Below are 72,089 nucleotides of genomic sequence, written 5' to 3' on the forward strand. Positions count from 1 at the left end.
CACTGTACGAAATGTGTGGCCTTTGCACTTTGGAATATCAAGCAGAATTAAAAAATTAAAGAACTTTCTGCATTAAAAACTAATAAAACATGATAACTAACTGTGGTACCTGATCCTGCATTGTCTTTTGCTCTGAAGGGTGTTATTAAAACATTTGGTAAAATCTGAATAATGTCTGTATATTAGATAATAGAACCATATTGAGGTTAATTTCCTGAAATTGTTACTTGTGCTGTGATAATGTACAAGAGTTTTACATTATTAGCCCAGGTTTTTAGAAAATGCATATTAAAATATTTAGGGGTGAAGGAGTACCATATCCACCATTTATTCTCAAATATAGTAAAATGTTAACATTTGGGAAAAGAAATTAATGGGATGCTTTGTGCTATTCCTGCAAATTTTCTATAAATTCAAAATTATGTCAAAATAACAGTTAGGAAAATAAAGAATAAATCTATAGCAATCACTCTTTTCCTCTTTTAAAAATACACACTTCTTTCTGACCTCAAATTATTGACGTTAAATGCAAAGAGAAATGCAATTACAAATTCCTAGCCTTTATGTTAATTTATAATATACATCAATATTTTAGTTCCAATGAAACTTATGAAACTTGCAGCATTCAAGACAATTGTTAATGTTAATTCTAGTATTTATTACCATATGAAGCTCTTTGTATAGTTTTCTTACTCTTTTCCTTCCTTAACTAATTTGTGTACATGTTTCTGACATCTGTAGAGGTATTTTGACTTCACTGGAAAGTCTCAGGAAGCTGAAGAGATTGCTGTCCTTATCCAAGCAACATACCAACTGATTTTATACAAAACCTTATCTTTTTGTTCAAGTCATTAAGGCCTATTGCTCTGAAAGGAAACTGGGGGAATAACAAAATGTCATGTATTACCACTGGCAAATGCGGGTCAAAATGTAACTTAAAATTATGCAAATCCATAAACTTTCCTTAGATGTTTTTTAAAAATTGCATTCTAAACCTGGAAACACTGATATTAAAATGATTACAAGAGAAAACATTTTTTGCAAATGGCTGAAAAGAGAAAATAAAATTCTATCATGCATGATTTAAGAAAGCATGGTCTACTCTACTAAGGCAAGTAATTCATGTGAAAAATTAAATTTTAAGCTAACATATTTTATCTTTCCAATACATTCAGTATTTCCATGTAGTTATACATATGCCAACTAAGTCATACTCCCATGAAAATAAACTATACTTACAAAAGGCATGACTTTTATATAAATGTAGGAAGAGGAGACCAAGAAGCTTAACTAATCATTGACTTAAGGGGGGTGTTTCAATCACACACATTGTGCTTAGTAACCTTTGATCTCCTAAGAAATTTTATTCATGGCAGTCTAATGCAGAGAAGAGCAAATAAAGTGAAAACATAAAGGACAATGACCCAGGGGAAGTATTAATATACAGCTGCATTTTAGTATAATTTGTCCACATAACATTAATCACGTCTTGGATTTCAATTTTTTTTTTTTTTGCATTCAAGTACCTCAAAAATCTTAGTAAAGTTAAAAAAGTGTATGGATCATGCAAGTTGGTCAAGTATTATTACTTATTTTATAGGGAACTAGGTCAATATATAGTAAAATTTAAAGAGTATTCCAAAGCAAATTATCCTTACCTGTGGCAAATATTTTAGCACATCAGGTTATGTCCAAAGAACAAATGAGGACAGAAATAATGCAATGACAAACTGGCAGAGGGAGAAACAAATATTTTTAGATTAAAAAAAAACCCTGATTTTTTCTTTATTAGATAAAGCAAAAATAAAGATAAAAATATCAGGGACACACCATAGGTAATTGTTTCTAGAATATTTTAATCATTGGAGCAGCCCATTGGCAGGGCTTATGCCATAGTGCTGAGAGTTGGCCATAGAAAAATCTTGATTTTTTTTTTAAAGGAAATTAAGAGATGGCTGGTAAAATGGAGAAAGAAGATATGTTGACACCACTTTGTGTCACATGTCCAAAAAAAGGATGCTTAAAACCCTAAGGAGAAAGTACCCAAGGTTGGCATAAAGGTTAATAAAAAGACTGAATCACCAAACAGATGTCAAGTGTCCAGAAGAAGTGTAATATTACAAGACAGGTCTTTCTTAGAATTGGCAGGTTTAGGACTGAAAGAAAAGGGCAATAATTAATATGGGACTAACAGCTGAACCAAACTGATTAAATTCAAGTAATTCGACATATAATTTTACTCCATATAAAGTTTACCTGCATAGAGATTTCCTCAATCCCCTGAAAAGTTTAGTCTATCATACAAAAAAAAAAGAAATACCATGGTAGAAAATGCAAAAACTAAGAAACATACAAGTTTATAAACAATAATGATAAATGATATATATAAACTTTCATGTGTAAAATATATAAAGAATAATAATGATATTATAAATTAATAGAAATAATGTAGATATTATGCCAGGCCCAGATGAAAAATATGAGCAGCTGAATTCCAAAATCATAAGTGATAACATCAAAAATAGAATTTAGGCTGGGAAAACCTGAGTGAATTCTAAGAAATCACAGCAATGAAACTTTTATTTATAATATTAATTATTTATAACATACTCTCCTTGATCACATTATAAGTAAAATCTTCTGAATGTCTGTACTGATTTAAAGAAAAACTTACATTTGTTTTTCTTGCTTATTTTTATCAGAAACCTGCTCTTTTTGTAAGATTCAGTATCTTTAACATCTGCCTACTTCTATTTTTGTTTATTTTTATGTTTTCCAAACTCATGCTTTTTTTTAAAATAATTAAAATGACAAAACTGAAATATTTTAATTATTCTCATAAGTCTATTTTATTATAAGCAGAAAAGTAATATGTGTTTGATAAATGTACCTTAAGAATTCAACTAGGAAATGTATCAGTAATACAAGATTAATTTAATCTAATTGCACAATTAGTTTTAATCTCAGTTACTTCCCAAGATGCCTTTAAATAATTAGAAACTTCCATTAGAGTTGTCTCAACCCTTTTTACTCTGTTGAAGTGTTCATTTCCAATGCCATCACCTCCAAATTCAGAGTAGGCATTCTATTTTAAGTGCCATTTCTGTGACCACCCTTAAAAAACAACAACAAAAGATCTTGGATGGTTTCCTGTCTTTCATGTAGCTGGAAGTTAGCTAGATTCCACCATAGATGCCTCCCCATTACTGTTTGACACAATGTTTGGATTATAGTAGTTGTTTAATAAATGTTTGCTGTGTGAAGCAACAAGTGAATAGCTGGATACCTTGAACGGTGTCCAAGTGAAATGTTGGGTCTACTAGACCTGTTTATCTTTCATGTAAGTGTTTCCTTTTTGCTGTTTTTTTCATTATAGTTTAGAGTAATGGAAAGAGCATAGGCTTTAGACCAACTATTACCCTTTTTGACTATGATATTACAATACTGTGGGATTTGGAGTTATTTATCATCATACCCCCTTATTTATCTTGTGGATAGCTAAAACATTTTTTATATTTTATCCTTTGGGTTTGGAAAGAGAGATTGTAGGAGGGAAAATGAATTCTCCAGGATCACATAGTGAGTATACAATGAAGCAGGAACTCAAATTCAGATTTTCTGGTTTTCTGACCTGTGTTATATCTGTACCATTATTTTTACTCTGTTATCTTGATTTGTTCCCTTTTCTGCCTCCTATTGTTATAATCATAGTTTACTAAAACAGAAAATTAGAGCAATTTTAAATGTGTTTCTTATTTCCCTCAATTACTTTTTTTCTTAACACATTTCTCTATACTTCCTGCATACCTCCACCTTCCGCAGGCATTTCTTCCAGCATTTCGTTGCAGTGATTTTGCTAGATGGGCAATTTCAAGGAAATAGTGGTACAGGGTTCATTTCAAATCAATTTGTATTTAATTAATCAGTTTTGGGGGGGTTATTATTGTTTATTGTTTTTGTTTTATTTTGCTCATTGAGGTTTTTATTCTTTGCATTTGTTCTCTATTTAATGATTGGCTTTTCTCAATGCTTCACCACTATCCACCATCCAATCAAAGAAAGTGACTAGATTTAAGTTAATCAATCTGTACTGCAAAGTTGCAATTGATAATAACAAAAGAAACTGTGTTTAGTTTTTTTAGCCATACATACATATTTTGCCAACAGCCACCTTTTTCTCACTGTAAATTTCTATATAAAGGAACGGACAAACCCTCCTTCTGTAATATTATAATTACTTAAAAAAATTTTTTTATCCTCACCTGAGCCCATTTTTCAATTGCTTTTGGGGAGAGAGGAAGGGAGAGAGAGAAAAACATCGATGATAGAAAAAATTATCAATCAGTTGTCTCTCATATGCATCCACACCGGAATCAAACTGGAAACCTAGGCATGTGTCCTGACCAGGAATCAAACCCACACCATTTTTGTTACAAGACAACACTCCAACCAACTGAGCCACATTAACTAGGGCTATAATTAATTTTATTATTTTTTTATTATTTCCTCAAGGGGAATAAATACATCAAAGATTGAATCTTTGCTTTTATGATGCTTCTTGGTTCCTCCCTTTACAACACACATATAACTATGAAAAAATACATTATTTAAGCACTGTGAATCCTTTTTAAAATATTGTTCTTAGAACAGAATGAAGGATAACATAGATAAAGGACATTTTAGAGACATAAAGAAAATCTTAAAAATATCTACAATTTTTCTTGCACAATGTGAAAAACAAATAAATTTGGTGGTGGGATTAATAATGAAAACTAAGCAATGGGTTTTAAACATATTTAAAAAAATATATTCTCTAATAACTGGTACATGGAAATAAATTAGGATCACAGAAAATAGTTGAGAAGACTCACATTTGAATTTGCTGTGTAAAGAGAAGTTAACAACACTATATCCAATAGAACAAAAAGAGACTTGATAACTAATTTTTTAGGAACATCACTGATATATCGAGGATATTGTGCTAGAGGAGATTATTGATTTCTTTATAACCTTGATAGCTCTGGATATTAATTGTTAAAGATAATTATTACAATTTGCATATGTAAATATATTGTATTGCTTTGTCTTTCTTTGTTTCCAGGAAATTCAAAGATTTTTTGTGTTATTGTTCACATGTATAGTTCACTTTTGTGAGTTATCATTACCTCTCAAATTTTGTATTTATTTATATTTTTTGAATTGACTAAAAATTTGATTTATATAGTAATTTTTTGTATTACACATGTATTTTTTAAACTTGTTAGCAGTTAGTTTGCACATCTATTTAATTTATGTGTATTATAATGCAAGTGTTATGTATATTACAGTTATAAATTTCCATTTTTTCTTGTATATTTTAACAGGCACTTTATACTAACATTTCTTATCATATTTACAACTACCTCCCAGATATTTTTATGTCTAATGAACATTTGAAGCTTTAGCATTGATATTAGTCATTTCTTAACCGTGTCATTAAGATTAATGGTATCTCTTTTATGATCATGAAACTGCCTTCACACTCCTAATTATCCAAGTTTAAAATCTAAAAATTATTATTTTACTTCAGTTTTCTTACCACTTAAGTCTAATCTACCTTCTAGTCTTGCATATTCCACCTTGACACTTTCTTTGTTTAATGCAGAGTTTCATTTTGAAGCAGACATACATGTTAATCAATAATTCTATCTTGAACAATCATATTTATTTCCAAATTGTCATTTATATTTCCTTTTCTTCTCTCCATTCATCTTAATACCTATAACAGCTAATAGTTATGATGTGTTTAATCATAGTGCCAAGTGCTTATGTGTATTCTCATTTAGGTCTTACAAGTTTATACAAAAGGTCCTATATTTTTATCATCTTTTATCTTCATTTTAGCATTAAACCACTTGCAGACGAGAGTTAAAATTCTTTTCCAAGTTTATAATGCAAGGTAACATTGCTGCTGAGATTGAAACCTAGGAATATGACCTAAGTCAACACTCTCAAACAAAATACAATGATGACAATTTGCAGTATTTCCAGATTAATTTTCTTCATATATTCTTCCAACATGAACAATGTTCTGTTTAAAAACTGTCAGTAATATCCTGTGGCATAGTGATAAAAATGTAACTCCAAAGCTGATTTTTATCCTTTCCTGCATGTTTTTTCCATAAAATCCCTAGATTTTTAAAAATACATGTTTGTATTCCCTTTTCTATGGCTTTCCTTAAGCTATTCTCTCCAAATGCCCTTATTTCATAGACAAATAGTTGAAATTCTCCACTCTTAACCTGAAGCCCTGCTTCCCTCTTCTGAGACCCTTTCTGTTTGCCTTTGTCATTTATAAACTGATATGTGCCATTTTGTTTTCTATCATAATAGGCTGTTAGGCCCTCCAGGCAAATATAGTATCATTTATTTTTGAGCCCTCAGCACCTAATAAAAGGTCTTATGGAGAGAAAGTAATTGTTAATTATTTATCAATTCAAATGATTAAATGCTTTTAAATTATAAATTAAAATATATATTGATATAAAGTGAATATCACAACAAAATCCAAAGCATGATTTTTGTAGAATGTTCCTAATATTGATAGCTGGCACATGGTGAGCCGACATATTCTAAAAAAGAAAAAATGTTATGCACTTTGATATTTTTATAATTTCTATGAAATCAAAATGATTATTTAAATTAATGGTATTTGCTAATTAAAAATAAAATGAATCCAACCTAAAATTTAATTTGCAGTATTCCCCTAAACCCATGGCTTCTTTATTATCACCCCTAACTTACTGTGATTTAACTTTAAAACAACCATGCAAATTTAATTATGCATTGGCTCCTAAGGGATGCACTCATATATTAGTTTTCATCTCTCATGGACAGATCATTTGCAGTTAAGTTACAAACCACTGAAAATCAATTTTTAATGGAAATACTCATACAACCTTAACAGTAAAAGACCAAAAATTCAGGTATAATACCAAGTGGCAGGTTATTAACTCTAACTTCAATTTTATGTTCTTTGACACAAGACAATGTCAGCCATAAATAAGTGTGCTTTGCTGCACAAGTCACACTTATCAGAAGATTATTCATCAAAGAAAGTTTTACTAGGTCCAGCACTGAGCCCATAGGGACCCTGGAGGAAATTCTGAGCTGCTTAGCAAGAAGGCACTGAACCAAAAAAATGTGCTGAAATGATATTAAAGGTCTAAATGAAATCCAGAAAAGCAAGAAAAGGTAGAGTTAAGTTGAAAGTCCATTTTTAACAATACCAGCCAACTTAGAAAGGCATTAAGCTATAATGTATAAGCTATCTCAAAAGTCAGTAACAATATTTGTGCAGCATGGCATGCTCATTTATTCTTTACTGATATTTCTATAGTTTAAAAATTATGTTTTAAAAAATCACTTTGTGTTCTAATAAGTTGAAATTTAAATGAACATGCCTTATTATTAATCGGAAGCTAATAATGACAGTTGCAAATAATATTGTATTCCCTGTCAATAATAGTATGGTCTAAATTCCTTAGCTAAGCAAGTTCCTATCAGAGTACAGTTTACAAACTCAAATATTACAGAGTTACTTAAAATGGAATATTATCTTAAGGTCTTTAAATAAACTTGATTATAAATGTGAGGTTAATGGATTAAATGGTACAATCAAAACACATAAAGTAGCCAAATGGATAAGACAGCATGATCCACATATACGCTATCTACAGGAGATCCACCTCAGAACAAAAGATCTACACAGGCTGAAAGTGAAGGAATGGAAAAAAATATTCTAAGCAAATGAACATAAAAAAAAAAAGCTGGGATAGCAATACATTTATCAGACAAAAGAGACTTCAAAACAAAGGTCATAACAAGAGACAAAGAAGGTCACCATTTTATATTTAAGGAAGTGGTCCAACAAGAAGATATAATCATTGTAAACATATATGCACCCAACAAAGAAGCCCCTAAGTATATAAGGAAAATCTTGGAGGACTTTGAGAAAGATATTGGCAGCAACACACTCATCTTGTCAGCCCCACTGTCAACAATGGGTAGATCTTCCAAACAAAGAATCAACAAGGACATTGTGGTATTGAACAACACTCTAGATCAAATGGAAAAAATTGATATATACAGAAACTTTCACCCCAAAGAAGCAAAATATATATTTTTTTCAAAAGCACATGGAATATTTTCAAAGATAGACCACATGGCAGGACACAAAAAAAACCTCAGCAAATACAAGAAAATTGAAATCATATCAAGCGAGTGCTCAGATGACAATGGCTTGAAACTAAAAAACAACCTCAAGGAAAAAACTCTAAAACACTCATATACATGGAGACTGAAAAACATTCTTAAATAATGAATGAGTTAACAATGAGACCAAGAAAGAATCAAAAAGTACCTGGAAACTAACAAAAATGAACATACAACAAACGAAAACCTACAGGACACAGCAAAGGCAGTCCTGAGAGCGAAGGTCATGTCAATACAGGCCTACCTAAAGAAAATAGAAAAATCTCAAATAAACAACCTAACCCTATGTCTAAAGAACTAGAGGAACAACAACAAACAAAGCCTAGAGTGAGTAGAAGGAAGGAAATAATCAAGAGCAGAGCAGAATTAAATGACATAGAAATTAAATAAACAATCCAAAGGATCAATGAATCCTGGAGCTGGTTCTTTGAAAAGTAAACAAAATTGACAAATCTTTAACCAGACTCATCAAGAAACAAAGAGAGAAGACCCCAATAAATAAAACTGGAAACCAAAGAAGAGAAGTGACAACTGATGTGACAGAAATACAAAGGATTGTAAGAAATTACTATGAACAAACATATGCTAAGAAATCAGACAGCCTGGGCAAAATGGACAAATTTCTAGAAACATATAGCCTTCCAAAAGTGAAACAAGAATAAGCAGAAAGTCTGAAGAGACCAGTAACAACTATTGAAATTGAAGCAGCAATCAAAAAACTCCAGGGACACAAAAGCCCTGGACTGGATGGCTTCGGAGGCAAAATTTACCAAACATTCAAAGACTAACTTCTATCCTTTTCAAACTATTCCAAAAAATTAAAGAAGAAGGAAGACTCCAAAACTCTTTTTACAAAGCCAGTGTTATCCTAATTCCAAAACCAGGTAAAGACACAACAAAGAAAAAAATCACAGGATAATACCTCTGATGAACATAGATGCTAAAATCCTCAAGAAAGCATTGGCAGTCTGGGTCTAGCAATACCTTTAAATGATCGCACACCAATATCAAGTGGGATTCATCCCAGGGATGTAAGGATAGTACAATATTTGCAAATCAATAAACGTATTACACCACATAAGCAAAATGAAGGACCAAAAAAAAATCACATAATCTTATCACTAGACGCAGAAAAAGCATTTGATAAAATTCAACATCCATTTACAATAAAAACACTCATCAAAGTGGGAATAGAGGGAGGATGCCTCAACATAATAAAGGCCATATGCAAGAAACCTACTGCCAAAAGTCATACTTGATGGGAAAAAATAAAAGCTTTCCCCTTAAGCTCAGGAATAAAACAAAGGTATCCAATCGAAATTGCAAAGGAGGAAATAAAACAATTGTTATTCTCAGAAAACATATTAGTGTACATAAGAGAATTGTATAGCCTCCACTAAAAAATTACTCAACTTAATAAGGGAATTTGAAAACGTAACAGTACACAAAGTCAATATTCAGAAATTGAAGGCATTTTTATACACCAACAGTGAAATATCAGAAAAAGAAGCAAGGAAGAAATCCCATTTACTATAGCAACAAGAAAAATAAAGTACCTAGGAATAAATTTAACCAAGGAGGTAAAAGACCTGTACTTAGAACTATAGAATACTGAAAAAAGAAATTAAGGAGGATACTAATAAATGGAAGCATTGTAGGGAAATGCTCCATCTGGTTTCAGGGACTGTAGCCCCACCGACAGGTAAGAGGACCACAAAGCTGGAAATAATTAAAGAGGCCTTGGGAAAAGAGGCCACTGAAGATAAAAACCTGTGCCCCTGCCCCCCTCACATCACCCTGCTTGGCCCTGTGATGGTTGCTTGTTGATGACGAGTAAGTTCTCTCCCAAGGAGGGACAACCTAAGCCAGACATTGGTCAGTATGGACAGCAAACAAGGACTTGGGGGACATGGAGAAAGGGTGAAAAGACCCACAACCCTCGGCTTGGCTTGGACATGGCTGGAGTCCTCATTCTATCCGAAAGAAGTCTCCTTATCTCTTGGTGGCTCTGCCCTGCCCAACTGACTCAGGCTTAAAACAATACTAAAGGCAGGTACAGCCCTAAACTGGATAGAGCGGTTCCAGCGGGACAATCAGGCCTAGAAGTAAGTTCCTCTATGCATGCTTTGTTCTTCCCTCAAAAGCGAGATAACTGGCTCATCCATGGAAGGAGATTTACGTTACTCATAGACCCTGACCTGAGGCAGATCTCTTGTGATCCTTCAATTGTCTCTATTTGTTTTCTGTAAACATAGCCTTTTGACATTGATTGATGAGCTTTGCATCTATACCCCTGTGCATGTGGTTCTCAATAAAAGCCTTTGGACAACAGGGTTTGGGGACTTCTCTCCTCCAGAGGAAAGAGCCATATCCCCTCTCCTGGCAAACAGAGAAGTGTTTGTGATAACTCATGTTTATTCCCCACATCTGTGACAACCCCAGGACAGGCTCTGCAGGATTCAGAACCCCGCTCCTGCCTTAGCTCGTTGCAAATAGTAGCTCTCAGATCCAGAAGCTCCTGCACCCCGCCCTCCCCTCAATGTGTCATCCTCCACGACAAATCATATACCATGTTCATGGATTGGAAGAATTAACATCATTAAAATGTCCATACTACCCAAAGCAATCTATAGATTCAATGCAATTCCTATTAAAATACCCATGGCATATTTCACAGATCTAGAACAAATATTTCAAAAATTTATATGGAACCAAAAAAGACCCCAAATAGCTTCAGAAATCTTGAGAAGGAAGAACAAAGTAGGAGAGATCGTGATACCTGATATAAAACTCTACTACAAGGCCACTGTAATCAAAAGAGTTTGGTACTGCCTTAAGAGCAGACACATAGATCAGTGGAACAAAGTAGAGAGCCCGTAAATAAAAACACAACTTTATGGTCAATTAATATTTTACAAAGGAGGCAAGAGCATTAAAATGGAGTAAGGCAATTTCTTCAATAAATGGTATTGGGAGAACTGGATTAGTACTTGCACAAAAATGGAACTAGACCACCAATTTATTCTATACACTGGAATAAACTCAAAGTGGATAAAAGATTTAAATATGTCATAATACCATAAAATCCTGGAGGAAAACATAGGCAGTAAAATTTCAGGTATCTTGCATAGTAATAGTTTTGCTAATATATCTACTAGGGCAAGGAAAACAAAGAAAACAATAAACAATTGTGACTGCATCAAGTTAAAAATCTGCACAGCTAAAGAAATGATTAGCAAGATGAATAGGGAACCTACTGTATGGGAGAACATATTTGCCAGTGATACATTGGACAAGGGTTTAATCTCCAAAATGTATAAAGATCTGAAGTGACTCAAAATCAGGAAGACAAATAGTCCAGTTAAAAAACAAACAAAGTCCTGCATAGACACTTCTCCAAGTAGGACATACACAGGGCCCAGAGACATATATAAAGATGTTCAACATCACTTGCCATCAGAGAGATGCAATTAAAACCACAGTGAGATATCACCTCATAATGGTCAGAATGACCATCATTAATAAATCAAGAAACAACAAGTGCTGACAAGGATGTGGAGAAAAGTAAACCCTAGTGCACTGTTGGTGGGAATACAGACTGGTGCTGCCACTGTGGAAAACGGTATGGAATTACCTCAAAAAACTAAAAATGGAACTGCCTTTCAATCCAGTGATTCCACTGCTGGGATTATATCCAAAGAAACCTGAAACACCAAATTCAAAAGAATCTATGCACCCCTGTGTTCATAGCAGCATTATTTACAATAGCCAAGTGCTCGAAACAGCCTACAGGCCCATCAGTAAATGAGTGGATCAATAAACTGTGGTACGTTTACACAATGGAATACAATGCAGCAGAAAAATAAAGAACTCCTGCCTTTTACAACAGCATGGATGGAACTGGAGAGCATTACACTAAGTGAAATAAGCCAATTGGTAAAAGACAAATATCATATGATCTCATCTATAACAGGAACCCAATGAACGAAACAAAGGAGCAAAATTGAACCAGAGACATGGAAACAAGGAACAAATCGACAGGGACTACAGGAGAGGTGGGAATGGTATAAGAGAGGTAAGGAGGGGAAAGGTCTAGTTAAAAAACAAGTATAAATGGCCCATGGACATGGACAACTTGCTGGGGATTGACTGCAGGAGTTGGGGGTGGGGAGGGCAGGGGAGAGCAATGGGGGAAAATTAGGACAACTGTAATAGAACAATTAAAAAAATAGAATTAAAATCATATTATATTGCAGAAATAAATGGAAATGAGCTGATTATCTCAAAATATTCACTAGGTAATACAGACATTTTGAACTATAAACTGCTCTTATTTAATTCATTTTTAGTCCTATATTTTATAGTAACTTTTAAAACACTAAGTTGTAATTTAGTCAATTGCACACAAATGCACTCAAATGATAAAACATTTTCTAGGGAATTTTATTTTTTGTTTGAGAGGTAACTAATTATGTTTAGACATGACAGAATTCTTTGGTTTTATAATTTAAGAAATGAATTACATGTTCACCAAGTCCTAAGGAAAAAAAGTGTTTGTGTGTATGTATGAGAGACAGTATATGAATTTGCATGCATTCCAATTTTACCTCTTGACTTAGAAGTGGACTTACTAGAATAGTAAGTTTGCTTCAGAATTCAAAGCTTTTTCTGGTTCAGTTTACTGCCATAAACATAACCTAGAACTTTTCCTGGCACATAATAAAGTCTTATTTGTGTATGTGGAATGAAAGCTACATGCTGATATTAACTACCATTCTTTAACAATAATGTATGTTTGAAAATTTAGTCTTGTCCATGTTACCCAGAGGAAAGCCTGAACTATTTAATCTTACTGACACATTTCTAACTAGAACTTCTATAGTTGCTTGAGGCTTAAGTTGAAATCCCTTGCCTTTCTAGTATAATTTGAGTTTAATCTTTACTGCCAATTTTGTTCTCACTTGAACATGAATTATTTCTTCAGCATTTAACATCAGAGAGCCTATTTGTTTTACTAAAAACAATATACTATATGTGACTATAAAATAAATTTCAATATTTATTAGCTATTTTAGAATGCATTTTCATACTTAATTTAAAAAGTAGAGGCTTGTGTTTTCTTTTAGTAACTTTTTGGATAATTAAGAAGGCATATTTTTCAACAACAAAAAAAACGCTTAAATGGAAACAAAGCCTAAGTTGATTCTTTTTTAATTATTTTTTTTATTTTTCAATTGCAGTTTATATTTCAAATTAATTTCTATTAGTCAGGTGTACAGAATAGCAGTTAGACAAGCATATTCTTTACAAAGTGTTACCAGTGTTATTTCAAGTTACAGCTTACACCATACATAGTTATTACCATATTATTGACTATATTTCATTTGCTGTCCTTTACTTTCCCATCACTATTTTGTAACCACCAATTTGTACTTCTTAACACCTTCATCTTTTTCACCCAGTTCCCCAATCTCCCTGCCCTCAGGCAACCACAAATCTATTCTCTGTATCTATGAGTCTGCTTCCATTTTGTCCATTTATTTTGTTTTTTAGATTTCACATGTAAGTGAAATCATATTGTGTTTGTTTTTCTCTGACTATAATGGGACACAGCCAAGACCCCCCAAAGGGTACTTGTAACAGTGTCCAGAAACTGAGCTGTCCAAGAAAAATATATTCTTCCCACTCCAAGATGGGCTGCTATGGGGGATGGGAGACCTGGAGCAGGGCCCCTGAGAGCTACCTTGTGTGTGAGTAACAGACCAGCTTCTAACCTGAAGTGAAGTGGGGCCATCGAGAGTCATTTTGAATGTCAATAACAGGATAGTTTCAGACCTCGTATACAAAGAGGGTTATTATACCTCTCAACAAGTCAAACTGGGAAGGTTTGAAAGACTTAATACAGAATGTAACTGAGAGAGGAAGGAGGAAAGACAGGGCTTGCGGGAGCATCGAAGGGACACAGACTCTGGGGAACAGTGTGAAGACCATGCACGGAAAGAGAAGGGGAGAAAGGACTCATGCAACTGGGCCATGAGAAGGTGCCACATGGTTATGGATTAAGAACTGGAGATTGTGGAGACACAGCCGATGGTGCTGAGAACCGCAAGAGGCCTTCTTAACCGAGCCTAGGACTTAAGTTATTTTTCTTCTGAAGGACGGTACCACTGACTGGCCTAACTGGGCAAAGGAGAAAGGCAGGACTGTGTGTGTTGGTGGATGTTTTAAATGGTGGGTGTTTTAAAGGGATTTTGAGATTTAAGAGCAACATTTAGCCATAAATCAAACCTGTATAACTTTTTAATATATAATTCCTTTACTTTTCACCAAACTCTGCCATTGAGAGCCATAATTCCAAGGGCCGTGGGCAAAGGACCTACAACCCGGGAGCCCTGGGGAAGGGGGTGAAGGGGGTGTTGTTTTGGGAATAGCATCTGTGCACACCCCACACGGGTCCATTGTTTGGTAACATGACTAGTTTATTTCATTTAGCATAATATCCTCTAGGTCCATTCATGTTGTCACAAATGGTAAGATTTCATTTCTTTTTATGGCTGAGTAATTCCATTGTATATAAGTACCACATCTTCTTTTATCCACTCATCAATTGACGGAAACTTGCGCTGCTTCCATATGTTGGCTCTTGTACATAATGCCGCAGGGAGCAGAGAGGTGCATAGATCTTTTTGAATTAGGATTTTGGATTTCTTCACCTAAATATCCAGAAGTGGAATTGCTGGGTCATATTGTAGTTCTTTTCTTTATTTTTAAAAATATTTTATTGCTGTCCTATTACAGTTGTCCCAATTTTCTCCCTTTGCCCTCTTCCGCCCAGTCCATGCCTCCACTTCCATAGTCAGTCCCCTCACTTTGTCCATGTCCACGGGTCATTCATACATGTTTTTTGACTAGTCCCTTGCATGATTCTTATAAAACAAAAGCAATATTTAAAACATGATTTAGAATTGTAAATTTACTTTTGGCAATATAAAGCACAAGAGCCAATACTAAGCAAACTAGTGATATTTCCCTTGTTGCTGTTAATACTGTTTCATTGTTGTTTCACTTCTAAACTTCCTTAACAACCTTCTTTAAGTACCTTCTTATTCACTAAATAGTGTTATTTTGCTGTCCTTGGGATTCTACTTTGCTCTAAGAAGTAAATTTTCAGGGTGACTTAAGGTACTTTGGCTTCCAGTTTACTTCTTGTACAGAGAAAATTGAGACTTAAAAATAATAAAACACTAAAACTCAAGTGTCAATATCCTTGGCAAAAAAAATTGTTAAAAAATGGCTGTCCAGAATTATTAAATTATAATACTGAACCAACTGCTTATATAACATCTACATATACAACCAGCTTTAAACATAAATTCATAATTCACAGTGATCTCTTCAAATATTCATTGCCCATCACAATATGCAAAACAGAAGTGAAAAAAGACAAAATAGTTCAGCTTTTAAAAACCAAGTGGGAATAAAACAAAACAAAAAAGTACTTTAATCATTTAAAATTAAAAGTCATAAAATTCTTCCAAGCATTATCATTACACTGATAGTGGTATTTGCATACTTAGTTACTACTGTCGTTAGAGGAAATATCTTAGCTCCATAATCCTTAGCCAGAAAGTGTATTGAGAGAAGAGTAGCCACCCCCCTCAACTGTGTTTGGTGGCATTATGTGAGTCTACAGATTCTGAGATGTTGGTTTATTGGGGAATGCACAATTTTAGAGAAACATTAAATAATATAATTTTATATTTATATAAAAATCTAAAATAAACAATACTGAGATATTACCTCACACCAATCAGAATGGCTATTATCAAAAAGCCAACAATTAACAGGTATTGGTGAGGATGTGTAGAATAGAGAACCTATGCACACTGCTGGTGGGGTGGCAAATTGGTGCATCCACTATCAAAACTAGTATGAAGATTCTTCAAAAAATTCATACACACACACACACACATCATACAACCCAGCAATTCCACCTGTTATTTATCCAAAGAAAATGACAGCACTAATTTGAAAAGATACATGTATCCCATGTCTGTTGCACCTTTATTTATATTACCCAGTATATAAGAGTAATCTAAGTGTCCATCAAAGATGAATTGCTATAAGATATGGTACTATATACAATGAATATTACACCAAAATAAAAAAGAATGAAATCCTGCCATTTGTGACAACATAGATGGATCTAGAGTATTTTGCTAAATTAAATAAGTCATGCAGAGAAAGAAAAATACCATATAGTTTTACTTCCATGCGGAATAAAAAAATAAAAAAAAACAAATAAACAAATAATACAAAACAATCCCCTCAAAGGAGTAGAGACAAAAAGAATGGATTCCAGAGAGAAGGGGTAGTAGGATGGGTAAAAAGGAAAAGGGGAACATGGTCTATAACTTTTTGATATGTTTGTGTGGTGACAGATGATTACTAGGATTAGTGGGGTAATAATATTGTAAGGTATAAAAATATGGAATCACTATACTGTACACCTAAAACTATAAACAATAAATATTGTATACCAACTAAAATTGGATTTAAAATTATTAAAATATAATAAACTATAGAAAGCAAATCTGAACATAATCTCCTATTCAGATAAATCAGCCAATTTCAAAACTTAATTTTATAACCTCTTTGTCTACCCTCGTTAGAACATGTGTCTGCCTGTGCTCTCTGAGAAGCATACATAAAATAGAATTTAATGTGTTAAGAGATTTATTGGAGAAATGCCTTTAAAGAATAAGGTGAGACACTAGAAGCAGGGTGAGTAGGAAGGCTCTTGGGCTGCAGCTTCATTTTATTTGTGTTCATGGCTGTGTGGAAATAGTTGGAGTCTCACATCCTACAAGAATGGGCCAGTGTTAGCAGTTCTGATGTCCTAGTTCTTCACTGGGAGTTTCCTGATGAAAGCCTGGTGTTGTCATAAACACATTTGTAGATCTACAAAGTAAGTGGTCAGGGCTGTCAGGTATTCATGATCAGTGTAACATTCTTTTTTTTTTTTAATTGATTTTAGAGAGATAGGAAAGTTTGACCAAAAAGTTTATTTCTTTTTTCCTGTAAAATAAAAGACACATTTTTCGTTTTTCCGAATAACTTTACTGATTTGGGTATATTGAGTATGCTGGCTATCACTCATGTGGTAGAATGTTGATTGTTTTCAATTAATGTCTTGATTTGATCACTATCAACTTCAACTCATTTCCCTGACCATGGAGCATTGTCCAGCCAGTAATCTCCAGCATGAAATTTTGCAAACCACTTTTGACACATTGAATCAGTTACAGCACCTTCTCCATACACTGCACAAATCTTCGTATATGTTTCAGTTGCATTTTTACTTTTCTTGAAATAGTAAAGCATAATATGACAAAAATATCCCATATTTCCTTCCATCTTCAATATTAAAATGGCTACACAGAAATTTACCAATTTTGATAAGTTTTTTTTTTTTAATGCACACTGATATGACAGCTGCCAATACAATCTAACTAAATGTTTCTAATGAAATTAGAGATAACAAAGTGCTACTAGACCCAACCTATGGAGAGGGAAAAAACAAAACAAAACTAACAAACCTTTTGGCCAACCATATTTCTGAGACTTCTAACAGTCAGTTTTCCTAATTGCAAACAAACAGAAAACTGCCTGCTCCAAGGAGAAAACAAATCATAGAGATGATGGAAGAATGGAAATCAGAATGAGAGAAGTTTGGGAAAACAAAACAATTAGCAGCTCAGACAAGAGCATGTCACAAAGGAGCCTGGAGAGGAGTACATGACAGTTGCTCTGAGCATTAGACCCGGTAGCTTGCACAGGCAACACCACTAATGCTAGACACTGTACATGAGTATATTGGCTTTAAAGCCACTTCCACTGAACTCTAGAGACTAGTTATTGCTGTGCCCACCTCAAAAGATGCTGTTCCACTCTTACCTATTGAGTGAAACATAGGCCCCATGCTATTCAATGTGAGTGTATTTGACCCAGTCTAAGAAGTATATATATCCCTACTGTTACTGCAAGAAAAGGTAAGAAAGGAGGTATCTATACTTTTCTGAGTCTGTAGTGGAATATAGACTTTACCTTCCACCAATTCCAGTAATATGGGACATTTCTTAACAGAAAGTAGTTTCACACCTTTAGATCACTAACAAGAGTCACTTCAACACTTTGGACATTTTTCTTCCAAAAATATTTCCAATATAATATGTCATTTTCTGGTAGAAACTAAAATATACTCTCTCCTCAACTCTATAGTGTATCAGTTATTTGTGATCAAAATATTTATTTTCTTTTATGTCACTTTATGGCCATATCTCAATATACTATAATCTGTAGGCTAAAATGTAAATTGAACCATCACCTAAACTGTGTAAAAATTAGGGAAAATAATGAAGAATATTTTAATGTAAATGTAAAATTTGTTAAAATATAGTTATAATCACTAACACACCACAGATTAAAAAAATATGGGTAGCTATTACTGTTGTCCTTGCTACTCCTGTTTTCAAGCAACAGTGAATATTTATGAGCTCAATTCACTCTACTTCATTTCTCAACAACTTTAACTCATGGTTTATATTACTCTCCCCCATTTTATTCCAATATTAATTCCTATCATTTTTAATAAACACATAGATAAATTCAATGCCTTGGTTTCTTAGTTGTTTGAAATACAACTCTTGTCTAATGATCTTGCCCTGCAATCTCTCTAGTATCCATCAGCCTCTCAATCTCATGGTTATACTCTAGACCTTGTCATTACCAATATCCACAAACCTTCCATAATCTCAGTTATGAGCTCTCTACTCTCTGAAGGACACTTATTATCTCCTAGGTTACTTCCTCTTGTGGTATACTGATCTCTACAACTTGTCTATGCATAGAGCACTCAGTAATATTCCAGATAGCAGTCATTCTAGCAACTTGAATCTTAGAGTAAAAACAAGTACTAAAGTTCCCACCAACCCATGACGTATATTCATGTAATCTCCTCATTGTTTTGGTATCTGCTAGGTAAACCTTTACCCTAAGGTCATAGTGCTAAGTACAAAATTTAATAAGATATAATATTTTAATGTTTAATCAATGTTTTGTAAATTATTGGTTACACTGAATAACTTAGGTTATTTTGACTGAAAAATAAGTTGTCTCCTAGAAGTGCAATAGGATGTAACAAATTATTAACATATGTGAAATGTTAATGGTCTAAAGGCCTGGTAACACAGAAGATGCTAGAAGCTTGGATGATGGTTATTCAAGTTGGACAATGGTAAAATATTTGATTTAATGAAATGTAGTTCAAGGAGCAGACATTGGAAAGCAGAATGTTAATAGTGTATGTTGGTTACTATTGGAACTGATGAGAGAGATGACTTCAGAAAATACTTAACTCATCCATCAATAGATATAAAGAGGACAACCACACTAAGTGACAATTATGTGACAATTTTTCCTCCCCACCCTTCCACTACCCACACAACTAGAAAACAATAAAACTGAAAAGGCCTGTTTACAAAGATCAAATCAAGGTATGAACTTTGCATTTATTATTTTTCTCCCAGAAACGTATTTAGGTATAAATTACATACAATAAGTTGTATATTATCAAAGTATATAAAGATCGTTTGACATATGAATACAATCCAAGAAACCGCCGCCACTAACAAGAATATGAACAATGCCAATATCCACACAAAATTTTTCCTCATGTTTTTATAATCCATCCCTCCTGTACTCCCTTGCTTGATAACTGCTGACCCATTTTCTATCACTTTTAAAACCAATGAATGTGTCTAAGAGCAAGGATCAAGTTAAGAATGTAGAGTCTACTTGAATTTATAACTTCAAATGTGCAGAATGCCTCAGGGAAAAGAATAGGTATGTGGTTTTCCCACTAAAGTATAAAAAGTTCAAGATAGCTGCACAGAAACAGAAAAAAAAAAAAAGACACATGAGTTAGCAATCAAAGAAATGTATATAATGTATCTCAAAAATTATTGTATATTGTTTTTATCACACTGAATATATTGGAATTTTAAAAGTACAATACCTTTGGATATTTGAAAGAATTGTGCTTTCCAAAGAACAGCAGTCTGGACAGTTTGAGAATGAAAATGAACCATTGTACTTCTAATCTTGAATATCCAGAAAGCAGGACGAGTAATCTGCTATTAAGGAGAGTTTGGTCTCCTTTAATTTCCAGAAGCAGAATCAAAGATTAACCAAAGATCATTTCCCACCATCAGGGAGGTTTATATACCCTTCCAATGTCTGTCTTGAAAATGTGAGAAATTACTGTGGTTATACTTCAGTGGTTTATTGGTAAATGTTTAACAATCGGCATTCTGGGAGAAAATAATCCTGTGCTCTGTTCCATTTTAGGAAATTGAAGATGGGTAAGTTGGGCCTTCCACAGTGGAGGTGTCCAAATCAGTTTCCGTGAGGTAAAAGTTTCTTCTGATAAACTGCTGAATAGCCTCCATTTTGTCATCATGACCACCTGTTTTTCTTCCCACAAAAACTCAGCAAACAATGAGGTTTTATGGGAAATTGAATGATGACATCTTTAGAATAAGTGATTCTATTCTTATAATATTAAGAATCTCCTTCCTCCACATTACATGCCTTTTTATTTCAAAATGAGCAAAAAATATTTTTCTTTTGTTTTGTCATTCAAACTGCTAAATTACAGCAGGTACTTTTCCAGACATGATATATTGAAAATTCATCATATATACTAGTGATATTGTTGCAAATTTCTTTCTCAATACACCCTTTCCCTTTCATTTGAATGGCTTTGAGGCTGTGAAATGACTAAGATCTGAAACATGGGTAAAATCATTTGTAAAACTTGGCAACTTAAGGCCAACTTTTTAAATTACCAACATCGGATTTTTTTTTTTAGCTTCTTTAATTTATTCAAGATCTTTGAAAAACACTTAACTCTTGAAGGATGGCAAAAAAGTATTACAATTTCGAAATTTCTGTTGTATGTATGATCTCTTAGCTATAACTCTACTGAAATATAATTTCTACATGTAGAGGCTGTTGGAAGCAGCTTGGGAGAAGTGGGTCCTGTAGATTTCTCTATGATAGCTACACAAGGTAGTGAAGACACATCTTATCCCAAGGCCCTTGAGTTATATGAAGCTGAAGAACTTCAGTGGACCCTCACAAGGCTGGCCTACTTGAACAATACACTGGTGGAAGATTGAGTACTTAATGAGAAGTTTATTTCTGGTAACATTTACTTAATCTGGCATTCACAGAAAGTGGTATTTCACATAAATTAACATTTCCAATAACTTTAATGCTTTCCTTTTTTTTTTGTTGCCATACTTTTCTTTCAGTCTCATGTATTTTAATGAAATTGTCATAGTTTTATTAATGCATGAAATTACTGAAATCCCACTATTTACCTATGCATTTAATATAGTGATGAATATACTAGACAAAGTCCACGTGAAATTCTGGTGAAAATAGACTAGACAAATAGATAATAAGAAAATTGCTAGGTGGTTCTACATAGAACATTAAGATGGAGGAATGAAACATGGGGAATTTGGGGCATTTGTCAAAATCACATGTGCCACTTTTCTCAGCTAGACTATTTGATCGTTTTAAAATAAATTGTAGAGCAGAAATATCCTAACTCAAAAATTCTTAAGATAATCTAACAGAGTTTTCTTTTACCCATTTAGTCTCTGCAAAACAAAATTGCAACACATATTATAATAATTTCAGCTTGCTAGATATGATATAACTTTTGGTTTCTTTCTCCCTGAATCCCTCCCTATTAATGTCAGTTTATTTATTTATTTTTGGTATTTTTGAGCACCTCATCATATTTTCCTTGAGTGTGGGCTTAAAGAATTTTTGCCCACAGCTAGGCATCTAAGACCCGTAGGTGTTTTGCATCGGTTTCCTTCAAAGCCCTTCATTCCTTTCCTTGGGGAATAAGTGATTGACAATAATGTCTACCCGCCATGCTTTCATTGTTGACTTAATGGGCAAGTTTCTTTCTCTTTTTTTTGTTGTCACAATAAATAGGCTGACATGTCCCCTCCACCCAACATTTGATTATAAAAATTTTTAAGTATAGAGAAAAGTGGAAAGAATTTTACAGTAACACCCATATACTTAGCACTTAGATTCTACCTAGATTCTACCATTAATATTTTACTACTATCCTTGCTTTGTCGCATTTAGCCATCTTTCTATTTATTAATTAATCTAATTTTAAAAATGTATTTTAAAGTATATCTGGCACAAGTTTTGAAGAGGTTTTCCACATACACACAAAAAAAATTTGCACACATTGTTTCATTTGTTACATAGAAATTTGCAAATTTTTTTGTTGTTGTTCGATTAAAATTGTCCCAATATTTTCCCCGTTGCTCTCCCTTGCCTTACCCACCCCCACTATTCTTTTGGATACAGAAATCTTAATGAAATATCCATAGGTTTTTGTCTTAGGGGCATTATGGTTAAGTTCCTCATGCCAAGAATTGTTATGGGTTAGAGAATTTGATGATGATTTTGACCTAGCTACCCAATATCTCAACTCTGATAGTTAAATACTCTATAATATCTGTCATTCTTTGATAGAACCATTTTCATTAAGTATTTTCCATCTCTACTGCCACATCCATTGATGCATTTAGCTATAAGAAACTGCCACAATGAAATTAAATTTCCCAAAGCCTTGGTGAAATGGCAATCTTCTCTATGTCAAAAAAGAAAATATATAGTAGTAGAAAAGTTGTGTTATATATTATAATCCATTCCAATAGCCTTTTATTTGTATTTACCATGTCATTTTAAGGATTTTACAATAATTCAATCTTGTTTTACCTCCTCACAGTGAGCCAACCAAATAAACAACACTAACTGTTTAGGTTATTACATTAAATCCAGACTGTATGATAAATGTATCTATATCATGTTTCCTTAATCTTAGAAAAATTGACATTTGGGGCCAGAAGACTCTCTACTATAGGGGATTACCTATCTTCATTCTAAGATATTTAACAACATCTTTGGCTTCTACCCATTGGATGCCCATTATACCCTTCCCTAGTTTTGACAACAAATGTCTGCAGATGTTGAAAAATATTCTCCTTTCCCTATTCCTTTCCCTATTGAGTGATCTTGGCACTTATCAAAAATAATTTGACCAAATATATTGATTTATTTTGGCCTTTTTATTCTCTTCCATTGCTCTATATGGCTGAATTTATGCTATCATCACACTATTATGATTGGTATAGCTTTGTAATTTTTGTAACATTGTAGTTTTATAGTTTTGAATTGAGGACATGTAAGCCTTCCTGATTTTTCTTTTTCAATATTGCTTTGGCTATTCAGGATCCCTTTAGATACCATATGAACTTTAGAATGGGTTTTTCTGTTTCTGCAAAACACATCATTGTAATTGTGTTAGAAATTGAATTTTGTCTGTAGATGCTTTGAGTAGTATGGACATATTAGCAACATTGTCTTCTAACACAAACATAGATTTGTGTCAATTTTTTTATATGCTTTATTTTCATTGTACAAATCTTTCACCATCTTGGTTAAATTAATTCCTAAGTATTTTATTCTTTTTGGTGCTATTGTAAGTGGAATTATTTTCATAACTTCTGTTTTAGATTTATCATTGTTAGTGTATAAAAATACAAGTGATTTTGGGGCATTAACTTTATATCTTATAATTTTGCTGAATTAATTCATTAGTCCTCACATTTTTTTTTTATTAGTATTGGTGCAATCTTCTGTAAACAGAGATAATTTTACTACTTAATTTCAAGCTCAGATGCTTTTTATTTTTTATTTTGCCTAATTCTCTGGCCAGAAATTCTAGTACTGTGTTGAAGTGAGTGACAAAATTTGTCATTCTTACCTTGTTCTGATATTAGAAGGAAAGTTTTCAGTCTTTCACCATTGAGTATACTGTTCACTGTGGGTTTGTTGTATGTGGTTCATTTTTATTTTTAGTGTGCTGATTATTTTTATCACAGAGGGGTGTTTAAATTTGTGAAAAAAATCTGCATCAATTGAGATGATCATATAGATTTTTTCCTTTATTTTGTTAATGTGCTGTATTGTACATTGATTGATTTTTGTGTATTGAAACATCCCTGTCTTCCAGAATTCCACTTGTTCATGGTATGAAATTATTTTAGTATGCTACTGAGTTCAGTGTGCTAGTATTTTATTGAGAATTCCTTCATTATGTTCCTAAGGAATATTGGTTTTTTTTTTTTTTTTTTTTTTTTTTTAGTGTAGTGTCTTTGGTTTTAGTATCAAGATAACACAAGCTTCATAAAATGACTTAGGGAGTGTTTCCCCCTTGTCAATATTTTTGGAAAAGTTTGAGAAGAATTGGTGTTGTCTTTAAATGTTTAGTAGAATTCATCAGTGAAATAATCATTTTTCTCAACAAAGAATTTCCTTTGTTGGGAGAATTTTTATTACTAAGTCAATTCATTTATGATAAACATCTATTCACCATTTCTATTTTTGGTGATTTAGTCTTGGTAGGTTTTGTGTTTCTAGAAATGTGTTCATTTGAATCCAGGTTATCCAATTTGTTGTCATATAATTGTTAATAATATATATTTTAATCCTTTTTATTTCTGTACAATCACTACTAATGTTCCCACTTTCATTTCTGATTTTTGTAATTTGAGTTTGTTCTTTTTTCTTGGTTCTTCATTAGATGTTTGTTGATTATTTCATCTTTTCAAAAAAATCAACTTTTGATTTCATTTATTTTCTCTGTTGTTTTTCTATTTCATTTATTTCATTTCTGGTTAATTTATTACTTCCTTCTTTCTGCTAGATTTGGGTTGACTTTATTCTACTTTTTCTAATGTTTTCAGTTGCAAATTCAATTTGTTAATATGGGATATGTCTTGCTTTTTAGTGTAAGTCTTCATAGATATCAATTCACCACTTAGTGCTGTGTTAAGTCCTTTATTTCCTTTTTTATCTTCTGTCCAAATGTTCTATGCTTAGTGATAGTGGCATATTGAAGTATATAATTACTATTGAAAAATTGTCTAGTTTACCTTTTAATTCTGTCAATTTTACTTCATATGTTTTGGTAGTTTATTTAAGATGCACAAATATTTGAAGTTACTATTTCTCCTTGGTTATTTGACCATTTTATTTGACCATTGTTTCTAGTGATCTTTTTAAATTTAATAACTATATTGTCACATATTAGTATACCTATTCTTACTCTCTTATAGTTACTATTTGCATGGAGTATATACATTCATCCTTTGATTTTTAATCTGTCTGTGCATGGGAACTAAAGTGAGTCTCTTATAGACATCATATACTTGAATAATGTTTTCTTTTAATTTATTCTGCCAATATCTATATTTTTCTTCCTTTAAAATAACACAATTTTCTCTGAAGTCACATGTGTTTATTACATAATGAAAAGAGTTTGTATTTCAGTGTTACAGCCTCTGCTGAAAAGAGTTTGCAAAAATCCTGCTCGGTATAAAATAAACATACGTGTCTAAACAGTCCACTATAGATTTCACAGAATGAAAAGCAGATTGAGGACTGTAAGTGGACTGTTCTAGACAAATTTGCTTCATATATTTTAGAAACTTGTAGATTACAAGTCACATAGTAGACTATACATGCATTTCTTAGAATAGGTTTCTCCGTATGAAAGAATATGCTGCTTAATATAGTGGGCAAAAGATTCATTCTTTTTTAAATATGTATTTACAATATAATGTCATTTATAGTTGTAACATTCTTAGTTTCTTTTCATTTATTTATTTATTTTTAGTTTTATTTTTACTGTTTATGCGGTCACAGTTGTTCCTTTTTTTTTTTTTTTGGTCCCCTTCTCCACCTCCATCCAGCCCCACATTCTCCTCACCCAAAGCCCATCCCCATATTGCTGTCCTTGTTCACGTCCATGGGCAGTGCATAAATGTTCTTTGGATAATCCCTTCACTATCTTTCTTCCTGTCACCCACCTCCTTTCCTGCAGCTGTGGTCTGGTTTATGTGTCTAAGCTTCTGTTACTATTTAGTTAGTTGGTTTATTATGTTCATTAAATTTCACAAGTAAGTGAGATCATGTGGTACTTTTCTTTCACTGACAGGTTTAGTTCATTTAGCATAATTTTCTCCAGATTTATCCATGCTGTTCTGAAATATAAAGAGTTTCTTCTTTTTTACTGCTGCATAGTATTCCATTGTATAAATGTACCACATCATTTTTTTATCCACTCATCTACTGATAGGCACTTATGCTGTTTCCAATCTTCGCTATTATAAATGGCAGTGCTATAAACATAGGAATGCATATAAGGAGTTTCATTTTTAATTTTTTAAGAAGACTCTATATATTATTTTCCAAAGTGATTGCACCAGATTACATTCCTACCAACAGCACAGTAGGAATCTAGTTTCTCCACAACCTCACCAACACTTGTTTGTTGATTTATTGATGGTAGACCTTCTGACAGGTGTTAAGGTGATATTTCATTGAAGTTTTAATTTGCATTTCTCTGATGATTAGTGATGTTGAACACATTTTCATATGTGCAGGGGCGTTCTATATATTCTCTTTGGAGAAGTGTCTATTTAGGTATTTTGCTCATTTCTTAATGGGGTGGTTTGTCTTCCTGGCATTGAATAGTATTAGTTCTTTGAATATTTTAGAGATTAAACTCTTGTCAGATGCACCATTGGCAAAAAATGTTCTCCTATACAGTGGATTTCCTATTTGTCTTGCTGATTGATAAATTCCACACAATTCCTATTAAAATATCAGTGACATACTTCACTGAACTAGAACAAATACACTGAAAACTTACATGGAACCAAAAAAGATGCTGACTAGCCTCATAACAATCATATGAAAGTACAAAGCTGGAGGTTTTACAACTCCTGAATTCAAGCTATAATATAAGACTACTACCATAAAAAACAAACAAACAAACAAAACGACCTGGTACTGGCACAGGAACAGATATATAGATCAATGGAACAGAGCAGAGAGCCCAGGAATAATCCCACACCAGTATGAGCAATAGATACTTGACAAAAGTGGCAAGAGCATACAATATAGCAAAAACAATTTCTTCAATAAATGTATTGGGAAAATTGGACTGGTACACGCAAAAAAAAAAAAATCAAACTAGACCACTAACTTACACCATACACAAAAATAAACTCAAAATAGATAAAAAACTAAAATGTAAGTTGTAAAAGTATAAAAATCCTAGAAGAAAACAGGGAGTAAAATCTTAGACATTCAACGTAAAAATATTTTTGATGATATACCTCCTAAAGGACTGAAACAAAGCAGAACATAAACAAATGGGACTACATCAAATTAAAAAGCTTCCATACAGCCAATATCTTTCTTTTGATGAAAGAGTTTAATCTATTTACAGTTAAAATAATTATGGTTATTAAAAAGTTATACTTCGGTCATTTTAGTTGTTTTTATTGCCTTATAAATATTGTTCTTCTTATCCTGAAAATGTATTTATTATGTTTAATTAATTTTATAGGGACTTTTTAAGATGGCAGAGGAGTGAATGGGAGTCACACTGACCTTCTCCTAAGACCAAACTGGAATTGCGACTAAATAATGGAGAAATCACCTGGAAAACAATGGAATGATAGAGGGAGAGGAGTCTTGGAGCCGTGGACACTCAGTAGATTCAACTCTCACACATCCCAATGGCTGAGAAGTGCGGTGGAGGCTCGAGAGGGTGGGTTGGGTGCCCACGGGCACCAGCACCAGAGGGACATTGAAATGGCCAGTTAGCTCCCCCTGAGAAGAACAGGGTCTGAACCATAAACAGGGACCCCTAGACTACAGCAGCTGAAATTAGGAAAACACACAGAAAAAAATGCAACCCCGAAAAGCTTAGGGGCGCTCTCTGCCAGAGACAGGTGGCTGGGGATGCAAAGAGACATTTAAAGGGTCAATGCAAAAATTTGCAGTGGCAGCCGCCTTCCTTGATCTCTGGGTAGAGGCGGCAGCAGAGTGGGCTGGTGCCTGAGGAAAGATTGGTGAGGAAAATTTTGTGAAGAAAACAGAGATGGTGGCCAGTAGAGCCCCGGTCATAACTCACCTCCCACTCTGCAGCTACCACCTCGCCCAGGTATAAGAGAACCAATTAACCTGCCTTTCCTGCGCTCTGCACACAGCTTGTGGGCGTGTGGGCCCAGGGGCTGAGTGAAAACTGGCTGGAAGAAATAGAGGATCCCTGGCCAAAGGGGACACACAGCTGCATAGAGAGCTTTGAGGAGAGACTGGAGACGGAGGGGTTGGGGAAAGAACTGGAAGATTATCTGAGATCCCTGGAGCAGAGTCCCTCCCCATTTGTGCAGGCTGGCTGCGCCCCTGAAGAGGCAGAAGCAGGCTCATCAGCCAGAAGGCTCACAATTACGGTTGGCAGAAATAGCAGATCCCTAGAAAAAGGGGTCACCGAGCTGACCAGAGACTCTTTGGGAGAGACTGGAGAGAGGATTAACCGGAGAGTCCTGGAGCTGACTTCTTCCCATTTCCCTAGTCTCCATTTTGTGCAGGTAGGCCATGCCCCCAAAGAGCCAAAAGCCGGGAAAGCACACAAAAGAAGACCCTAAACTGACTAGTGCTGGGGCGCCCGTTGGGCACAGGAGACAGGTGAGAGGGTGAGGTCAGGTGAATAACTCCTCCAAACCCCGCCACCCAACCCCCGGCACTGCCGGGGCAAGCGCAGGCACCCAGGCAGGCAAGAGATCCTGCTGGGCCAGGGAGCATGCTCAAGGAGCTGGCATGAGAGTGCAGAGCGATCAACAGAAATAGTGAATCCCTGGCCAAAGGGGTCACAGAGCTGCCCCAAGCAGGAGTCAGTCACAGACAGTAGATTCCTGGAAGGCTCAAACAAATGACCTAAGGTCAGATAGGGTCAAAAAGTGACATCATCAGAGGCAGGCCCAGAAAGAAAAGTAAAGAATAAATAAATAAATAAATAAATAAATAAATAAATAAATAAATACCCACCTATTACCATAGAAGTTTAATCCACAAAGTCAAAAATCAGGATGGATCAATTAAAGCAGAAGCAAAAATAAATAAATAAAAAATAATAGACTCTCACAAAAATCGGAAGAAAAAGAACTTCTTCCCAAATGAACGGAAAAGGTGAATCCCCACAGAGAGAGCTAAATGAAATAGAGGCAAGGGAACTATCAGATATTGAAATCAAAACAATGGCTCTAAGGAAGCTCAATAAGCTCAGCCAGCTCAAAGATAACTATGAGAAACTGCAGTGAAACTATCAGGATCTTACAGCAAACTATATCAACCTGGAAAAAGACATCGAAACTATCAAGAAGACACAAGAGGATATGAAGAATATCATTTCTGAATTGAAGAACACAGTAGAAGGAATCCAAAGCAGGCTGGATGAAGCCAAGAATCAAATCAGTGAGATGGAAGATAAGGTAGAAAAAAAGCTCTCAGAAAGAACAAGAAATGGAAAAAAGACTCAAAAAGAACAAAGAGGCATTTAGAGAAATGCAGGACAACCTGAAACGCAATAATATCTGCATAATAGGGATACCAGAAGGAGAAGGAGAGGAGCAAGGGATAGAGAACCTCCTTGAAAAAGTAATGATGGAAAACATCCCTAATTTAAGGAGAGAAAAGATCTCATGGATATAGGAGGCACAGAGGGCCCCATTCAAGAGGGACCCAAGGAGGCCCACTCCAAGACACATCATCATTAAAATGACAACTATCAAAGACAAAGAGAGAATCCTCAAAGCAGCAAGGGAGAAGGAGAAAGGAACATACAAGGGGACCCTGATACCGCTAGGAGCTGACTTCTCAACAGAAACACTACAAGCCAGAAGGGAATGGCAACAAATATTCCAAGTCATGAAAAGCAAGGTCCTACAACCAAGGCTGCTCTACCCAGCAAGGCTCTCAATTAAAATAGAAGGGGAAATACAGAGTTTCCCAGACAAGAGAAGGCTAAAAGAACACATCTCTACCAAACCAGCACTCCAAGATATGCTAAAGGGACTGGTTTAGGAAGATGAAGAAAAAGAGTGAGAAAGAAAAAAAAAAAAACAGGTACAATGAGAAAAAAATGAATAGATTTCTATTATTAATAACTTTCAATGTAAATGGTCTAAATGCCCCAATCAAAAGACACAGGGTAGCTGAATGGATAAGAAAACATGACTCACAATAGACCCACCTTTAGAGCAAAAGATCTACACAGATTGAAAGTAAAGTGATGGAAAAAAATATTCCAAGCTAATGGGCAAGAGAAGAGAGCAGGGGTTGCAATACTTATATCAGACAAAATAGATTTCAAAACAAAGGCCATAAAAAGAGACCCAGAGGGACACTTTATAATACTTAAAGAAAGACTCTATGAAGAAGACATAAACATTGCAAACTTATATGCTCCCAATATAGGAGCACCCAAGTATATAAGGAAATTGTTGGACAACTTCAAAAAAGATATAGACAGCAATATACTGATAGTAGGTGATTTTAACACCCCACTGTCAAAAATGGACAGATCTTCCAAACAAAACATCAATAAGGATATTGTGCAGCTGAATGACGCACTGAATCGTATAGACTTAACTGGCATATATAGAACCTTACATCCCAAAGAAGAAAAATACACATTCTTTTCAAATGCTCTTGCCAGTTTTTCAAAGACAGACCACATGATAGGACACGAAGCAAGACTCAGAAAATTCAGGAAAATTGAAATAATACCAAACTTTTTCTCGGACAACAAGGACTTGGAACTGGAAATTAACCATCAATGAGAAACTTCAAAAACTTGCAAACTCATTGAGACTGAAGAGTAGAGTATTAATCAATGAATGGGTCAATAATGAGATAAGAGAAGAAATCAAAAAATTTCTGGAAACAAATGAAAATGAACAGACAACAGTCCAAAACCTACGGGACACAGCAAAGGCAGTCCTGAGAAGGAAGTTGATAGCAATACAGGCTTACCTAAAAAAGATAGAAACATTTAAAATGAGAGACCTAACACTACAACTTCAAGAACTGGAGAAACAACAACAAATAAATACGAAAGCAAGTAGAAGGAAGGAAATAGTCAAGATTAGAGCAGAACTGAATGACACAGAGATGAAAAGAACAATTAAGAGGATCAACCAATCCAGAAGCTGGTTCTTTGAAAAGCTAAATAAAATTGACAAGCCTTTACGCAGACTCATCAAGAAAAAAAGGGGAAGGACCCAAATAAATAATATCAGAAATGAAAGAGGAGAAACAACTGATACCACAGAAATACAAAGGATCATCAGAAACTACTATGAACAATTATATGCCAAGAAATTTGAAAATCTTGATGAAATGGACAAATTCTAGAAAAGTATAATCTTCCAACACTGAAGGAGGAAGAAACAGAAACACGACAGGGATGTCTGCTTTCACCACTTCTTTTGAAAATTGTATTGGAAGTCCTAGCCACAGCAGTCAGACAAGAAAAAGAAATAAAAGGCATCCAAAAGGAAAGGAGGAAGTAAAACTATCATTGTTTGCAGATGACATGATAGTGTACATAGAAAACCCTGTAGATTCCACCAAAAAACTATTCTATCTAATAAGTGAATTTGGCAAAACAGCGGGATACAAAGTCAATGTTCAGAAATCAAAGGCATTTTTGTACACCAGCAATGAAATAGAAGAAGATGAAATCAGAATAAAAAAATACCATTTGCTATAGCAACAAGAAAAATAAAGTACTTTGGAATAAATTTAACCAAAGAGGCAAAAGACATGTATGCAGAAAACTATACAACATTGAAGAAAGAAATTAAGGAAGACACAAATAAATGGAAGCATATACCGTGCTCATGGATTGGAAGAATTAATATCATCAAAATGTCCATACTACTCAAAGCAATTAATATATCAATGCAATCCCTATTAAGATACCAATGATGTATTTCACAGAGATAGAACAGACATTTCAAATTTATATGGAACTATAAACAACCCCGAATAGCCACAGCAATTTTGAGAAAGAAAAACAAAGTAGGAGGGATCACAATACCAGACATCAAACTCTACTACAAAGCCACTATACTCAAAACAATCTGGTATTGGCACAAGAACAGACCGGTAGACCAGTGGAACAGAGTAAAAAGCCCAGAAATAAGACCAGGTCTATATGGGCAACTAATATTTGACAAAGAGGGCAGAGTCATAAAATGGAGTAATAATAGCCTCTTCAACAAATGGTGCTGGGAGAGCTGGATGGCTACATGCCAAAAAATTGAAATTGGATCATCAGCTGGCACCATACACAAAAATAAACCCAAAATGGATAAAAGACTTAAATATAAATCGCAACACAATGAAAGTCCTAGAGGAGAACAGTGGCAGGAAACTCTTAGATATCGCAAGCAGCATTTTTTTCACAGATATGTCTCCTAAAACAAGGGACATAAAGGAAAGAATAAACAAGTAGGACCTCATCAAATAAGAAGCATCTGCACGGCTAAAGAAAACATCAGCAAAATGAAAAGGGAGCCAACCGTATGGGAAAATATATTTGCTAATGATATATCAGATAGAAGTTTGATCTACAAGATATATAAAGAACTCACTCGAATCCACTCCAAGAAGACAAACGATCCAATCAAAAAAATGGGCAAAAGACCTGGGCAGACGCTTTTCCAAGGAAGAGATACAGAGGGGCCAGAGACATTTGAAAGGATGCTTGGCTTCACTAGCCATCAGAAAAATGCAGATCAAAACCACAATGAGATACCACCTCACATCGGTCAGAATGGCCATCATAAACAGATCAACACACAACAGGTGCTGGTGAGGCTGTGGAGAAAAGGGAACACTAGTCCACTGTTGGTGGGAATGCGGACTGGTGCAGCCACTGTGGAAAACAGTGTGGAATTTCCTCAAAAAGCTGAACCTGGAACTGCCTTTTGATCCAGTGATTCCCCTGCTGGAACTATACCCTAAAAATCCCAAAATGCCAATTCAGAAGAACCTATGCACCCCAATGTTCATAGTAGCACAATTTACAATAGCCAAGTGTTAGAAGCAACCTAAATGCCCATCAGTAGATGACTGGATCAAAAAACTATGGTACATTTACACAATGGAACACTACACAGCAGAAAGAAAAAAATAATTACTAAAGTTTGCGACAGCATGGATGGAACTAGCGAGCATTATGCTAAGGATAATAAGCCAGGGGGCAAAAGACAAATACCATGTTATCTCACCTATAAGTGGAACCTAACCAACAATAGAAAGGTGCAAGGAAAATAAGACCAGCAACACTTAAAGAAAAAGAAACCAACAGAGACAAGAGGGAAGGAGGAAGAGTTGGGCCACGGAAAAGGAAGGGAAGGGGAAAGTCAAGGAACATATAGCAAGGACTCATGAACAAAACCAAAGGGGAAGGATTGAGAAGGGGAAATGGGGGAAGGGTCAAGGGAAAGTGGTGGGGGGAAGGCAGAGACAAATGTATTTGAAAAAATTAATTAAAAAAATATTAATTTTATAGTAAAATGTTTAAATTCCTTTCTTTTTGTGTACATGCATTGTATAACATTTTTCTTTGTGGTTATCATGGGCATACATTTAACAATCTGAAGTTAAAACACTTTGATTTGTATTTATACCAGCTTAACTTCCATAATATGTAGAAACTATAATTTTTCCAACTCTGTTCTCATTTTTTTTGGATATTGATATTATGAAATTTCACCTTTATACATTATATGCCGAAAAACATATTACAAATTATTTTAAATTCATTAAACTCTTGAAACATGAACAAAAAATGTGGAATTACCAACCTAGATTAGCTTTTAGACTAATATATTTTTTAAAAGTGTTAGTCTCTTAAATCATGTAGAAAAGTAAGAGTGGAATTATAAACTTTTGTTACAATGTCTTTTATAATTTGCCATGAATTTACCCCTTTTGAGATTTTTTTTTTGTATATTGCTAGAAGCTTTGTTTACTGTTCTTTTATTCAGCAGTGCTCCCTTGAGCTTTTATTGAAAGGTAGCTCTTTTTAAGAACTCCTTCAGCCTTTGTTTATGTAGTTACATCTTACTTTTGAAGGATAGTTTTGCTGGATATAAGATTTGTGGTTGACAGGCTTTTTTGTTTTTGTTTTTTGTACTTTCAATATATCAGCCCACTGCCTTCTGGCCTTTGAAGATTCTGATGAGAGAGAATCAAGATAGTGGAAGAGTGAATGGAAGTCACACTGACCTCCTCCAAGGACCAATCTGGAATTACAACTAAATTGTGGAAAAATCACCTGGAACAAACAACTGAACAATAGTGAGAGAGGAGCTTTATAACCCCAGACAAACAGAAGAACCAGCTTTAGCACAACTAACTGGTAAGGAATGCAGTAGAGACTTGAGAAGTTTGGTGGGGAACCCTAAGGAGGCAGCACCAGATGGATACTGAAACAGCCAGTTGGATCCCCCTGAAAAGAGCAGGGTCTAAACAGTAAGTGGGGCTCTCCAGCCTACAGCACCAGAGCCCAAAAAGTACACAGATAACAGCCTGTTGAGAAAAGCAGCAGGGTTGCTCTCTGCCAGAGACAGGTGGCAGGAGATGCAAAGAACCTTTTAAAGGGCCAACGCATGAATTTTTATTTGCAGACACTTACCCCAGGGACAGAGTGGGGTAGAGACACCTGAAAAGAGACTGGAGAAGGAGGCTTTGGGGAGAGAACTGAAAGAGTAGCCAGCAGGATCCAGTGCTGAGTCATCCTCCATATGGCAACAGCCACCTGGCTCAGGCAGTCTACTCCCCTGAGCAGCAACAGCTTGAGAGGGCACAATAGCCCCACCCAGAGGAGGGACTCTGCCCTGGCCCAGTGCTGTTACAGCCTGACTGCTGAGTACAGAGTGGCAGCCACAGATAGTAGATCCCAGGCTAAGGGGGGGGCAGGAGTGGTCTAGAGATACTTGCAGAGAGACTGGAGATGGAAGCTTTGGGGAGAGAATAAAAAGTGCGGTGAGCGGAGTCCCAGTGCTGACTCTTCCCTTGTAAGGCAGCAGCCATTTGGCTCAGGCAGACCAATGCCCCGATTGGCAGAAGCATAAGAGGACCCAATGACCCAGTCCCCAGGAGGGACTCTGTCCTGCCCTGTGGTGTCTAATCCTGATTGCTGAGTGCAGAGTGACTACATTAATAACTGAAGGAGACAGCAACAGACATTAGATGCCTGGAAGTCTAGAACAAACTGACTAAAGTCAGACAGGGTCAACATCTGACATCTCCGGGGAGAGATCCAGAAAGAAAAAACAGTGGTCTCCTACCATAGAAGTTTACACCACAAAGTCAAGAAGACAAGACAGATCAATTTAAAAAGCAGAAGGAAAAAAAAGGAGAGTCTCAAAAATAATGGGAAGACAAAGAAACACCCTGCACTCGAAGGGAAAGGAGGAATCTCCAGAAAGAGAACTATATGAAGTAGAGGCAAGTAAACTATCAGATATTGAGATCAAAACAATGGTTCAAAGGAAGCTCAATGAGCTCAGTGAGCTCAGAGAGAATTTCAAAAAGCTACAGGGAAACTATGAAGAACTTACTACAAACTATATCAGCATGAAAAAAGACATAGAAACTATCAATAAGAAACTAGAGGAAATGAAGAATACAATTTCTAAATTGAAGCACACAGTAGAAGGAATCAAAGGCAGGCTTGATGATGCAGAGGATCAAATCAGACAGGTGGAGGATGAGGTAGAAAAAAGTTCCCAGAAAGAGTAAGAAAATGAAAAAAAAAAAAGACTCAAAAAGATTAAAGAGGCATGTGGGGAAATGCAGGACAACTTGAAACATAATAATATCCATATAATAAGGATACAAGAAGGAGAAGAGGAGCAAATGATATAGAACCTGTTTGAAAAAGTAATGATGGAAAACTTCCCTAAGTTGAGGAGAGAAAAAGTCGCACAAGTCCAGGAAGCACAGAGGGTCCCGTTCAAGAGGAATCCAATGAAGCTCACTCCAAGACACATTTTCATTAAAATGGCAAATAGAAAAGACAAACAAAGAATCCTAAAGGAAGCAAGGGAAAAAGAGGTAGTAACATACAAGGGAGCCCTGGTATGACTAGCAGCTGATTTCTCAGCAGAAACACTACAAACCAGAAGGGAATGGCAAGAAATATTCCAAGTTATGAAAAGAAAAGGTTTGCAACCAAAGCTGCTCTACCCAGCAAGGCTCTCATTTAAAATGGAAGGCGAAATAAGGAGTTTGCCAGACAAAAGAAGGCTAAAAGAATACACCTCCACCAAACCAGCCTTGCCATATATGCTAAAGGGACTGTTTTAGGAAGATGAAGTAAAAGAGTCTACAAATACCCATTTCCTTTCACAGTCATCAGTACTTGATATTACCAATATTTTTAATACTGATTTAATATTAATCAGATTGTGACAATGATGTGTTATTTTAATTGTTACTTTATTATTTGTTGAAACTAAGCCTGTTTTTATATATTTCTTGCTTATTTCTATTATTTAAAAAAATCTTTAAATGACTTTTTGGTATTGTTTATCCATTTTTTGATTAAATGTTTGCAGAATTTTTTCTCTAAGAAAAAACAAAAAAAACTATTAACACTATTTTAGATGTGTTGCAAATACATTTCTATGCTATTACCTGACCTTTAACTTTTTTTACATGAATATTACTGTATAGTCTTAAATGTTTAATACAGTCATATTGTAAAATTTCACTTTATAGCTTCTGGGTTGGTGTATTTTACTTCAAGGTAAGAAAAATATTATTTTGTATTTTCTCTGAAAACTCCTTAGATTTTACATATTTATTTTTACTCACCTGAATATTTTTTGTATAATATGTGAAATAGGGCTCTGTATTTGTCTAATTTCAAGTAATAGTGGTCTATGCATTTTATTTGTGGATAAAGCCTTATTTTCCCCATTGATTTGAAATATCAAGTTAATCAAATATTACATTGTTAAAGATATACATTTGTTTCTAGAATGCTTAGTATATTTCATTGATCTACTTGATTATGTTTGTTCTGGTGTAATGCTTTAAAAGCTGAGAATTTATAATGGATTTAATTTTTTTAATACTTTATAATATATTTTGACATTTAAAAATAAATAAATAAAATCAATCTGCATTTAAAAAAATAAAAAGAAAATAGACTGAACTCCTACCTCTTGTGACAACATGGATGGAACTAGAGAATATTATGCTAAGTGAAGTAAGGCAGTAGGTGAAAGACAAATACCATATGATCTCACGTATAAGTGGAATCTGTTCAACAAAATAAACTAACGAACAATATAAACCATAGGCATGGAAGCATGGAGCAGACTGAAAGAGACCAGAGGGGATGGGGAAAGATGACAATGGTGGAAAGAAGGAGAAGGGACTAGACAAAGAAAATGTACAAATGACCCATGGACATGGACAACAGAGTGGGAATTAACTGTGGGAGTAGAAGGCAGGGTGGGATGGGTGGAGGAAAAATTGAGAGAACTGTAATAGAACACACATGATTTAACAAAGAAGAAAACAAATAGTTACAAAAGTGTCATTTTGTGACTGTTGCCATCTGTCCAATTTCTCTAAAAGAAAAGACAGAGAAAAAAAAATAAACAGTCTCTGGCAAGTAACAAACTTCTCTGCTTTCTTTTTGAGGTTTCATTTTTCTCTTTCATTTGGAAATATGTGAAATTTTCCTTTAAAACTTTTGTTCATATGTGTTTTATTTTAGTTGCATGTGGAAATATGTAAATTTATTCCTTCTTATCTGCCTCTAATGAGAAAATACTTTTTTCTTTGCATTTTCATACTCAATTATTTCTTAATATGCCAGATATAGTACTAAGAACTTCACATGAATTCTTCTATTTAATTTACACATACTCCTATTAAATTATGTGTTATTATCTCAGTTTTACAAAAGACAAAACTGAGGTTCTGAGAACTCCAGTGCCAAATACACAGGATGAAATAAATCATCATTTGAAACTCAGAAGTTTGACTCCGAAGTCCATATTCTTAGACTGACATACTAATCTGAAACTTTTCTGCAAGTGTTAAAACTTATTTTCCTCCTTTATCCCTGCAATTTGTGTTTGTTATCAATGGTGTTGAGAATTTTATTCTGTTACATAGTGAAAAAAGAAATAAATACTAATTTTAAAATGCTTAAAAAAAGATTCTGATGAGAAATCTGCTGTATTACTCTTGCGGAGCACTTGTTTGTAATGAATTGCTTCTCACTTTTTCCAAGATTCTCTTTTTGTCTTTGAATTTCAAAAATTGATGATGATGCATCTTAATGTGAGTCTCTCAGTTTACATTGGTGTTTGTAAAACTTTTTGAATATTTATATGCTTGTATTTTATAAAATTAGGAAGTTTTTATCCATTATTTCTTCTAATATACTCTCTGCCTCTTTATCTTTCTCTTCTCCTAGGATACTCAAAATACATGTTAGACTTCATGCTGATGTCCTATAGATTCCTTAGGCTCTGCTCAATTTTTTCTAAACATTTTTTTTCTGTTTTTCAGATTCAATAATTTCCATTATCTTATCATCAAGTTTGTCAATTCTTTCTTCTATCTGCTCAACTCTCTCTTTGAATTCCTCTAGTGAATTGTTAACATGTGTTATTATAATTTTTTCTGTTTTAGGTTTTCTATATCTTTATTTATATTTCCATTTTATTCAGACATTATTTTCTTGAATTTATCTTTATTTTCTTTTAGTTCTTTCAGCATTTTAGGGCTTTTTTTCTTTTTCTTTTTGTCTAGAAGATCTACCATCAGGTTTTTATAAGGGACAGTTTCTTTTTATTTATTTGCCTCTAAATGAACCATACTTTCCTATATATATTTGCCTGCCTTTATTTTCTTTTTCTTTTTGTTTTGTTAAATGCTATACATTTAAATCTAATAATGTAGCAACTATATAAATCTGACCCGTCCTCAACCCCAGGGTGAGGTGGGGAGTTATATTTTTTATTTTTTTATTATTATGTTTTATTACTGTAGTCTATTAGTCCAATAGTCAACCTGAGAGGTAACTTAAGGTCTTCCCTGGATTTTTTGAAACTGTACCTTTCCCTGGGCACATATAGTCACTCTCTAATTTCCCCAGTATGTGCATGTGCTTTTGAATTTTCAGCTCTCTGTAGGGGAATAAGAGAAAATGAGTGGGCCAGGAGAGAGCAGCAGTGGCCTTTCAATACCCTTTGCAGGACACTTTAGCAAGTGGAGGAGGGGATGGCAACAAGAGTAGTTACTGGACTTTTATTTTGCACCTCTGCAATCAGAAGTAATGACTAGTGATAACACCAGTGATCTTTGGTATTTTTAGGACAAGGTCCTTTTTGTCTACCTTGGTTCTTAAAGCTATGTGCTGCTGGTTGCTCTAGGAACCAGCACACAGCTGCCTACCTGGGGGTTGGAGCATGGGTAACAGCTACTAGGCTGAGAGTTGACTGCTATTTATTTTTCAAGCCTTCCCCCTATAAATTTCAAGTCTTCATTAGGCTCCAAAGTTCCAAGATAGTTATTATCAGAGAGGTTTGGACAATGCAGTTATTATTTAGTGGGAAGACAGATATCTAGTATTCCTACTTTGCCATTTTCTCAGAATTTTCATTTTTGTGAATATATTTTTTAACTTTTGAAGTTTTGCTATTATTCAAATATATTTCTTCAAAATTTAAGATTGTTGATATTTCTGTTCTTGAATTATGATTGTTATATATTAATGTTTTGAATATACTTATTTTAATTACTCTTTAAAGCTTCTATGATTGCTCATTTTTGGATTAATATATACTTGTTTTGTTTTTAGAATAACCTGAATCTGTACTCTGCATCCTTTTATTTGGAGTGTGTGTGTGGTGTTACGTTTTGGTTTTATTTTGAGTTCAAGTTTATTATCATTTTTTTTATTTATCCAAATTTCCTGAGTTTAAATTTGCATTTACCATGGAGTTGCAATTTTATAAATTTACAACATGTTGTCATATAAATTTATCTGTAGTTCCCATACTTCTACCTTTTAGATTATATGTATTTAGAATTCATTCCCAAGTACAATGCATAATTAGGGCTCTGATATCCCAGTGTCCTTTATTTTCTTATGATCCTGAATAGTAAGCAAGCTTCAAGGATAAAACAAGTTCAGAATTTAATTTCACTGATGCAGCAACTTTTTGTGTCTACTGTCTTTATGTGATAATATTAGTGTAGGCAACTAGGAGTTAGCAAATGAGAAGGGAGCTAGACTTCTTGGGCCTGATTGATTCTAGAAGTAACATTTTATCAGGTTTAAGTCTGGAAGTTATAGCTTCAAATACCCTAGGGGATAGCCAAGTCCCTGCCAGGGGGATTAATACCCCTTTGTCCACCATGTAAGGAAGAAGATCCAACTTTTATACCTCCCCAGGAGTACAACTGGTCCACTTGCTCAGACTATGGTGAGATAAATAAACAATAAAGGGGAAGTTACTCTGCAGGTCACATGTTCAACAGAAGCCAGTTTGGCACTGAGGAGGTCTTTCAACTTTGGGACATGCACAGGAGGAGCCAAGATGGAGACCATAAAGGAGAGATGTCTAGCCCGGGAAAAGGACCAGACTGGATGTGGGCATGAAACCCTGGATGATCTGGAAAAGGGATAGCATAACGGAAGGACCCAACACAAGCCACAAAAAGCCAGGAAATATATGGTCAGTTGGAAAGAAAGTTTATCCCTTCCCAAGCCAGAGGTAATACAATCAAAGCTTAATAAAGACCCACCTAAGTAACACGTGTTTGTTCATTCGTTCCTGGGTTGTTTGCACATCCTTTCTCTCTTGTAGACATGCGGCCCTGCAGTTGTTTGACCAAGTATGGGCCTGGGTGCATCAGCATGGCACCAGTGGGAGTCCCGCCAAGAACAGAGACTAAGATAGCTGGACAGAGACAGAGACTGAGTTGGACTAAGATTTGTGATAGACCAAACTGAACTGTATACAACAGCTTCAGGTGCCCTGGATCCTGGCTCTCCTACTAGGCTTAATGAAGACAAAGCTGAACTTCTTTCACAGGGCTATGGAGCTAAGCCACCTCGTTGCCAATGAGATACTGGGCACCTGGAGACAGTTAATTGACTTTACATCAATAAATTTTACTATTACCTCTCATCCTCCCAAGAATGGGTCCTTGAAATGCTTTTCTTGTGAGTTTGTGAAAGAGCCCTATTTACCAGCAACATCGACACAGATTTAGATTATATACCAGAAGATAAATATAGGGTAGATGGAGGTGGTCTGGCTCCCTCATCCAGATGTGTGGGTAACCGGAGGGAGTAGCTCCTCACAACCTTGAAGGAGTCTGATAAAGCAGAGTTCCCACAGCCTTGAGCCCTGGTCTCATGACCTTGAGTCCCACGTACAATAAACTGCCCTGCAGTCTTGAGTAGGCTTGCATGCGCAGCTGATGATAGTTACTTCACTTTCTGGCTTGTAGCCTGCTTTGTTCAGGATTAGTATTTAAGGGGTAGGAGCTTTGGACGAGGTGGGGAGTCGGGGCACCAACTTGGACACTGGCTTGCGGCCTGTGTGATTTCCCCAGAAACGGGCTTATAGCCTGTGTGACTCTCCTGAGAAAAGGCATGTCAAGCATCCCCAAGGCTCCATGCATCTTCTTCCATCTACGCGAGCCCCGAGTGGACCTGCCCAGCCTAGAGAGGCTGCAACACAATAAATTACTTGTTTCTTATTCATATATAGATGTTAATAGCCTAACTTCCAGTTCAGATTTTAATCTGATTCTGATTTACTTGTGATTTCTCTGAATTAAAGTCCTATTCACAGATATTGACTATGAGATTGAACTATGATCTTTTTTCTTTCTATTTAATATTTTCCTTTCTGGTTTAACCTAATTTTTTTTAAATATGTTTACATCACCATGTATTTCTGATGAAAGATGATTTGATTTTAGGTGGTGGGCACACAAATCAATATACAGATTATATATAATAGAAGTTTATACTTGAAATCTATATAGTATTATTAACCAAAGTCACTCCCCTAAGTTGAATACAAGATATTACATATTAATTGCTATACCTTTTGAGTGACAGCATGAGAAGTGAGAGTCTCTCACACAAACATGAATCTACTGTATTAAAGAGAGGTCAGCATTAGCCATATTTCAGTAATAGTATGTATTAATTCTGTTTAAAATTTTCTGAGATTTCAAAAGTAAATAAATTGATTAATATCTCAAAGGTAAATTGATGTAAATTTGAATAATAATTCAATATATTCCTCATAATAAGCTTGTCATATATTCTCTTTGGACTTTTTTAAATCAAAAGATGAATAAATGATAAAATAAATTAACCAATGGTAGTTTGTAATTATAAATAATTCTTTAAATATTTATTTTTATTCAGTAAAAGTTTATGAAGCACGTTCTATAAACAAAGCACGGAGTCAACTTCTAAGAGTATGTTGATAAGTAATACAGAACTATGAGTTTATATTCTAATTTGGGACTTAGAAAAATTTACACATACACAACTGATTTGTGTTTAGAAAAAGTCCAGCCATTGTTAATATTACAAGAATGGTTTGCACAACATGGATGTAACCTGGCAGCTAAAGAGAGTGGACTGGACTGTGCATGCATGAACAGTGACTTCACTGTGCTAGTCAGTAGGAGCAGTAGACACTGTTGAGTGAGCACGTGTACTGTGTGGCCATCACATTCAAAGTGGCTGACAGAGTAGAGCAGCAGATCAACGTCAAATTTTAGGTGAAGCTTGAACATTCTTCTGCAGAAACTATTTGGATGATTCAGAAGGCCACTGCTATGGGTAACTGGTGATGGGCAGATTCACCATGATAATGCGCCCACTCATGCATCATGCTTTGTTCAGTTTTTTTAGTGAAACATCAAATCATCCAGGTAACTCAACCCCTCTACAGCCCAGATTTGGTGCCCTGTGACTTTTCCCAAAACTAAAATCACCTATGAAAGGGAAGAGATTTCAGACCATTGATGAGATTCAGGAGAATACAATGAGATAGCTGATGACAATTGAGAGAACTGTGTGAGGTCCCGAGGTGCCTACTTTGAAGGGGACTAAGGTGTCGTTGTCCTATGTACAATATCTCTTGTATGTTGTATTTCCTTTAATAAATGTCTCTATTTTTTCATATTATATGGCTGGATTATTTTTGGACAGATCGTGTGTGTGTGTGTGTGTGTGTGTGTGTGTGTGTGTACACATATATACACACAGACAGAGACACAGTACTATATAAAAATGCAATGTAATGATAGATATTGTTAGACACATAATAAAAATTATAAAGTTTAATTGGGAAAATATTAAAGGGGTAGGAGAGAATTATAAATAATAAAGGAAAACCTGAGGTACAAATTTGGATAGAATCTGAATGCAATGAGAAAGTCCCTTGCATACCTGTGAGAAGATTAATCCAAATAGAAAGATTCAGAACTTTATATGCCCTGATTTTGGAACAAACTAACATGTTGGAAGAATCTCAAAGTCATTAGTTTGATGCATAAAATAAAGGAGAAAGAGTATTTTAGAATAGGAGGTCAGAAATATGACCAAGGCTCATGTGCTAGGCAGAATAAGAGCCCTACAAAAATGTACATATTTTAATTTCTGGAACCTATGATTATGCTATGTAACATGGCAAAGGGGAATAAAGGTTGTGGGTGGAATTAAAGTTACTCATCAGCTGACTCTGAGATGAAGGAATTATTCTGGGTTTTCTGGGTAGGCCCAGTGTAATCACAAAGGCCACATAAGTAAAAATGGGAGTTAGGAAAATCAGTAGCAGATACAAAGTAAGAAAGATGCACTGTTCGTTGCTGGCTTCGAAAACAGAAGGAAACTCTAAGCCAAGAAATGAGGGCAGCCAAGAGAAAATGGAAATGCAAGGATATGGATTCTCCTCTAGAGCCTCCTTAAGAAACAGCTCTCTAGACACATTGATTTTAGACCAGTCAGATCCATTGTGAACTACTAATATCCAAGACTATAGAATAAATGTTTGTTGTTTTAAGCTACTAAGTTTGTGGGAATTGGCTACAGCAAAAATAAGAAACTAATATAGGCCATATCATGTAGGGCCACATAGGACTTAGGATTCTGTTCTAATTTTGTTAAAATCTATTACAGTACATTAAGCTGAAGAAAGATGTAATATGTTTTACTGATTAGTAATATTCTAGCTAATATACAGAGAGCTATTAGTGCAAGCAAGAAGACTTGTTAGGTGGATTTTGAAATAGTTTAGATAAAAGTCATGAGTACTTGTACAAGGATTATACCTATAGTCATAGTGGTATATAGTCACGCTCAAGTTATATTTTCAAGTAGAGCCATCTGTATCATTGATATGATCTGTGCTTCACAGGTGGTTACATAAACACACCTAAAGCTGGTAAATGAAGGTTGAGAAAAGGATTTGGGGATTAGTGAATACATGCTACTTTAACTTAGGGAACTTGAAGTGAATACCTTGGCGAAGTGTGGAAGAATAAGAAATACGGTAGAAAGAATAAGCCATGTAATACTCTAACATTAAAAATTTGATACAAGGAGAAAGGTTCAGAAAATTAGAAACATAAACAATGATCTGTGAAATAAAAAAATCTAGTAGAGTATGTGTACTTGAAGGCCAGTGAAATACAATTAAGGAAACTAGGAGTGATTAGTTCTGTCAAAAACCACTGAAAAGTGAGAAAGATGGTGAGATACAAATCAAGAATTGATCATTGTCTCCTAGGGGTAGTTCATAATCTTGATATATATATTTATTAGAGAGATAAAGACAAAGTCTTCTTGAACTGGATTTAAAAGAGGATGAAAGGCAAATAAATAAAGCTGATGGCTTGTGAATCTCTTAATATTTATTTACATATCAAATACATTCATTTCATGATTTCCAGAAAAATATTGACAGAAGTAAGAGGAAATATCACTTAAAGATGATGTATTTTCATGGAAAAAAAGAATTCTTTTTTCTTTTTTCTTTTTCTTTCTTTGTCATTCAAATATGTTGTCTCTATATTCCTCCATCTACGACCCCTCCCTGCCCATCCCCACCTCCCACCCTCCATGCTACCTTCTTTTGGCTTTGCCCATGTGTCTTTTATACATGTTCCTTGACAAACCCTCTCCTTCTTTCCCATGTTATCCCCCTCCCCCCTCTGGTGACTGTCAGTTTGTTCTTTATTTCAATGTCTCTGGTTATATTTTGCTTGCTTATTTGTTTTGTTAATTAAGTTCCACTTATAGGAGAGATCATATGGTATTTGTCTTTCACCACCCAGGTTATTTTTCACTTCTTTACTAAAAGATTCACATCTTGAAATCCAATCCAGTATTTGACGACAATTTAATAAGTTTATGGGAGTTACTGTACTTAAATTTTTTAAACCAAGAGAGTTGGACTATAATCTTAAATGTCACCTTGAACTCTTAATGACCACTGCCCATATTTCCACCCCCAATCATTAAAAACTTCTCTTCTATGCCATCTAACAAAAAGAAAAAAAATCTTTATGACTCAGTTTCATAGTTAATTTAATTTAGTAATCTGAATTAATTTTAATAGATGTTATGAAGACTAGTCAACATTAAAAAATGGTAATTTCAACTTAATACAGGAAAAAAAGACTGTAAAACAGTGCCCTGACTGATGTGGCTCAGCTGGTTGGGTGGTATCTTGCAAAGTGAAAGATCCCTGGTTCGATTCCTGGTCAGGGGACATGTCTGGGTTACATGTTCAAGGTGCATACCAGAAGCAACTGGTTGATTTTCTCACATTGATGTTTCTCCCTCTCTTTCTCTCTCCCTCCTCTCCCCATCCCCCAAAATTGTGAAACAATGAAGAGCTAAAACAAAACCACTTTATAGTACTATCAATTTTTATTTTGTTTCTAAAACAATTTCATTGTTATTACTTTAAATATTATGATAATATGATTCCATGCCTTTCTTATTAAACTTTAGTACGTGTTGAAGACTGGTATGCCATATACCAAATGCCTTTCAATTTAACAATATGCACAAACTTTCTTTTTTTTAATTTTTATTTATTGATTTTAGAGAGGAAGGGGGAGAGAGAGAGAGAAATCGATTCATTGTTTCACTCATTTATACATTCATTCGTTGATTTTTCTATCTGCTCTGACTGGGGCTCAAACCCACAATCTTGACATTATCTAGACAATCCTCTTACTAACCGAGCTACCCCACCATGGCTAAACTTTCTATTATTGTAAGAACTATGTCAATAACCAACAGCCACTCATATAAAGCCTTTCTTCCTAGACTAAGCTGTCCTAATAAAGCAATTGCTAAAGGAGCTAAAGAAGATTACTAGTGGGAAAGACGCTGAAGAAATGAAACAAAGCTGTGCTTATGCTGCTTTGACCATATGTTGTTTAGAGTCATAAGGAGATTTTTATACTTTTGTTCAATGGAGTACCAGTATTACTGACATAATTTGATTACAGGAGAGGGTTGTGTGATAATTCTACTTTCTGACATTTATTTAAAGGATATTGTGTGAAGATGCAGCCTACTGTAATCATGTAATTTTGCTATTGCTTTTGGCCAACTCCATTCTTAAAAATGCCATTTTTAAAAAACAAGTGTATTTTTTGTAGTTTCTATGAATTTGTGTGTATATTAATTTCTGAATTAAAATGTAAGCTAATTTAAAGAATAAAAATGAGCCCAAAGACAATTGGACTATAATATTAAATGTCACTTTGAACTCTTAATAACTACTGCCCATTCTTCCACTTCCCCATCATTAACAACTCCTCTACTGTCTAACAAAAAGAAAAAAAAAATTATGATGTGGTTTCACAATTAATTTAATTTAGTAATCTGGATTAATTTTAATAGAAGTCATGAAGTCCAGCCAATATAAAAATGATGTTCTCTGTTTAGCTGAACAATTTTAAGCAACGATTTAATTAAAAAGATTTCATATATAAGTAGGTAGAGATACTATACATGTTAATTAGAACTGGGTTCATTTCAGTCATATTTATTTTAGTTTTAAATGCCAAATGTGTAGTATTGCACATAAAAGTAGATTTTAAGTATTGATGGTTGTATGTTTATTAGACTTAAATATTTACATGTTTAGAATATAAAAAAATCTAATTTTAAAGCTTCAAAATATATTAAAATAAATGAAAGCAGAAGCATGCAGTATATTTTGCCTTTTTATCCAAAGTCTATTTGCATTTGAAGAGGGTATGTATTACACATTTACATTTGTCTTTGTTTTACCTTTTTAAAAATTTTTGTAGCATTTTCAATGCCAAAGAGAGTTAGAAAAGACATGGAATAAGTTCAAGCAAAATATAATAAAACTATTTAATACCCCTTTTTATATGGCAGAAAGGAAGTTTTGCTTACAAGGAAAAATATGTAGCTTGGGAAAAATTAAAATGACAATGTTGATATTTTTCCCATAACTAGACTATTTTCAGAAAATATATCTGAAGGAATGATAATATTCTAAAGAAATTTTTACCCTTGTTTTTCTTTCTGGTCACCCAACCAAAAGAAAAAAAAGGTGTCTTTGAAACGTCTTTTTTATAATTTCTTGATAATACGATAGAAGTGAGGATAAAAATTGAGGTTTATATTTACCAGTGTTTGACATCAACATGGCTGCCAGCACAATCTACAGTAATTTTTATGATCACAGAGGATAATATCGTTTCTCAACATTATATTGAATATTGGTCCCAAACATCATATAGTAAAAGCCCATAATTTAGTGTCAAACTGATATTAAAATCTAGAATCTTTACTGTATAAGCAAATAAAGATAACAAAAACTATTTAAAATTATTGAAAAATTCTCGTATCTTATGCATTGAACTTAGATCATTTAAAAAATCATGCCATAATTACAAAAATTCTATGAACTATCCATAAATAATAATCCAGTATTGCAGAGTTAGTAACAAAATATTTAATGTTAGAAAAAATTGTTTTAACTATTTGTAGCTCTATCTTGTTTTGCATCTTATAATACGTAGGTAAAAAGAAAATTGTGATAATATTAATATAGGTCCTGATATATACTAAATAGATGATGGTAACTTAGTTCATTTATATAATGTTTAACATTTGCTGAGAAAAAAGTCATATCAAGAAGTCCTAGATTAAACACGAAAATTTAAAACTCAAACTTTCAGAGTTATATCAACTCTGGTGGGGTAGCTCGGTTAGTAAGAGGATTAGCAAAATCATTATTAGAAAGCTCTAAACCCTCATTCTCCACAGAAACATTTGGAAAAACAAACAAAAGACTACTAAACTAGAGACTGAGCTAAAGTAAGTTTATGAGAGCTCTGTAAAGCAGTCAAAGGCCGACAGCAATAAAGTGAACGAACGAACACCCACTCAAGAAAGAGCCACATTCAAAGTGGTAGGAAACTTTTGTCATTTATATTCACCTTTGTGACATCCAGCCTTCCTTCCCAGTATGGTGTAATTTTGTTCTGGAGGAGTTGGCAGTGAAGTTCCCAACTCCTTTTTGTTTGTTTTTTTAATTGAAAGAATGAGGAAAAGACCTTATTTGTAACGTTCTAATCTGCCTGGGGCTTGCCTGAAGGTTTGATCTCTGATTTATCTAACTTGGAGCTCAGACAAAGAGTTGAGGCAAATGGTATAACGTGAATTTCAGGCAAGGAGGAGCAGTGGGTGCTGCTTGAGAAAACTGCAGGAGACAAAACTACAGACTGAGGTAAGAGATTACAGGTGGAGGCTTATAGTAGGTCATCTAAGTCACTGAGGAGCTGTGGCAAAGCTCTGTGAAAGCTAAACATTCAAAAGTTGCTGTTTATATTGGTAATTAAAAAACCCCACAAAGGCAATGGCAGCCTACATGCTCAGAAAATAACAGAAGAGACCTTAAGTCTTCATCTCAGACTGATCCCAAAGTTCCAAGGATAACCAAGTAATGAGTAGAGTGTTTTCCCAACACAAAGTCTGTCTGCAAAAACAGATAACTCTTTGTTCAATGTGCAATTTTTGTTCAATGTTTCAATTTTATTTTTCAGTTGCAGTTTCCAGTCAATATTCTTTTGTATTAGTTCCAGGTGTAGAGCATAGGGATTAGACAACCATAACTTTACAAAGTTTCTCCCCCTTTATTTCCAACTCTCCTGGCACCCCAATGCCTGATTTTGAAGTCATACAAGGCATACCAAAAACCCAGAAAAATCTGGTCCATTCAAAAAACTAAATAAATATCCAGAATCTGTCCCTGAGGACACATAGACATTGGACTGATCAGATAAAAACTTTAAAACCACTGACTTGAATATGCTCAAATAGTTAAATAAAAACACAGACATGTACTATGAGCCATCAGGAGAACAATATGTGAATAAAATGCAAAGCTCAGCAAAGACAGAGAAAGTTTGTTTAAAAAAGGACCAATAGAAATTCTGGAACTGAAAAATATAATAATTGATTTTTTAAAAAAATACTACAGGTATTCAACAGATTTAAACATCCAGGGAAAAAAAAGAATCAGCAAATTTGAAGATAAGCCATTTGAAATTATCGAGTCTGTTGAGCAGAAAGAAAAAAAAAAGATTAAAGAAAGTGAAAAGACCCTAAGGATTATATGAGATATCAAAAATTGAACTAATAACGAGGTCTGTCCAGAGGCATCCATCCATGTAATATGAAAAATAAAGGTGTTTATTGAAGAAGATACAAGAAACATTGTACATAAAACAATATCATCTCAGTCCCCTTCAAAGTAGGCACCTTGGGACCACACACAGTTCTCTCAATTGCCTTAGCTGTCCTGTTGTGTTTTCTTGAATCTCATCAATGGTCTGAAATTTCTTCTTTCAAAGGTGATTTTAGTGTTGGGAAAAGCCAGAAGTTGCAGGACACCAAATCTGGGCTGTAGCAGGGATGACACCTGAATGATTTGGTGTTTCACCATAAAACGGCATGAGACATGATGCATGAGTAGGCACATTGCCATGATGAAGCTACCAATCACCTGTTGCCCATAACTGTGGCCTTCTGAATCATCCAAATAGTTTCTGTGGAGGAATGTTCAAGCTTAATGCAAAATTTGATGCAGATTTGTTTCCCTACTTGCTCAGTCATTTTGAATGTGATGGCCACATATTACATGTGCTTACTCAGTGGCATCTACCACCCCCACTGACCAGAACAGTGAAGTCATCATTGTTCACACATGTGTATTCCGGTTCCACTCTCCTTGGCTGCCAGGTTATGTTGATGTCACGCACACCATTCTCATGATATTAACAACGGCTGGAGTTTTGCCAACAGACCTTGTTTATATCTTATAGTGAAGAAAGAGGCAGAGATTTTATTTGAAAAATTAATATGATTGTAATTAATTAAATTTGAGAAAATACATGGATTTGCAAATATAATAAGCTTTAAAACATTATAAAGAAAATTTCCAGAGAAGACCACAATGAAACACATTATAATCAAACTATTGAAAACACATAGACAAAAAGAGACTCTTGAAACCAACAAGAGAAAAGCAACTCATCATATACAGTGATCTTTATAAGAATATCAGCTGATAATCTTGCAGAAAACTTGGAGGCCAGAGGCAGTAAGAAGATATATTTAAAGTGCATCCAAAAAAAAAAAAAAAGAAAGAAAGAAAGAAAGAAAGAAAAAAGAAAAGAAAAGAAAAACAACAGAGAATTTTATATTCATTTCTATATAAAATAAACTTGTAAACTTGAAGAAAGAATAAGGCCTTGGTGATTTTTACTTGAGTTGATTAAATCTGCAGAACAATTTGGAAGACAGTGATAATTTATGTTTTGAATATTTCAATATGGTATTTTCCTTAATGTATTTTGTTAGTCTTTAATTTCCCAGATCAATATTTTATAGCTTTTAATGTATATCTTACATCTCTTTTGTGAAAATAATACTCATTATATTATTTTCCTAGAGGTACTATAACAAGTTATTACAAATTTGGTATCTTAAAGAGATATATTTTTCTTTCACATCTCCTTAGGCGGGAAGTCTAAAATCAAGCTATCTGCAGGACTGTACTCTCTGTAGGGGAGATCCATCCATTGCCTCTTCCAGCGGCTGTTCACTGTCAGCATTCTTTGGCTGGTGCAAGCATCTCTTCAACCTCTATCATTTTCATATCACCTTTTTCTTGTGCTTCTCTTCTAAGAACATTTATTGGATTTAAGAAACATCTAGATAATCTAGAATAATCTCTCCTTTTGAGATATTTAATTCACTCACATCAGCAAATGCCCTTTTTAAAAATAAAGTAACATTCACAGTCACTAGGGATTAGGATATTGGCATATAAGTATCTTAGAAACTCAGTTTAACCCACTCTCCTATTTATGGCTTTTGATAATATCATACATTTGTTTGTTTTTTTCATATCTGATTGTTTCTTATAGAAATGCAATAAATACAATTGATTTTTATATGTTGACATTTTATCAAAAGACTTTGATAAATTTGCAAATTAGTTCTACTAATTATCCTGAGATTCTTCAGGATAATGTATGTAAATAGTTAGATCTGTTATAAGTACAATTTTATTTCTAGCTTTTACACCTTTATGCATTTTTGCATTATTACACTCACTACATACTCCAGAAAGATTTTGAATAGAAGTGCAAAAAGTTAACATCCTTTTTATTTCCAGTTATAACAGGAAAGTGTTCAATATTTTACCATTAAAAATGTTATGAGTTGTATTTTATGTAGATGCCCTTTATGTTGAGAAACTTCCATCCAATTAAGATAAAAGTCATCAAAATAAGATACTAATTAGTAACTCTAAATAATGAAAAAAAATTTAAATGCTGGCGAATGACTTCTTTGTATGCTTATATTAAATACACAAATACATACAATTTTGTGTAAAACAATTTGATAACAATATTTATATACATTTACAAAATAATTTCAATAAGGTATAGAAAATGACGCAAAGAATATTTTTCTGTGGAATAAGTAAAAGTAAAATTAAAATATTTTAAGAATAAGTAAGAGAAAAGATAATGAAGGGAGCAGATAATGAATAGCCCTTTGAGATTTGTAAAAAAAGATAATAATGCAATCTCAGTGTTTCAAACTACTCATTAAGACTTGAATTCATGGTATTGCCAAAATCTTAAATATTCTGCCCCCTCAAATTTTATACTGAGTGAAATTTTACCTTTAATTCAAATGTCACATTCAAAATCTAAGTTAATAATTCACATTTACATGGGGGCTGAGAGCATTTTGTTCTATATTGTAGTTTTGTTATAGCTGGTTCTACCATTACGGGAATTTGTAGAGCCAAGTGGCAAGGTGTTTGCTCTCTGAAGCTTAATTGCTCAAATTTCCTTTTAATTCTTCAGAAGCTTAGAATAACATTTCAAAATTTAAAAATTCAGCTATATATTTGCTATATGGAAATACTTCCAAATTTAAATATGAGAATGAAAATATTCTTAATATATGCAATATGTTTAACTAAGTGTTGATAAGTTATAGCCATTGTTAGAGATGATTTCAGATGTTTCCTTAGAAATTGGTCATTTTCAAATAAATGCATTATCTCTAAGTAATCAGAGGATTTGATTCAAATTTAGGAAATAATTTAAAACTCTTCAGAATTATTACAATAACAAGTTCTGACTTGATAACTGCAATTCTCCAAAAGATTAAAATTAGAAAGGATTTCAGTTTCAATAAGGCTTACATAATCTTTTTCAAAACATCAAACAATATTCCTGATGTTTACATGTTTTATAGGCATTTTAGTGAATCCACTGTCTCACTCAGAGATTTGATATTTCTATTGCATAAGTCACCTTTGAAAGTAACTTAATGCTTCAGCAGGTTTTGAATGTTTTTAAGTGATTTTCCAAATTTAGCAAGACCTACTTGCCCATCTGTAGATCGACTCCTATGTGCATATGTGCATTGTTTGGATGTGGGCCACAATATGTACACAAATATTCAACTTAATTAGAACTCGCAGAATCTTTAAAATTAGAAAAGAGACACTGGGAAAATATTAATTAGAGTCAAATGAGATTAAGAATATCTGCTGTTAGCTCGAACTGTTTCAGTTGTTCTTACCACATCCATTGCATTGAGTAAAGAAATCTGAAAATGCTGAGACCACCATTAGGTTAATATACTTGGGAAGCTTTGTACTGATCCCTAGTCCCCACCATCACGAATTCTAACTTTGTTGTTCTAGGGAAGAGACCAGGCCTGGGTAGTGATTGATTCAAATGTGTACTTCAAGTTAAGGCTGTTAGTGAAAATGAGCTGCACTTGTTCAACCTCCCAGCACAATTCCTGCTTTCTTCAAAGGCTTTAGGGTAGCCTGGGAATCCCTCATCTTCCCAGGGAGATGGGCCTTGAGCCATCAGTCTCCCATCTTCCAGATGGCAGGCATCTGAAAAGAAGCTACTTTACATCAGCAAGCATCTGTCTCTCCAGTGTTGGCTTTTAAAGGGGCAGGCCCCCAGACCTGCATTCAGTTACAGACAGAATTTGTAAACTCTGCCCCAGAAATATCACACCCTAATCCCTAGACACTGAGAATAATATGAAATATCATGTTGATAACTGTGTTACTTTATGTGGCCTTAAGAGCATATGATCATGGGAGCTCTAAAAGCAGAGACATGTCCACCTGGTAACAGAAAGAAAAGTCAAAGAGACTCAAAGCACGGGAATTCTTTAATGTACTTTTGTTGAGTTGAAGATGGAAGGGATGCCATGAAAAGGAACTGGGGCTTACGGCCATTAAAAGAGGACAGAAACTTAACTGAGAGTCAGTAATGAAATGGCTCCTGAGTCATAAACCCCTAAGAAAGTGGATTCTAACAACCTGAATGAGCTTGGGAGCAGTTTTTCTCCAGATACTTCAGATAAGTGGTGGTGGGTAAATGGAGACAAATGTATTTGGACAATAAAAAAATAAATTAAAAAGAAAGATTCCAGCTTATTTGAGATTCTGAATTTGGTATTATGAGATCTTCAGCAAAGAAGAGTCAAGCCTTCCTGGACTTCTGACTTACAGAGATGTGAGTTAATAAATGGATGTTGTTTTAAGCCACTAAGTTAGTGATTTGTTACTCAGCAGTAGAAAACAAATATGACTTCAGCAAACTTCTTTAAAACAGATGCCCTGGTCTTTTATTCATGTGTTCATAAATGAAGACTTAGGTCCCTAGGCTACATATATCCAACTATCCTACATCTCAATATGCCCTCTGTTTATTCACTACCTCCCAATTATTCTCTGGGCACAGGAATTTATACTGCATATTTAGTGATTTCATCACCCTCTAATTAAAAAAAAAATCCTCTTCCTTCTCTCATGACTAAAATCTGTTTCCTCCCTAAAGCCCCTATTTCCTTGTTAACACCTCCCAGCTGCAAGTTCCACTCCTCATCATTGTTTCCACCTTAACATCCACTACCTTCCAGGAAAACCAGACAGCAAACACCACCACCACAACAAAATACATTAAGTCTTTGTGATCCTTGCCACTATTTAAACTCTCTTCCACACCAATCTTTCCCTCCTAATTATTGATACTTATAACATTCTTAGAACAGTCTCTTTTACCAAAAATATTGGTCATTTCTGTGATTGGCTTTATCCACTGTACAGATAACTTTTCCCCACAGTTTCTTAAACTCCAGAAAAGGGTAAGAGAAACCATTTTTTGATGTCTCCTCAGGAACAGAAACTATTTTTTTTCCTGCTGTCATCTAATGTCTAAAATGAACAATTCAAACATACCTCTCTGTGGAGTGGGCGGAGGTGGGAAGTGTCTCCTTAACCATAAGGGAAATCAAGACTTTTTCTTCTCATTAGGACACCCAATGCAGGGAGCCTTCTTCCTTCTGGAAATCTTTCTTCACTTATTTTCTTACTCAGCAAAACTTTCATAGCACATTTATTTTTAACAGATTAAATCACGTGGCCTTGTATGGCAAAAACACTAACCATGGAAAAATCTGTAAGTTATATTTGTGCATTGCTAGAGTTCATAATAAAGGGCATGTTTCAAACATGATAAATTCAGGATCAAGAACCTTAAATATCAGTGCAACAGAGTTTCACACTTTATTTTTATAGATGCATACTACTAAAATTCTATGTTCAAATTCAATGTTCTAATTTGCAAAAAAAGGCTTTAAAAGTTTTCCAATTACTTATAAATATCTAACCTCAATCTACTGAAGGTATAAGTTAGGAATTTCCTCTAGGAATTTCTACCAATCTTTCATGTCTACAATTTATCTTCTGGTACCAATACAGCAGGTGTTCCTCCAAATATTTTAGGTGATTGCTTTAAAACTATACAGTAGATTACAGTTCTTAATTGTCACCTCAAAAATTTAAAATTCAAATACTTTCTCTTGTACACTTAATACTTCTATTTCCCTCACATTGGAGTAACTCCTATCTTAAAAAAAAAATACCAAACACACAATATTGACCACATAACATCCTCCTGTTGCCTAACCTGTCTCCTTCCTATTGTGGATACATTTCTTCTTTTTTAAGTTCCCTGACATCCTCCCATTTGATTTCAACTGACTTACACTCCTGGTCTCAGTAAGGTTATCAATGACCAGGAACTATATGTCTCAATATTCAGTGGATATCTTCGTTTTATCTTGATGGACTTCTTAGAAATATTTGCGCTGAAAAATCTCTCTTATACTGGGTACCTGAGAAAACTTTGCAGATTTTCTTCCTAATACTCTCTGTTCACTCTCTGCCTCCTTTGGTATCACATGTTCATTTACTAAAGCATTACTATTGGAGATCTTTGGGACTTTGTCTTGAACTTTCTTCTCAATCTCGACATTTTTCCCAAAGTGACTTCATCTACTTGGGTAAAAACTTATATGTAAATGACTCCCAAATTGAAATCTCTAGCTCTGGTATCATCTCTGAGCCCTAAACAGCCATCAACCACAAATTTAATATCAGAACACTAAACTCATGCACCCTATTTCTTGAAACAGCTTTCCTTAGGGTACCTAATTCCAGTGAATCACTATTTCCAAACAGCTCCACAGGACCAGGACCTAGGAATCTCATTCTAACTCTTCCTTTCTCTTAAACTTTATATCTAATCCATTAATTAGATTGTTTATTTTCCTCCTAACAAGCTCTCATATTTACCTACACTTTTTTTCTTAATTTCACACTTTTTCTGATCTATTTTCATTTGTCATCATCTCGCTTTAACTTTAGCCTATTCTGGGATTAATAAAATATATCTTGATGTAGAAATTACCTTTGGTTCTACACCAATGCTTTGCTGTTTCCTTTTATATACATATATATGAAACATTAAAAATATATATATTATATGTGTGTATATATATGTATTTAAAAGGAAACATTAAAATATATATGTGTGAGTATATATACATATATATTATATATGTGTGCGTGTATATATATTTAAAAAGGAAACATTAAAAATACATATAATTCCCTTTGGAAATTCATTGTTTTCACATAATCAGTGACCAATGGTATTGTTAAATCATTTTGATTCAGCTTATAAATAATGTTATTATATTTCTAATTCTGATGAAGAAAATTACTTACATTTTTATTTCTTTCATGTTTGCTTACTTCAAGTTGAGCAAATTAAATTTCTGTAAATAATTTTTAATTTCCCACTTAGAGTTCCTTAAATAGTTTAAACATCATTTCAATGTCAATATATTTAATTTTTTTGAAACCATTCCACTTTGTGCATGACATGGTAAGAAAACTTTTGTAGTGATTAAACATCCCTTAAATCTAATAAATTGAATTAAGTACAATAAATTTAAAGTGTGCTTAAACAGTTCAATACTGCTTACATACTAAATCAAATAGATTATCTTATACACTTCAAATTTAAATCTCTAAACAAAAATCAGTTGCCCAGTTCCATATTTCACATTATAATCTGAAAGCTAATATATCAGATCCTCTAACCTACTAACTTACTATGTTGTGTGACAAATTTAAACAGATTCCTTTTAAACTTAATAGAAAATTGCTAAAAACATGGGTTTAATTTGTTATCCTACTATTTAATAATAAAGCTTGCTGGCAGTAAAACACTTAGGAAAAGAACTTCATCACTACAAGTGAGTAGAGATTGTCATCCTAAACAGAGGAGGGTCTGTTTATCAGCTGACTGATCAGTTAGCTGAGATGCATGTATTGGGCCTGACAAATACATATTTTCAGTTATTATAACTTTTCTAAATGAACACAGGTATTTCAAGCAGATATCATAAAAAATGATCAGTTTCAAAAACTACTTAAGTTCAATTTGTATTGTTAACTGCTTCTCCTCGCTGATTTACCTAAACTTCATTCTCAAATTTCAACTAATTTCTTCACTTTACTCTTAATTGCCAGTTTAATTATTAAAAAAGAACATTTAATTTTGAATATTATTGTAAAAACTCATACATGCATCACCCAGTTTATCATTAGTCAATTTTCTGGTATTCTTTTAAAATTTATTCTCCATTACTGCTACACCAATTTCATCTTGTATTATTTGGTTAAATTAGTTTTTTAAAATTTATTTAGTATTGTAAAGCAAAACACCTACTGATTGAATTTGGATTATTGTATTAATTTTCCTTTCTGACTAGGAGTCTTATCATAAAGATATTTAAATTATATAAAAATACTTTAAATTATTTAATATGTTGTTTTGTTCCTGGGTTTAAATTAACAAAACCGTGTTACTGATGTATTGATCTAACCTAATCAAAAGTGCTAAACTGCCCTGGCTGGTGTGGCTGAGTGGATTGAGCACCAGCCTTGCTGAACCAAAGGGTTGCCGGTTTGATTCGCGGTTAGGGCACATGCCTGGGTTGTAAACCACGTTCCCAGTTGGGGGTGTGTGGGTCAATGTGCCTCTCACACATGGATGTCTCTCTCTTTCTCTTTCTCCCTCCCTTCTAGCTCTCTAAAAATAAACAAAGTCTTTCCAAAAAAGTGCTTAACTAAAGTCAATTCTGACTTCAAATTTTAACCTTAGGTCACATAAAAATTGTATATTTAATATATTCTTCATTTTTTAAATAAAGTACATAAGTAGCAAGTACAAAAAATTACTGTAATTATAATAGGGTATATCATACAGTTATAAAAAAAGACAACCTACTGACTGGGAAAAACCAGTCACCAATAATACATCCAATAAGGGGTTAATATACAGATACACAAAGAACTCTTACAATTTAACACAGAAAAATAAAACCCAAATAATCCAATTAAAAATGGCAGAGGACCTGAATAGACACTTCTCTGAAGAAGACATATGGATGGCCAATAGGCATATGAAAAGATGCTCAATGTCATTAATCATCAAAAAATGCAAATTAAAACCACAAGAAGAAATCACTGCACACCTGTCAAAATAACTATCATCAATAAAACAACAAATAACAAATGTCGTTAAGGATGTGAGAAGCCAGGTACACTGTTGTTGGGATTGCAAGTTGGTGTGTAACTAAACATGTTAAAAAATAAATGCTATATTACATTATTTTTACATGTCATAAAAACTTTTGTGTCATTATAACATTTCACAAGCTCAATTTATTACAAGTAACCACATTTATTTTTTAACCTTATTTTTATTGTTAACACTGTTTCAGTTGTCCCCCTCTCCCCCCCACATTTGCCCACCTCCACGCAGACCCATCCCCTTTTCCTCTAGTCATCCCCACACTGTTGTCTCTGTCTATGGATTATGTTTATATGTTTTTTAGCTAATTCCTTCGCCTTCTTTTATCCAGTCCCTTCCTACACACTCCCTTCTGACAGCTGTCAGTCTGTTCCATGTATGCATATCTCTGTTCCTATTTTGTTCACCAGTTTATTTTGTTCATTAGGTTCCACATATAAGTGAGATCACATATGGTACATGTTTTTCTCTCTGACAGTTTATTTCACTTAGCATAATAATCTCCATATACATCCATGCTGTTGCAAAAGTTAAGATTTCCTTCTTTTTTACAGACACATAGTACTCCACTGTGTAAATGTACTGTAGCTTTTTTATCCTCTCACCGAGTGATCAATGCTCAAATCTTCATCTTGTCAGCAGAAACACTATATAAGATTCTTTTATGGAATGTATTGGCATGACATTAGTTCATAAAACCATACAAGTTTCAATTAAATATCATGTGCACACTGCATCATGCACCCATCTCTCCAAGTCTCTTTTCATCTCCATTTTCCTCCCCTTTGCCCACTTTTGCCCAATTTCCACCCCCCTTTCTCCTTTCCCGCTTGCCATCACCACACTGTTGTTTGTGTCTATGTGATATGTGTGCGTGTTGCTTAATCCCTTCATCTACTTTAGTCATCCACATTTATAAACCTTGCTCTATGACAACCAAAAGTTTAAAAATTATCTTACTATTTCCCTCCCTAAATATAAAATGAGACTCTGCTTTCAAGGAACCCTGGTTCTATTTATTGAAAATTAGTTTTAGGGGCCAAAAATCTAGGAACTAGGGGATACTTGTAAGTCATAAACTAAAAAATAATTTCTAATAATCATGAGTTTATATTTCCTTATAGCTCTGATACTAATGTATAATGTAGCTATAGTAATTGTTAACCTTTGAATAAATACAGATTTGTAACTAATTTTGTGATTCAATGAACTACCCTGTTATCATTTTAGCATTATAATTTTTAATAAAGCCTATTTATTTGTTGTACCTATCAATAGTTTTAGACATTATTTAGGTGTTCACATACACGTTTGTTGAATATAACAATTTTAATAAGGTTATTTTTGCTATTGAGCCAAAACATACCATGGTTACTTATATCTATTTCATTTGTTTATGCCTGGATTTATTTTGTTTTGTTTTCCACCTTATAACGGTGAAAGGAAACTATCTAAGTCTCATGCTAATATCTTGACAGTAAAATGAAATAGTAATTGACACCTTCTTTCAGTGAATCCTTGACAGGTATGCTGGAATCACATCAAATATCTTCTATCAATATTAAATTCAAATAGCTTTTTGACCCTTCCAGTTGTAGCAACCTGATTTAGTAGCTTGCTTAATCTCCTATTCTTCAAGTGTTCTATCCTTTTCAGTGTTCAACATTGTTTTGTTTTATCGCGTACCTGGATTTAGCTTGCCAAAATTTTTGTGATTACATAAGATTTAAAGGTCGTGGAAACTGTGACAATTCAAAGGGTAGTAGAAACTATTTCTATTCTTGTGGATTGGTTATGGAAAAGAAAGCCAGAAGGGAACCTTACGCTGACTCAAAGGAAGCTTTCTACGGAGCAATGCTCTCCCAGTCTCTTCCCCTCCTTTCTAGGTATTGGAAACCCCCGAGGTTACAGCACAAACTCCTTCCAGGCAAGCACTAAAATGATGTTTATTAGTATATATTAGAAATAATATTAAATGGAATAAGAACTGTGTACTTTTTGTCTGGTCTCTTTCACTAATTAAATTATTTTGAAACCCGTACACAGTGCAGTGTGTATTGATAGTTCATTACTTTTAATTTAGGAGTAGTCATATATTCTATGGATTTACCACATTTCAAGTTTTTTATTTACATGATAATGGACATATAAATTATTTTTCACATTTTACACATAAAGCTGGCATAAACATTTATGTTTATATGGAGACATGCCTTCATTTCCATTGGGTAGTACTTAGAAGTGGACTGGCTAGATTATATGTTAGGTAAGTTTACACCCTTTTAAGATACAACCAAACAATTTTTCACCTTGGTGGCACGATTTTACATTCCTCCTACTGTATAAAAAACTCCAATATCTGCACATCATGCCTGACAATAGATATAAAGTTTTATATTTTAGCCATTCTACTAGTTCTGTAGCAGTATCATACTATGAAATAATTATGCATTTTCCAAATAACTAAGAATATTAAGCTCTTTTCTACATATTCATTTGTTATCTCTCAAACCTCTGTAATTAAATGACTGGGAAAGTCCTTTGGCAAAATTTTTATGGGATTATTATTTATTCTTATTAAGTTTGGAATATACTTAATATATTCAGAATATAAGTTCTTCTCCAGAAATGTGCTTTGCAGATATTTCCTCCCAACATATGGCTTATCTTTATATAGTCTTACTAGTGTCTTTCAAACTACAGAAGTGTTTAATTTGATGAGGTCTAATTTAATAATTATGTTTCATGAATAATATTTTCAGTGTCATAACTAAAAAGTCTCTGTGTAAACCAGAATCGCAAAAATATTATCCTGTTTACTTCTAGAAATTGTAAAGTTTTAGTATTATATTTAGGTCTATGATATTTTGAGTTAATTCCTATATATGTTGTGAAATATGAGTCCAAGTTTACTTTTTTGCATATGGATATCCAAATGTTCCAGCATGATTTTTTGAAGACTGACATTTCTCTTCTGAATTGTCTTTCATCTTCCACTGAAATCATTTTTTTAATATATGTGGGACTATTTTGGGATACTCAATTTTGTTTAATTGTTCTATTTGCATACTTTTACCATACTCTATTGACTATTTCATCTTTATAATAAATCTCGAAATCAGGTAGTTAGTACTCCAAATCTGTTGTTTTATTTCAAAGTTATTTTAGCTATACTAGGTCATTTGAATTTCTTTATGGATTTTAGAATAACTGTAATGTTTAAAAAAGTGCTTATTGGATTTTAGATAGGATATCTTTGAAACTAGTTGTTATTTTAGGGAGATTAGATATTTTAAGACATTGAGTGTTCTCATCCATAAACACATATGTCCTCCATTTACTTAGGTCTTCTTTAATGTCTCAGCAATATTTTATAGTTTATAGAGTAGAGGTTCTCATACCTCTTCTAATATTTTCTTATGATTTCTTATTTTTGATGCTATAATAGATGTTATTTATTTTATTTTTCAATTATATCATGCTAGTAAGAAGTTCAACTGATTTTTTTATATTGATCTTGCATCCACCAAAGTTGTTAAATGCACTTACTCTAGTAATGTTTTGTACATTTAAGTAGATTTTGTATGTAATTATGTCATTTGTAAATAAAGCTGTTTTACTTCTTTCTTTTCACTCTTGATGCATTTTATTTCTCCCCTCATTGCCTTATCTGGGACTTGTAGTATAATGTTAAATAGAACTAAAGATAGTAAACATGCTAGTCATGTTTCTGGTCTGAGGGAAAAAACAATTAGTTTGTCATTATTAAATGTGATATTGGCTGTAGGTTATCAGAGATTAAAGAAGTTTTTCCCATTTGAGTTTGCTGAGAGGTTTATGAGGACTGGAAATTGAATTCTGGCATTTTTCCTGTCTATTGAGATGATGATATGTTTCTTTTTGAATTGCTATGGTAGCATTATGGGCTAAGTTGTGTAACATTCAAATTTCACTTATTGAATGCCCAACCCCCAGTACCTCAGGATGTGACTATATTTGGAGGTTTAGCCTTTATAGGTGATTACACTAAAATCAGGCCAGTAGAGTGGGACCTAATTCAACCTGATTGGTGTCCCTATAGTAAGAGATTAGAGAAACACTAGGAATACATATGCGAAAAGAAAGCCCTTCTGAGGATACAGGGACAAAGTGGCCATCTGCAAGCCAAAGAGAGAGGCTTCATTACAAATTGAACCTGCTGACAGACAACTTGATCTTTATTTTTTTAATTATTACAGTTGACATACAAAATTCTATGGATTTCAGGTATGCAACCCTATGATTAGACAGATATTAATATAACTTACAATGTGATCACCTCAATTTATCTAACACCCAGCTGACATCGTACATAATAATTACAATATTATTGACTAGATTCTCTATGTGGTACTTTATATCCCATGACTATTCTGAAACTAACAATTTGTACTTCTAAATCCCTTCACTTTTTCCTCCCATCCCCCAGCCACTCTCCCATCAAACAACCATCAGTCTCTTCTCTCTACCTATGATTCTGTTGCTGTTCTGCTTGTTCATATATTTTGTATTTTATAGTCCACAAATAAGTGAGATCATCTGGCGTCTGTCTTGCTGCTATTTCACTTAGCATAATTCCTCTAGATCCACCCATATTGTTGCAGATGGCAAAATTTCAATCTTTCTTATGGCTGAAATATATTTCATTGTATATGTGCAACATTTCTTCTTTATCCATTCATCTATTGGTGAACACTTAGGTTGTTTCCATAACTTGGCTATTGTAAATATTACAGTAAACATATGGATGTACGTATCTTTTCAATTTAATGGCTCGGGTTTCTTTGTATAAATACCCAGAAGTGAAGTCCCTGGGTCCTTTGTTTGTTGCTTTAGTCTTTTTAATAAAGTCTATTTTGTCTTGTGTAAATACTACTACCCCAGCTTTTGTTTGTGTTGTTTACATTTTTATAAAATATCTCTTGGTTTCTCTTTACTTTCAGTCTGCATGTATCTTTCTACCTGAAGTGTATCCCTTGTAGACAGTACTTGTGAGGTCTTGTTTTGTTATCCCTTCAGTCACCATATGTCTTTTGGCTGGGTCATTTAATCATTTGCATTTAAAGTAAATGTTGATAGATTTGTATTTATTGTCATGTTATTATCTAAATGTTTTATCTTTTTTTACTTCTTTTTTTTTTTTCTTAGAGAAGCCCCCTTAACATTTCTTGTAATATTGGTTTGGTGATGACAAACTCCTTTAGTTTTCTCTTGTTTGGGAAACTCTATATCTGCCCTTCAATTCTAAATGATATTTTTACTGGGTAAGGTAATCTTGGAGGTTGATTTTTGCTTTTCATCACTTTGAATAATTTTACTAATCTCTCTGGCCTGCAAAATTTCTGTTAAAAAACTAGTTGACTGTTTTATGAGAGCTTCCTTGTAAATAACTGCTTTTCTCTTGCCGCTTTTAAGATTATCTCTTTGTCTTTAATCTTTGGCATTTAAATTATGATGTGTCTCGGTGTGGGCCTCTTTGGGTTCATCCTGGAGACACCTTCGTCTTAAATGTCTAAACTCCAGAACTGTGAAAAATATATTTATGTATTTAAGTCACTCAATTTGGGGTTTTTTGATATAGCAGGCCTCCAAACTAATACTAATGATGAATTATATGTCTGATTTTTTAAGACTATATTTTAGATCATGTTTAGATTTACAAAAAAATGAGAGGAAGGTATCACCTGGCATCACCTCCCTCAATATCAATATCACTCATGAAGAATTGTAATTTTTCTCAACCAAATATAAACCTACATTGATACATCATAATCATTCAAAGTTCATAGTTTATCTTAGGGTTCACTCTTCATGGTGCAAACTCTGTGGGTTTTGGTGAAAATTACATATATTTATATCATAATATCTCACAGAATATTTTTGCTGCCCTTAAAATCCAATGTACATTGCCTATTTATTTCTGACCCCAAACCTTGTCAACCACTCATCTTTTCACTATCTGCATCGTTTTATATTTTCTAGAATGGCATAGAGTTAGAATCATATAGCATGTAGCCTTTTCAGATTTGCCTCTTTTACTTAATAATATGCATTTAAGGTTCCTCTATGTTTTTCCATGGTTTGATAGCTTATTTCATTTTAGCAATAAAAAACATTTCATTGTCTGGGTGTTTCACAGTTTATCCATTCACCTACTGAAGAATATCTTAGTTGCTTCCAACTTTCAGCAATTATGAATAATTCTGCTATATATGTGTGTGCAGTTTTTGTGTGTGTGTGGACATAAGTTTTCAGCTCTTGTGACTAAATGTCAAGGAGTTGAATTGATGGATATGAGTATGTTAAACAATTGTAAGAGTATGGTTAATTTTGTAAGAAACCTCTAAACTGTCTTCCAAAGTGGTTGTACCCTTTTGCATTTTCACCAGCAATGAATGACAGTTCCTGTTGTACAATAACATTGCCAGCATTTGGTGGTGTGACTGTCCTGAATTTGGACCATTCTAGTAGGTATGTAGGGACATCTCATTGTTATTTTAGTTTGCATTCCCTTGATTACATATGATAATGTGGCATCTTTACATACACTTATATGCCATCTAGATATCTTCTTGGTGAGGAGTTTGTGAAGGTCTTTGGCTCATTTTTCATAGGATTGTTCCTTTCCTTATTGCTGAGTTTTAAATTTTCTTTGTGTATTTTCATTAGTGTTTCTGATTAAAATATCTGTTGCAAATATTTTTCTCCCAGTCTGTGGATTGTTTTTATACTCTTTTGGCATAGTCTTTTAGAGAAGACTTTTAATTTTAAAGACATCCAACTTAATAATTATTTATTTCATGAGTTGTGTCTCTGGTGTTGTATCTAAAAAGATATTAACTAGTACTGTACCTAAGATCACCTAGGTTTTTCCCTTTGCTATCTTCGGGTAGTTATATAATTTTACATTTTACTTTTAGATGTATGATCTAATTTTTTCTAAGGATTTAAAATCTGTATCTAGATTCACTTTTTTTTAAATGTGAATGTCCTGTTTTTCCAGCTCCACATGTTGATAAAACTATTTTTAATCCATTGTCTTGCCTTTTATCATTTGTCAAAGATCAGGAGATTATATTTATTGATCTAGTTGTCTATTGTTTTGCCAATACTACATCCTCTTGATTATTGCACCTTTATAGTAAGTCTTGAAGTTATAACATCAGTCTTCCAACTTTGGTCTTCTTCTTCAATATTATGTTGGCTCCTCTGGGTCTTTTGCTTTCCCATGTAAATTTTAGATCCGTGTATCTTTGAAATAACTCATTGATATTTTGATTGGGATTGCAACAAATTTATAAATTCATCTGGGAAAAATTTCATCTTGGAAATATTGTTTTCTTATCCATCAACATGGACTGTCTCTCAATTTAATTTATTCTTTGATTTCATTTATTGGAGTTTTGTAGTTGCCCTCATACAAATCTTATAAATATTTTGTTAGGTACATACCTAAGTACTCATTTATTTGGGTACTAATATAAATGGTATTGTGTTTTTAACTTCAAATTCCACTTGTTTATTGTTGATAGGGAAATAATTGACTTTTGCTTATTAAACTTTATCCCACAAAGTTGCTATATTTTCTTATTAATATCAGGAAGATTTTTGCCTTTTTTTAGTTTTCTATATAGATAAATAATGTCATCTAAAAAAATACAACTTAACATCTTTCTCTTCAATATGTAGACTATTTCCTTTTATTGTTTTATTGCTTTAGCTAGGACTTCCAATTCAATATTGAAAAGGAGTTGTAAAGTAGCTCTGAGAGGCAACACCCTTGCCTTGTACTAGTTTTTAGTGGAAAAGCTTCAAACTTCTCAGCAGTAAGTATGATGGAAACTGCATTTTTTTTGTAGATAGTATTTAATAAGGGAACATCTTTCTATTCCTAGTTTGCTGATTATTTTTGTCATGAATAAATGTTAAATTTTAAAAAATTGCATCTATTGATATTGTGAATTTATTCTATAGTCTACTGATGTGATGAATTACATCAATTTTTTAAAAATCATTTTTATTGTTATTCAATACAATTGTCCCAATTCCCACCCTTTTTTTTTTTAATGTTCAGCCATTCTTGAATAAATGAAATAAATCCCACTTGGTTGTCTATAAGTCCTTTTATACTTGGATTATTTTTTTTAATATTTTTGAGGATATTTGCATCTGTATTTATGAGAAAGATTGGTCTGTAATTTCCTTTTCTTGTAAAGCCTTTTTTTCCTGATTTTTTTATTAAGATAGATAATTCTAACCTCATTGGGTAAGTTAAGAATTATTCCATCTCCTCCTATTTCCTAAAGGTGGTTTTAGAGAATTGGTATGATTTCTCCTTTAAATGTTTTTGTAGAATTCACCAGTGAACCCATCTTAGCCTGGTGCTTTCTGGTTTTGGAAGATTATTATTTGTTGATTGAATTTATTTAATAGAGAGAAGTTATCAAATTTGAGGGCACAGATTTCTTTATAGTATCCCTTTATTGTTCTCTCATTATGCATGGGAACTGGTATATTCTTTGCTCAGAAATCTATTTTGTTATTAATATAATCATTCTAGCATTCTTTCGATTAATGTTAGTCTGATGTTTGGTTGTCCATCCTTTTATTTTCAATTCAATTGGGTCTCCTTTGGGTAGCACAGTCATATCTTGCTTAAATAAATGCAATGTTTAGAAGTTCATTATTTCAAAAGACAGGTAATTCCAATGTTGGAAAACTCATTATAATAAACAAAAATATGCCTGGCTATAACATCTGTTCACTGGTCTCATATCTGACATCCAGAAATACAATGAAATCTAATCACTTTCTACTAAACAAATGTTTCAATAGTCAAGAAATAACCACAAAAGTAAATGGTTAAAAGGGAATTGAAATGTAATTGAGGAAAAGTTAATATAAACTGCATATTAGATAAAAGTATTTAAAAGTCTTAAGAAAATTAATTTTATTTTGTTTATATAAAAACATATCCACTTTTTAAGGAGTGCATGGCAAACTACATAGTGGTAAAGTGTCATAGTATTTGATACTTGCTTTAAAAGTAAAATAAATGTGAAGCAAATATGGCAATTAAAAACTTGATTTTTATCATACAAAAGTCTGTTTTCTTTTTAAAAACTGTTAATTTTTATACAATAAATTTTTAAAAATCATATTTCAATAGTTGAACATCCATCCACAAAAGAGACAACATCTAATTTCCTGATCATATACATTTCTTATCAGAAAAATCACATTGGAGAAATATTTTAAATTGTTCACCTATTAGCATAGATGAAAAATGTTGTTCTTTGCATACATACAATAATTGAAAGGGATGGAGAGATGGCATATTACATGACTTTCCAATCCATTTTTCATATGTACCATTTCCATGCATTACAAAATATTTTTGCTGTTCAGCCCTGGTTATGCTGTAAGGTTGGTTTTCCTGTGCTAAACTTTATTCTTGAGTTAATTTGAAGTGCAAAATAACTTTGAGTCTACTACTGTTGGCTAAAACAGTTAATACAGAAAATGGTACATAATAAAATAATAAAATAATGCATCATTTAAATAATATTCCTTATAACCTTTCTCCATTCACTATTACCCATTATGTTTTATCACTACATTATGTTTTACATACAAAGTGTTTTAATTTACTTTCCAATTGTTGTTTGCTACTTACATTAAGTATGTTGCTTAGTTCCAATACTTTCTAATTAGTGATAATTGTTTAGATTTCAACTCAGGGTAGTACTCATTATAATTTTTCCAATTAAAGTTAATGCTTTTTTGCATTTAGTAGTATTTTTATTTCACATAAGGGATTTTCAGAAAATAAAAAAAAATTGTTGAGTGAAGTACAAAGATAATTGTTAAATTTAGACATTGGCTATTAAGGCACCCTGCTATTCTGCTCTGTTGTATTTTTTTCCTAAATATTTAAAAAAATATTTGTCACTTTAAAAGTTTTTCTTTTAATTTTCTTGCTCATTTATTAGCATATATATTATTTTAATTTTATTTTTGTTGCTATTTCTACTTTAAAGTGAATGATTTTCCATATTGGCTTCAAAAACTTTATTGCTAGTATAAAGAAACATAATTAGTTAATCCATACTATATTTTTAAAAATTATTTAACAGTAAATAAATTTTATGTACTGTTAAATGTTACAGTTAATTCTCTCCTAAAGTATAGATTTGAAAATCATCTTAAAAGCATTCTCTTTTTAGCAATTATAACAAAATTTAGAGACTCTTAAAATCCAATGATAATAAAAAAGAAATAAAATCAAGCAGAGAAGTAAACACAGAATACTTCTTAAAATATATATAAATAACTAAGAAAATTCTCATGTGTTTAATATTCAAAGAATTGCACATTAAATTTCATATGTAAAATGATGCTCATGTGGTATTACAAAACATATACTAACTTTCATATTTGTTGGCATATTAGATCAGTACAACCTCCTTGAAAAGTAATTTTGCAATACAGATTAGGCACCTTAAAAAAGTTTATATTGTGCCCTGACCAGATCAGTTGGTTGGACATCATCCTAAAAGACAAGACTTTGCCAGTTTCATTCCTGGTTGGTGCACATGCCTAAGTTGTGGGTTTGGTCCCTGATAGTCAGAGTGTGTGCAAGAGCAACTGATAAGTGTTTCTCACTTTGATGTTTCTCTCCCTCTCTTTCTCCTCCCCTCCTCCTCTCTCTAAATATGAATAAATAAAACATTTTTAAAAGTTTATATTGTGACAAGTAATTCACCCATTTATAAGAATTACACCTATGAGGAGAAAATGAGAAAAGAACAAATATTTGACTTCCAACCTTACTTATAATGCTATTGCTTATATATTTTTTGATAAAACCAGTCATATAATTATTTACTTATTAATATAATATTTTAGTAATATTTAATTAATTATATGTTTGTGATTCACCTGCTGTGATATTAACCCACATAGACACATAAAAGTTTGCATAACAAAACAATACCACACAAGATAATTGTGAAGATACTTTGCCTAGTTTTTAGTTGTCTTCTTATTAAAGTTGTCATAACACCAATATCTTACTAACATTGGCCTTTCAATGGAGTGATTATGAAATATCTATTATTTGAATGAGCTATGAAACTCTTCATATCTGTATAACCAAACCATACTACATATCCATATTCCAATTACATTTTATGGGGATGTGCTTGGTTAATTTTGTATAGATGCAAATCTTTGTATCTAGGAGTACACCAATTTCTTATTTATAGATAAAAACATTAATATTTTATATTGTTTTTGTTCTCTGTATATCTTATTTTATAGTCACAGAAGTGCCTTATGAATTCACTGCTTTGCATGTGCAAATATAAGGGGTGTTTTGGAGTCCTTGGATATGACAGTTTTCCTATAATAAAAGTTAATCTGGGCAAATTCTGTGTTTTTTCTCTGTATATGTTTTCCTATTCTTTCCTTAAGAAGACTACCAAATTTTTATTCAAGACTATGTTTGCAAGGGAATTAAAATGCTTACCATGGAAAATGGCATCTTTCAAAAATTTATTCATTAAAGTAGTATTATATTGCTAAATAACTATCTAATAAATTTTTCATTTTAATATAATAATTATTTTAAAATACATATTTTTGGATGGAGGTGCTCCTAAATCATAATTTTCTAGTTTTAACAAAAATATGTGGATGTCTTTAGAAACATATAAATATATACACACACACATACACACACATATGCATTATATATATTGCAGTAATGTAGGGTCTTGTTAATGACTCAACCCAATTTCTTAAAAATAGCACAAAATAGCTAGCTACACAGAACCAAGAGAGATGACATTTGTGTTTTTATCACTCTAAGAACTAGAACTTGAATTATTTTCTATTTCCTAGGGCTCTACATAACAACATCATAGGGAAACAACCATTTATTCTTTTAGGGTAAAATATCTTTTCAATTCAATAAAATCAATTTTTACTATTACATTGAAACAAAAATAAAATGACTGCCCTTTCCAGAATACTCTTTTCCCAAATTTGATTCTCTTAAGCATCTTTATCATAAAAATATAGAAATTACTTTGACTATATGGGAAAAACAATGATTAGTTCCTAAACATGTATTATGTGCTAGATACTCAACTTAGAACTTTACGTTATTATTGAGGGTTCAGAATAGCACTGTTTTAATTATAGTTACACTGGAGATTCCAAGGTAGAGAGAGTAACTATAAGATAGAGAGAGATACTACCATATTAACACTAGCATACTAAAGTGAAGTGAGAGATTTGCCAAATGAAAGTGTAAAAGGGTAAGGAGTTTCACAGCACTCTAAAAGCACTCTAAAATTTTTATTCTCTCATATCGTCTTTTAGACTTTTAATTTTGATAAGAGACCAAGGGTCACCAAACCCATATTTAGGCACTTTTTGGCAAATTCTTAAAATGTGGTGGAAATCCTTTACCCTTGTCTCAAGGCTAGGGAAGGGTTTTCAATAAAATCAATTAAAATTATTTTGACATGGTATTCCTAGATCTTGGAGGACTCATTAGTTGACGTCAGACCATGCCTAACAAATTTAAAAGCCATGTGCACGTGGCTGCATACATTCTCTGAGACAGAGTATTTAGGGTGGCCTGTTTTCTCAGAACTTATTTGGATAAGAATGTATGCATTTTTCATGTACCATACATGGACCATGTACATGAAAAATAACTGGCCTGGAATTGTTTTATATTCTATCCAAGAGGACTGCCAACAGGGAAGATGTGATCCAACTGGGGTGTGTATTTTTTGCTTTCAGTTTTGAAAGAGATCTGTGTGGCCAGCCAGAGGAGATCCAGGGTCCCAGATTTGTGGAACAGCTGTGGGAGACTACTAGTGATAACAGGGAAAGACTCATAATGTACCTCACGAGAAAAAGAATAATTATTAGCCACAAGCTAAATACAAAGAATGTCAGTGCTATCTCATGATATTGTTAATCAAATACAGATTTATTTGCCTCTTAAGTTACAATTCTTTTTTCCACTTCAGTGCTAAAAGCACCTGAAGCAGCCCAGAATTAAGAGAAATTCAAGGTAGGAAAATAGAGAAAATCCATGCATTCTATCCCTG

The sequence above is a fragment of the Pteronotus mesoamericanus genome, unplaced genomic scaffold, assembly GCF_021234165.1.
Source record: "Pteronotus mesoamericanus isolate MK-2021 breed Mesoamerican mustached bat unplaced genomic scaffold, CSHL_Meso_final contig_82, whole genome shotgun sequence".
In the NCBI taxonomy this organism is placed as follows: domain Eukaryota; kingdom Metazoa; phylum Chordata; class Mammalia; order Chiroptera; family Mormoopidae; genus Pteronotus; species Pteronotus mesoamericanus.